General features: G+C 44.3%; 1 protein-coding gene across 1 annotated transcript; it reads right to left on the reverse strand.

The window, feature by feature from the left end:
* Window positions 1-42,916: 42,916 nt before the first annotated feature.
* Window positions 42,917-52,119, reverse strand: LOC147677977 (chymotrypsinogen 2-like). Its single transcript, XM_086945853.1, has 7 exons — window positions 51,988-52,119; window positions 49,268-49,371; window positions 48,640-48,719; window positions 47,398-47,476; window positions 46,634-46,814; window positions 44,247-44,380; window positions 42,917-43,137 (listed from the first exon to the last, which is right to left on the reverse strand). Exons 1-7 carry the CDS (start codon window positions 52,037-52,039, stop codon window positions 42,976-42,978), a joined length of 792 nt encoding a protein of 263 aa, XP_086801979.1. The 5' UTR covers window positions 52,040-52,119; the 3' UTR covers window positions 42,917-42,975.
* Window positions 52,120-72,089: the final 19,970 nt, after the last annotated feature.

A 72,089-nucleotide genomic window follows, 5' to 3' on the forward strand; every position in this document is an offset into this window, starting at 1 on the left:
TCGAAGATGACAAGTTTCAGATGTAGTCCGCTTGAAACTCAAATAAGAAGTAGTGAGGCAAAGCCCTGTATTCTGCATGCCTATGTGAATGCTAATTGACACTGGTGCGATAACTACTGTGGCGGGGTGTCCCTAATTCTCCAATTAACCACTGGGATGTGTTTACAGCCATTGACTATCAAAATAAAGCCTTTAACCCCTTCGCTGCGGCGGCTATTCCGCCGCAGCGCTAAGGGGGTAGGGCGGCCGCGCGGCGGTCACGTGCTTGTGACGGAACCGCTCCGTCACGGCTCGCGGGTGAGCTGTGCTTGTGACGGAACGGTTCCGTCACGAACGCGCCCGCTCAATGGAACGCGCCGCGCAGGCGCGAAATCAGCGCCGCGCCGAGCGGGCCGTGGCGGAACCGTTCCGTCACAAGCACAGCTCACCCGAGGCTTGTGACGGAACGGTTCCGTCACAAGCATGCAAGGGGTTAACTTCTATTAACTGTGCGTGTAGTTACTGATTTGCGACATTTTACAGAAGGAAGTAAACACAAACGGTGCCCCACGAAGTGCAAATGACAAGCTTTGCTTTCTTCAGGAAAGGGAGGACAGCAAACCTAGCACCAAAGTGTGTAAGCTGCTGACACCGGCATAGGCTTGGTATTAAAGAGGCCATCCAGTAATGATGTCACAATAGAGTTTAAAACCCCAGTTTACATCATCAAAAATGTAGCATTCTAGAATATCTATTGTAGAAAATGTCAGAAAGTAGGTTGAGCTAAAAGAACAATCTTATACACCGGATTGGCCCTTTAATGCCTAAGTGAACGCTTCAAACACAGCAACAAAGTTTAGAGCTCTTAAGTTTCCCATTTCCATTTATGAGTACCTGATCCAGTCCAGGTTTTTGCTTTGCATTGTGGAACTTGAATGCCTTTGATCCTACAACAAAATGAAGAACAAGTGCTAACAACAGGCGATCTATTGCATCATCAAAGGTGTCCTTTATTGTTGTCACTTGGACATGTGTCATGTGCAACACCTTTACCAGCCGTGACTTAAAAGCCTGCAGTTCTATGCAAACTAGGATTTAAAATTCAACACTTGTATTGGAAAAGTGGCAAAGTAATGTTGACTAAAAAGCTGTAACGCATGCCAGCTAAAGTAGAAGTTAAGTATTGAAGATGGAGGCAGATAAACCTGCGTCCTTGGAAAATTACCTTTCCAAAATCAGTGTTTGCAGGTGTGTTTATCCGTTTGTTTTCATTGAGGTGACCTAAGACTAAAATTCCCAGAATACATCAATTTGTTAAATAAATGCCATGGTTTGCAAAATAGGCATTCTGTTATCATGAGTCACCTGATGAACTTAGTCATCATTTGTTTTCATCACTAATTAACAATGCAAATTAGAAAGTTGTGAGAAATGTGTTTTTTTGTTGTGGGATGGAGGTGTTAACCCTTCTCAAGCAACAACCACAGTCATTTTCAGGATGAACCACAATGGCCACTAAATTAACCAGTGCTTTAACCTCTTGTAGTCCCGCACAAAAGTAGTCAGGCCTAACTTATAGGACCCGGATCCCCCAGCATGCTCCCCGCTCCCTCCTGATACCTGACAACCCACATTAGAATCATCAACAGAGATTTGCGTGGGTGTAAAACGGCCATGTTTAATATTTGACATTTCATAAACATGACAAGGCATTTCAAAATTATTATTTACCGCTATCAACACCATTTTATTATTGACTTTCCAGATCTTCTTCAGCCGGATTCTTCTACTCCAGCACTAAGGGGCCTTCCAGCTCACATCTTCCATGCAGGGCATCCACGCAAGGTGCAACGCACCTGAGCCCATGAGGAGTGGGCCCCAAACCTCTGAACCTTGTCCGCCCTCTCCAGGGGCCCACCCTCCGACCACCAGGCTGACCAGGGACCCGGGAGGCTCCTAACCTGTCGCCCTAGCCTCCCCAGCCGGGGCCATATTTTACAACGAAGAGCTTGCCATCTCCCCCCTCAGTGCTGGCCTAGGGAGTACGCAAGGCGGACTACCGTCAATTCTGTCGGTCAATTTTACTGTTCCAAGGTCTTTCTACCACCACAAAGGTGACCCGGGTCCACCTCCCCCACCTGCGCTCTGAATGACCGATGACAATTCTACAAATCAGGGATCCGTATCAATATTTAATAACTGCATACCGTCATTGTGATACATTGCCTCACTGATGACCATTCCCTGTGGAATGTGACGCGGGCGGCCCTTCGCTGAGCACAACCCGGTCGCTTTCCCCTTTTCGCTGCCTCACTGAGACATTCCAGGCTCTTGGCCACGCTCCGGGTCCATCCTTGTGATACATAACCTCACCGGAAACCGTCTAGTGTGGAATGTGACACGAGTGGCCCTTCGCTGAGCACTTCCCGGCCCATTCCTCTTCGAGTCGTCTCCCCGAGACATTCCAGGGTCTGGACCGACTACAGGGGCCCTCTGCCCCACGTGGTATCATACCTGACCATCAAATTATGCCAAGGGCAAGACCCTTCCAAGCCCGGCAAACTCTGTTAACAGCCCCTGTACGACCGTCAGGGGAGAGTGCCCCAGTACTCTACCACCGTGGCCGGGTACCCTAATGAACAGGAGAGAAATGGAAAAGTCAGGCACAGTCATGCCAAATTGCAACATCATTCAACAGCCACCCAGGCTTGATATGAAGGCAAAGCCAGCCATCAGTATCCCCTTTTCATCACAGTGTCAGATGATGAGCCTACCCTTGCTGCTAGGGGTGCTGCCCCAATTCTCAACGAATCAACTGAGGCCGTTGGTTCTTTAGTACAAGCCATATGTTGCTTAAACGTATAAATCACATACCATGATTATATACCAGCTATGCGTCAGTTCATGTAATCTACCAGCAAATTCTTTGACTGGCGTAATGAGAGTCATAGACTAGTAAAAACTAGAGAAAGCTCCCCATAGTTAATCAAAACCAAAGATCCCCTAGCTGATGGGTTGATTAGACGGGTGATCTGTTTGCTATACATCAGATCGTCTACCAATCAGCTAGCCATCTGCAAGACTATACCTCACCAGCTGAAGGCGACCTCACTGATATGTAATTGATCTGCCCTTTCATAATCACTAGCTATACCATATGTACGTCAGACCAGTGAGCAGCTAGCTGTAGTAAGATGAAAGGTGATCTAGTTATTGATTCATAAGACTAGCGATCACTGGCTAGAGATTTGTTCGGCAAAGAACCCCCTTATTGTCATTAAGTAATTAGCAAGACCAGTTAGCTAAAGATTAGTTAGATTAAGAGATTACTACCTAGAGATCTGTTTGTCGTACTAGAGGTAGACTAGCTTCGGATTAGTTCGACCTGGTGTTAGGAAGGTACAAATTAATTAAACTAATAAAACTGTTGAGGTGTCTCAAAAGAAGCACATGGCCAGGTGTACTGACGTGTCAGATCTGAACAATGTGTCTTAAGCACCCTGGGCGCTCCATTTCACCTTAGTATGGGGGTTCCCCTCACCAGAACAAGTTAAACGGTTCGTGGCCACCCTGTACTGGTGTGGCTGTGTGTAATTGTCAGACCCCTTGATTAATGAATCATTATCAGCACTTGAAACAACACTTCGCCACAGCTTACGTGTCTTTGTAATTTAACCGCGGCTAATTGTATAATTACTGGCACCCCCCAATAAATAAGTTTACAGTCAAGTTTACTGATCCAGGACACATTTGCCTGAGGTGTCGGCCCCCCTACCAGCGCTCCCCTTCATTAAAGGGGGGGGGGCACCCTTGGTTGCTTTTTAAGGCCGGGAATTTAGAGATAAACGGTATTATCTTCCAGCTCAGTCTCCCCTCTATCCCAAGGGGGGCAAAACCGTGTCTTCGAAGGTGCCCAAAATTGACGCACACAGACTGTTCTGGAAGGAAGCAGCAAGTACCCCTACCTACCAAGCTGATGACGAGCAGCCACGAACTTCCTCACTGAGGGACTCGCCCTGATCAAGTGCACAGTTCATACACAGGCCCAAGGGCACATTAAATACATTTCCCGCCTTGGCTTGGTATTAGGACAGATATAGGTATGGCAAGCAACAGACTGTCTTGTTAACTGAATAATCTTCGACGAGGCATCTCATAGGCTAATGCAATAATTTCTGACCAGTCATCTTCATCATGCACCAATAAAAAGGGGTCAAAATATGTGGCAGGGTTGACCAAATTTTGCGGTAATAAACCAATTATAATAAACCAATTATGCAGCATAACACAGCCCCTTTTTGACACTCTCATTCCTCATTTATACAATTGTTAACACTCTCCAGGTTTAGGTTTAACCTCTTTAGGACCAGCTTAACACCTAAAGATATCCACAAGGAGCATACCTGTGACCAGTTAACAATTGTAAGGGGCATTACACTTCCTAGTAATATGCCCCACTGCGTCTTTTGCCACTTTGAACAGTTTGTGCTAGTACATATATATATTTTTTGATCACCTTAGGCAGCAGATGATGTATTATGTGGCAAATGCGGCCAATCCATATTTCTGTTTTAAACGCTGCGGCCGCGCAGTTGCATAAATTCAGTGACATCCCAAGGCCCAGATGATGGACTATGTGACAAATGCGGCAAATCAATATTCATTTGAACAACGCTGCGGCTGCACAGGTGCATAATTTCAGTGACATCCCAAGGCCCAGTTGATGGAGGCCATGGCAATAGAAATGGCGGAAGGTTCATGAATATTAGGACGATTAACACTCCTTCGAGTAATGATGGTTACCAGTTAAAAGTAGGTACACTGCATCCTCAACTCTCTGCTCCCCGGTCCTTATTACATGGGAATACACCAAAGCAAATATCCTTATTAAACCCCAAGCAACTGGTTTAGCTTGTAGTCCAGTTTAAAGAAATCAGTTACGCCCTCAGTACGCGTCCTTTTATTCCTGGGATGAAATCCCCCACCCAGTGAATGTAAATACTGCTCGCTGCAATATTATCGCTCCATTCCGAGTTCTGCATCCCGTACTGAATGCCCCCTGTAATGCCCAAGGCCATTGGGGTCGTGCGGCAAGGGACAAAACAATGTATGCAGCAGTATCGAATAAATTATGTGGCATAACAAAGACACCTTAAATCATACTATTCCGCACATGTTCCGGTAATATTACCTCAATATTCATTGAAAGTTCGGGAATGCGCTGACAATGTAATTTTTATTCCGGCCCGCCGCGTTAAAGAAAACTGTGGCACAGCTATTTCCCTGCAACTCAAGCACTGCGAGAGTTGCAGGCCCCTGCTTAGCATTCACGGAGGCAGACGTCTGGAGTTCCCACCCCCCTGTGGCCGATAGCAGATTGCTCTCTGTCGGACTGCCTCACCCTCGAGAATGCCTAACACATTGCCAATTAAATTCATATCGTAGTGACTGTCTCCGGCCCAATCCTGCCTCATACCGTCCCAAGATTTATACATCTGCGGCTTAGCAAAGAACCAAGTTGGCTCACTGCGCCAACCCAGGACCAGGCTACCATAACTTAATTTAAAAGTTAAGAATAAAGTTAAGATTGAAAAAGGTGGGAGAGGGAGACGCCTCTGGGCGCATGCCATCAGTCCGGTGGAGCAGAGGAAAGAGAGGCCGGGATCCCCGCCCCCGGAACCTAAATAGGTCCCCAGCCTCTGCCCTCTGCCCCACCGGAAGTACATCACTCTTCCCCCGGAAGTACTAAGAGGCCGGACGCCCCTTGGGGCTGACCGGCCACCACTGGACTAGATGAGGTAGGGGCGGGGCCGGGGGGCCAGGTTCTAAGTGCGCGCTCGTTGATGCTCGCGCTTGTCAAAGGCAATGTGTAAAGTATGTATGCAGCACATAGTTATGTAGTGAAAACACCACACATGAAAAATCCCAAGCTAATTTAAAAACCTAGAGTAAAATGTAATAAATTATTTGACATCAAATTTAAAAAGTCCAACCAGAAAGACAGTGGTTCAGGCCTTGGTAGTGTCAAGACTGGACTACTGTAATGTTTTATATCTTGAAGTATAAAGTATCAAAAGGGGAGTGAGGATTAGAGAGCTAGTCCTTATGCTCTGGGTTAATATGTTAAATCAATGAGAACTAGTCTGTCAAGACGTTATGTGAGACTCAAAACTGTGTGTTATTAATAATGAAAAGAAAGAAAAGTCTTCTTTCTTTTTATGAAGCCCTCATCCACCAACCCAGTTAGTGGCATGCTTCATCATCGGGCCCACCTGGTGACACTGAATGTGTCCCGTGTGTGCTACAACGCCTGTATTACAGCGGAGCAGGTATATTTACTGAGTGTGCAGTGATGGTGACGTGAAAGTGAAGTTTAAAAACTGTCTAGTAGTCACAATACCCAAAGGGATTATCTTTAATGTTTGGGCCTCTGGCCGTAGTAAAAGCAAGGCAATGGTTGTAGGTGGAGTAGTATTGGGGGACTCCTGCATCCAGTGGGTGGTCTACTTGTTTCAACCAGGCTTTTAGTGTTAACTGGCTTTCCTCAGGACCTAGAAATGTGAAAAGTGTCATCTATGCTCACTGTTTGTGTAGATAGAAAAATGTGTTGCACACGCTAAGGTGCCCTATGTGTGAGACAGGAGTTCCGATGCAGCAACACAGGTTTTCCTGAAGGTCCTGAGCATTCACATAAGCCAGAACCTCTGCCAGATCTCATGGGGCATTCATAGCTAATCGCTAGTGAACGTTTTGAGAAGGAACTCCCTTCTCACACTTCCTGCAAAAGGTTTATTTTGTCAAGTTGAATTAGCAGTTTAAAACTGCACACAAGCTGCAATGGTAGGCCTGACACATGTATTAAGGGGCTACTTAAGAGGGTGGCACAACAAGTGTTGCTGGTGCACTAGTATCATTTAATTTACTGGTCCTGGGTATGTGGTATACCACTTTACTAGTGACTTATAAGTAAGTTATATATGCCAATCAGAATTTAGGCAGTTTTGCCATCTTTAGGGGGTGAGCAGAATCACTTTAGCACCTGTTAGCAGTGATGAAGTGCACAGTTATAATGTCAACAAACACAATTTCACCAACGCAGGAGGGGAGAAGGCAAGAACTTTGGGGGAATATCACCCTAAGGCTGGTGGATCTAACAAGGGTGTTGTTTCTTTAACTTTAATCTCGAATTACATGTAATACAAAAGTGCACTGACCTGAACAACATTAGCAGAAATGAATGAGCCGAATGAATCGTGTATAGCTATGATATCATTCATGAACTGTCACTCCCATGATTTAGTTAGTGGTTTCTCATTTCTCTGGACTTTTCTTCAGCCCATCCATTTTGGCTGTTGAACTATGTGTGTTGGTTGTCAACACTCATCCCAAATTGTGCCAAGCAACTGAGGAGAACCACACGTCAGAGTTAGATATAATTATATTAAGGTGATACAACCTATCAATAAAGATGAGGAAATATCACCAATGGGTCTGAAAATGACTTCCTTAGCAGCAGGAACACTGTAATCTAGGACTGAGTAAATTGGGCAAAGTTATGGCTGCATATAAGTATCACGTATTACATAAATATCAGGCTGATTTTCAAAATTGATCAGTTTTTCCACAAAACATTGCTTGTTCTTTTTATGAATACACCTATTATGTCCTTAGATATAAACATTTCATTTTATATAAATAAACAAATTTTCCCTAACATCAGCCTGCCCATTTCTAAAAATACATTCTTTCCTTCCTTAAATGGCAGATTTATTTTTTGTAAATACATTAAGTTGGTGTTCAAATATCAATGTTACCTTTCTATCAAGTGCGTATTGGTCAAAGCCCCAAATGTGTAGATACTACCCCATATGGCCATGTGCAGTCTTACATGCCTGTTTCACTTTAATAATCCTGGTATTATCACCACATGCCTGAGAAGTTGCTTGTGTGCAAGACATGGCCATCTTATTGCTGGATTAAGCCTCATGCAGCTGGTATTGCCACCATAAGATAGTGATGTCCATAATATTCTGTATATGAGGATCATATTCCTGTAATGACTATCATATAGTTTAAATTTGTCAAATGTAATCTGGTGCTCATGTAAAGCGTCCTAATACCCCTGAGCCGAGTTTGTGCCATATAAAGCGTCAAAAAACAAACATAAACAGGGTCAAAATGACAAATCGAAAAATAGCTTTTCAATGGAAAATGCAGCTGAAGCAGAACTACACATTTTTAGGTCTCGCCAAACGTTGTAGCGCACATGCGCTGTAGGTTCTATGAGACATATTGTGGATGAGGAGATTTCAGAAAGGGACTTGAAGCCTCGCCCCTCATTTTCATTGGCTAGCGTCATCATTTATGTAAAATGGTGGCCCCCGGTTGAAACTGAGGCTTTTTGGTTTCCGCCCTTTCCCCTTTTTGTCCGGCCCATCCGGACTCGATCGTCTGCTTTTTGGCTGTTCTGAAGCAATTTCTTATCTTTAGGAGGCGTGTACTGCTGGATCATGTTTCCGACAGCTTATTTTTGGGTTGGCATGGGGAGATTAAGTGCTTTGCCCAGAAGCACTGATGTGGATCGCACGCACAGGCTTGAACCGCACTTTCACAGCGCAGGATGTATCTGTTTTCATCTCGCTTTCACTGCGCAGGCTGTATCTGTTTTCATTGCGCTTTCACTGCGCAGGTTGCATCTGTTTTCATCGCTCTTTCACTTTAACAATAGCTGCCACCTCACCCTGTGAGTGCTGTGTGGGGTGGCAGCTATTATTAAAGTGAAAGCGCAATGCGTGCCACTGCTCTTGCTGCAGGACTGATCGCTGCCCCTACCTTCACTCGGTTTCTCAGCGACTCGCTTCCATCTCCTGTGTCATTTTCTGCCACTATGTCTTGTCAATTTCCCTGCCATTTGTGAGTTCTCAATTCACTCCCCTACCCTGCGCTCTCCTTTTGCTCTCCTACACCACTCTTTCTATACCCCAATTCATTCTTCCTTGTTTCACGCGATTCGCACTCTCGCTTGTCCTCAGCTCGCATCTTGCTCTTGAACACGTCTCTTAATTTCCAAGACCCCTCTCCACCTGCATTGTGTCTGCCCCATTTTCCACCAACACGCCTGTATCTCACCCTGCCCCCTATCCTTTCACTTTGTGTCCCTCACTGCCTCCCACTGCGCCCCCACCCTCCCACCCCTCACTATCTAACCCACTCCTGTAAACGGCCAGGCGCGAAACAGTGGCGGAGTTGAAGGAGTGCCGGGGTGAGGGGCCCGTCAGTCACATCACTGAAGTATGGGAGGCTGCGCCCGATTAGCTTGTCCCAAAGTACACAAAGGATGGCTGAGACTTGTCCGGAGCCCACAGCCTGATGCAAAAATGAACACGCTGCAAGGCACAGGCGTCTCTTCCACGCCACCGGCCTACCTCAGTCTGGGCATCTCGCCCAGCCTCATTCTCTCAAAGTGGATCTATCTCGGTCTCTTTTGGTTAATGTTGTGGGATGGGACAGATCTCCGCTGGCTAAGAGTGCTGCGGGGGACTTCGATTTCCGACATGAGTTCAAAGTTCGACCAATTACAGTCATTTTTCATTTGGAAGCGGGCCTGGTTGTCCGTGGTATGATTTCGATCTATTTGGTCAAGTGTGGCTAACGGGATGTGCAAGAGTGTGCCTCAGGGTGTTGCCTCAGGGGGGTGTGAGAGTGCGCCTCTGGAGTGTGCCTTAAGGGGTGCAAGAGTGTGCCTCAGGAGCAGCATTCTTCAGTGAGGTACGAGTGTGTGCTTCATGGAGTGTCCGTGGGTACACAGAATGCGAGTGCCATCTCAGCAAGTTGAGTGAGTGTCTCAGTAAGTATTTGTATATCCCTGTCTTGTCACGGTTTCCATGAGGTAGAGAGTTTGAATTAATGTGTTCTACGTCTGTCTCTCGAACACACAGCAAGCCTGATGGCGAACCGTGAAGATGGGGACACCCCACCGCAAAAACCCTGGGACAAGCTCTTGAGACTCCCCCAGCGACTGAATCCATTCACCATGCAACAAAAGTGCAAAGAGGAGCAGCCCTGCGACAGGGTTAACCCTTCAGTGCCCAAGGGCAGCAATGGTTGTAATAGCAGGCGCCTGACCAAATGCAAGCTGAAGCAAAGACAGCACAATGGTGACCGCTATGGTGATCATGGCAGACACTGCCAGCAGACACTGCCAGGATCGAGTCCCCTTCGGAGTCTCCCTTCTCTTCCCCCCCTTCATGATCCTACTCTCCACACTAGTGTAAATGCAATGCAATAGGTTTCGCATTTACAAACATTTTAGCTACTGCCATTTTCAATCTCAATGCATTTTATTTATCTTTTACAAAAGAAAAACAACACCAAAAAACAATGTCATTTACAATGTCAATAGCTCAAAATAATGTCATTGCGAGACCTATTGCATTGTAAATGCTTGTTATACATATATATTCAGGAGCCACACAACTCTGAAGGTAACTAAAGTCTAATTCTAAAGATATTGAGTAGTTTAGAACACTTTGAGACCACACCACCAGTGGCATGAAGTGCTGTACAAATTGCAATGCAAATTTGCACTACTAGTTCTTTTTAGATAGTCCCTTCAGCTTGTTGTCACAGGACAGGAGCAACAGATGTTTTAAGGCGGGATTCCTGGATTAGGTGGGGGCTTCTTGGCGCACTTTCTCCTTATCTCAGAAATGCCACCTTCTGGCGGGAGATTTAAGGGGTTCTGTTCCTGCTCCATAAGGCCAGGCAGCATCCGCCTCGCGGCAGGAGAGCAGCAGTAAAGCTGGGGGCTGCCCGGCCCTTCAGGTGGGTGCTGGGTGTACTTAAAGGCCATATGCTTTCGAAAGTAAACAAATGGCCCTGGGAACCAGGGGCAGGTAGCAGCGACAGAGCGCCAAGAGAAGGTCACACATGCCTTAAACTAGTGACAAGCGGTTGATTTCCAGGACGTTCTGCTACGTAATGCTACTTCCTAACAATTCCCTGGGATTTCTACATTCTCAAAGAAAATGAACACTCGGTTGTGGTAGAAAAATACGCGTTATAAATCCATCTGTTTTAGAGAAAGCCTTGAAAATGTAGCTAAGAACATTTTCAAGGTACAGATTTAAAGTTACGGCTCCACTAACAGCTGAATGTCACAGTTGTGTATTGTCAGGTTTGTTTATGAGCTGGCATAAAAATGGGCCTAAACGCAAGAGAGGTTATTGAAGGAAAGTTATACAATTATATTTTTAAAACGTTTGTCATTTATTTTTTATTTCACCCGAACGAACGGCTCATTAAAAAAAAAAAAAACTTAGACGATATTCTTCCCATTTCATTCGTCCTCTTTATTAGTCAGTTTTCAATCTGAATTCGGTCAGCAATTCTGAGCTAACCGAAAACTGCTGTATTTTATTTTAAATAAACCTCTAAAAATAAATATTTATTATACAAGTTGGTTTCCTATGCTATAAGGTAATAAAGTGTTTCAAAACGGTATAATAAATATCTCAGAGGGGCTGAAACCAATATGCGCGTGTGATATAGGATTGCACTGAGCATGTGGCAAGAAAGGGTTTTCTCCTGGAAAAGAAAGTCATTGGCAAAAATGTTCCTAGCTCAAGAGCAGCCCACAGGGTTACTCCTGGAGCTCAATACGTAGTTAGACACCAGTCGTTTTTAGGTCTCGCCTGTCGATGCGCATGCGCATCGAGCAAGTGAGACTATGGGGGCTTATCCACTCTTTATCCAACTTGCAAGGAATCGTGGCGATTCCTTGCAGTGCCCGTGACTTTTAAGCTCAATGCGCATGCGCATTGAGCTTAAAAGCGCGTGCACATGCCCCCAGCCGCCTGCCTTGCCTACTCTCCCGCCCCCTCACTTCTTGATTGCACGGCCGCTAGGCCGTGCCACCCCTACTCTCCTCCTCCTACTCTCCTCCCCTCGCCGTCTGTTCCCGCACTCCTCCCACACCCCCGCTCCGCCCCCTCCCCTGCCTGCCATGTCGCGTCGCAACCCAAGCTCAAATGTACAGATGCCCTAGTAAAATCACGCACTTTTTCTTTCATTTCGAACAACGTCTACGAACTGTGTAGTATTTTGCTGCATTAACAATTCATACAGTTTAAATTTTGCCCAGGTGCTCACAAATTGATGGAAAGCAGCCATTCGTTTTTTTCAAATACAGGAAATTAATTTTAGGGAGGAAATTAACGAGACCGTAGCAAAAGGCTGTGACAAAAATGTTTTACTTTTTGAATATAGAGTATTTTGCCATAAATGTTACAGTTAAAGTCCGTTATAAACTCCACTTCAGGGGCAACATCAGCGAACCCTACTTCCTCCGTGCATACGGCCGGTCAGTACTGAATAAAGAGAAGGCGCAATCCTAGTCTCCATTCCTGATCCAAAATGGCGGCCGCTGTCACTTCTCATTCGCTGCTTTACCGCCAGGCTGATTTGGAAGCCGCTCTTATCGAAGTTACAGCTTCGGCAGATCGAAACGACCTAGTCCTGCAGCACGTAAGAGAGGCGGACAGCCGTCGCCAAGAGCTTCTGGTACCGGAATTCACAGAAGGTGGGTTAACGGGTAGTGGGTGTGACCGTATATAGTCACTTCCTGTTATAGACATAAAAGATGTACTAGACGTCATTTGTAACTCCTGCCATGAAATTGCTTTTCAAAGGAAACACCCGATGTTCTTTAAGCTCCCGAGAGTTAATAAAGTAATTCTACCATACAACTTATTACGTTTTCCAGACGTAAATAGGAATAGCTACTAACTTCTTTATGTACTGATAGTCTTATGGTTGGCATTTTTAGGTCTCACCCTCAACCCCTCACCCTCACTCACCCTCACTCACCCTCAACCCCTCACCCTCACTCACCCTCAACCCCTCACCCTCACCCTCACTCACACTCACCCACACTCACCCTCACCCACCCTCACCCTCACTCACCCTCACCCTCACTCACCCTCACTCACCCTCACCCTCACTCACCCTCACCCACCCTCAACACCTCATCCTCACTCACCCTCACCCTCACTCACCCTCAACCCCTCACCCTCACTCACCCTCACTCACCCTCACCCTCACTCACCCTCAACCCCTCACCCTCAATCCCTCACCCTCACTCACCCTCACCCTCACCCTCACTCACTCTCAACCCCTCACCCTCACTCACCCTCAACCCCTCACCCTCACTCACCCTCACCCACCCTCACCCTCACTCACCCTCAACCCCTCACCCTCACTCACCCTCACTCACCCTCACTCACCCTCACCCACCCTCACTCACCCTCAACCCCTCACCCACCCTCACTCACCCTCAACCCCTCACCCTCACTCACCCTCAACCCCTCACTCACCCTCACCCTCACTCACCCTCACCCTCACTCACCCTCACTCAGCGCAACCACAGCATCTTCACTAAATATATTTAATAAACTTTAAGCTATTGGCAATATAAAATAAAATCCATTTTATTTACGTATTAATTATTAATTTGTTTTTAAAGCCATTGATTTTTTTTATATCAATACATATAAGTCACATATAAGTCCCGTTAATACAAAACATGTTGCTTTACAAATGCTAGAGGTGTCACATTTACAAAAATTATATTTATTGGCTTTGTAAAGAAGAAAGCTATTAATTTAGCTATTTAGAAAAAACAACACATAAATAAAAAACAAAAAAATAAATAACACCTATAGCTCAAACTTTACTACTGCGAGACCTATTGCATTTCCAATGCTTGTTAGGTCGAGGGACCGTTAAGCTGCGAAGCAGCTTCCGGTCCGGAGAATTAATGTCATCTAGTGGGGCTTCAGAACCCGCCTCTCTGCCCTGTCTCTCCACCATTGGCTGGCTTCCTAAATGGAGGCCAGCCATTGGAGGAGAGAGCCGTCCCTCCAAAGAAGCTCCGTCTTTTTCGGATTCGGGGGCGTGATTTTTTGCATTCTTTAGCCCTGTGACGTCGTCTGTCACTCAGGGCGCAAAAAACACGCCCCCGAATCTGAAAATGGCGGCGCTTTTCTTTAGGCCATTTCACAACAACAGCCGCCCCAAGAAGTCGCAGCCTCCTCCACCTGGCAGTCTCTGTGTGCCCAAGAGTACACATCGCGCCTCTCGTTTTCTGCTGCCCACCGCAAATCGAAGGGGACGTCCACCGCTGCCCATCTGCGCCCCACGCACCCAGGAGCAGTGAGAGTCAGGACGCAGACCTTCTTCCCGGCACACAGAGAGTGCCCCCTGCGAGGCGCCGAGACGCCCCCCCCTCCCCCTGAGTGGAGGTAGAGACAGAGGCAACACCAGCGAGGAGCAGAATATCCGAAGGGAGAGAAATCCTTCGCATTCCAAAGCGCAAGACTTCACCCACAAGCCCCTGCTCAAAGCTCGCACCTGAGACCATCGTGGGCTGAGCAGAGCAGAACAGCGCCGTGAGAAGAGCATACCGGCAGTTATGTCCAGGATGTTACTGTTTATGTGCCCGACGTTATTTTTCCACGCGCTTAAAGGGATGTATATTTAGGGAGGGATGGAGGGTGCATGAGTATACGCTTGATTATTAGGTTGCATTTTTGTTCATCCGTGTTGTTTATCTTCCTATTGTTGTGGGGCAGTTTCTAACGTGCCATTATTTTCGCAAAAATGGATTTCCCCAGTGTTAAGTTCTCGGAACTCCGCCACTGAATTAGCCGTGCAGGCGGGAACTTTACTATAGCGTTATAAAATTGAATTTGTTATCCGGCTGGTGTTTGTGTACGTCTCCATCTCAGAGGGTGTTTTTTCTTGACCCTATCCATGGCTTTATTGAAAATGGGGAGGGAGGGAGGGAGGGGGGAATGGACGCCAACATCATTTAGAGGGTTTTGAACGGCATCCAGTAAGTTCTTGCACCGATTCCTCGGAGATTATGTGGTACTTAACTCCTGTTTCTTGTGTGTATGAGCGAGCACTTTCAGACTTATTTAACATGTTTCACCCCGTGGAGTTCTGTATCTCTGCCTATTGAATGAGGAAACTCCATTTCCCATGTGTGTGTGCAAAGAGCTGCCGACCTCCCGTCTTGGGCTGTGAAATACCTGTCCCGTGGGGTGCCTTGATCGTCCTACCAACACCAGAGGAGGCTGCCGTGGCCTCGGCATCCCACGTGGGGGGCGGCCACGTCGCTTCTTGGCAGAGTGTGAGTGCAGAGTGCGAGTGCAAAGTAGTGAGTGCAGAGTAGTGAATGCAGTGCAGAGTAGTGAGTGCAGTGCAGAGTAGTGAGTGAAGTGCAGAGTAGTGAGTGCAGTGGTGAGTAGTGAGTGCAGTGGTGAGTAGTGAGTGCAGTGGTGAGTAGTGAGTGCAGTAGTGAGTGCAGAGTAGTGAGTGCAGTGCAGAGTAGTGAGTGCAGTGCAGAGTAGTGAGTGCAGTGCAGAGTAGTGAGTGCAGAGTAGTGAGTGCAGAGTAGTGAGTGCAGCGTAGTGAGTGCAGTGTGCAGAGTAGTGTGTGCAGAGTAGTGAGTGCAGAGTGCAGAGTAAAGAGTGCAGTGCAGAGTAGTGAGTGCAGTGGTGAGTAGTGCGTGCAGTAGTGAGTGCAGAGTAGTGAGTGCAGTGCAGAGTAGTGAGTTCAGTGCAGAGTAGTGAGTGCAGTGCAGAGTAGTGATTGCAGAGTAGTGATTGCAGAGTAGTGATTGCAGAGTAGTGAGTGCAGAGTAGTGAGTGCAGAGTAGTGAGTGCAGAGTAGTGAGTGCAGAGCAGAGTAGTGAGTGCAGTGCAGAGTAGTGAGTGGAGTGCAGTGCAGAGTAGTGAGTGCAGAATAGTGAGTGCAGAGTAGTGAGTGCAGAGTAGTGAGTGCAGAGTAGTGAGTGCAGAGTAGTGAGTGCAGAGTAGTGTGTGCAGTGCAGAGTAGTGAGTGCAGTGCAGAGTAGTGAGTGCAGTGTGCAGATTAGTGAGTGCAGTGTGCAAAGTAGTGAGTGCAGTGTGCAGAGTAGTGAGTGCAGTGTGCAGAGTAATGAGTGCAGAGTAGTGAGTGCAGAGTAGTGAGTGCAGAGTAGTGAGTGCAGAGTAGTGAGTGCAGTGCAGAGTAGTGAGTGCAGTGCAGAGTAGTGAGTGCAGTGCAGAGTAGTGAGTGCAGTGCAGAGTAGTGAGTGCAGTGCAGAGTAGTGAGTGCAGAGTAGCGAGTGCAGTGCAGAGTAGTGAGTGCAGTGTGCAGAGTAGTGAGTGCAGTTGTAGAGTAGTGAGTGCAGTGTGCAGAGTAGTGAGTGCAGTGTGCAGAGTAGTGAGTGCAGAGTAGAGTAGTGAGTGCAGAGTAGAGTAGTGAGCGCAGTGCAGAGTAGTGAGTGCAGAGCAGTGAGTGCAGAGTAGTGAGTGCAGAGTAGTGAGTGCAGAGTAGTGAGTGCAGAGTTGTGAGTGCAGAGTAGTGAGTGCAGAGTAGTGAGTGCAGTGTGCAGAGTAGTGAGTGCAGTGTGCAGAGTAGTGAGTGCAGAGTAGTGAGTGCAGAGTAGTGAGTGCAGAGTAGTGAGTGCAGTGCAGAGCAGTGAGTGCAGAGCAGTGAGTGCAGTGTGCAGAGTAGTGAGTGCAGAGTAGTGAGTGCAGAGTGCAGAGTAGTGAGTGCAGAGTGCTGTGTGCTTTTGAGTGCAGAGTGCTGTGTGCTGTTGAGTGCAGAGTGCTGTGTGCATTTGAGTGCAGAGTGCTGTGTGCTGTTGAGTGCAGAGTGCTGTGTGCTGTTGAGTGCAGAGTGCTGTGTGCTGTTGAGTGCAGAGTGCTGTGTGCTGTTGAGTGCAGAGTGCTGTGTATTGGCAATGTAAATGACAATGCCATTTATTTATGATTTAAAGAAAAAAAGAAATGTCATGAGCAATGCCAATAGCTCTACCTTTAATGATGCCGAGACCATTGCATTGTAAATGCTTGTTTAATGTTGAACCATGATCAGTAACACTTGTGGGGGTGACTTTAAGAGTAACCAAGCATTGGCATAGCCAATAGGTCTCGCATTTGTAACCTTATAAGTCTTTAGCCATGCAGCAGTTGGTGTTGTTAGGATATTCTGCTGCATAACTAAATACTTATAGGGTCCAAAAGAGAGACCTATTGGCTATGCCTTGTTTTTTGTTGCTGTTTTGTTTAAGTTGCCAGATCTACAAAAGCTGGACATGGGTTTTTTAACAGTTCTTTGCATCAAATGAACATGTTTTCATAGCTCGGAATGTTGTTTACATTTAGGTTGTAGGAAGCAGTCATTCCTGGGAGTGTGGGGGCTGCCTAGCTGTGCCCATGTGCCGTACTTTGCAAATGAGAAAAAGCCTGGCGCAGGCGCAATTTACAAGTGTGGAGTGAGTGAGCCCCAGGCAGCGTGACTCACTCACACAGGAGTTCATGCACTGCACCTACATACTCAGCATAGTTAAAGGAAATTCGACCCACTCCCTCCCAGGCATTGAACACATATTTACCAAGAAACTCTGAGAAAAGCCTGCCTGCTGCACTGAAGGTTGGTGGTGTGTGTGCCTGGTGAAAGCGCGCACTGATGGCTGGCGGTGTGTGTGCCCAGTGAAAGTGTGCACTGACGGCTGGTGGTGTATGTGCCTGGTGGAAGAGTGCACTGACGGCAGGTGTTGGGTGGCCCGGTGGAAGCGTGCACTGATGGCTGGTGGTGGGTGTGCCTGGTGGAAGCATGCACTGATGGCTGGTGGTGTGTGTGCCTGGTGGAAGCTTGCACTGGTGACTTGTGGTGTGTGTGCCTGGTGAAAGCGTGCACCGATAACTGGTGGCGTGTACCTGGTGGATGCGTGCACCGACGGCTGGTAGTGTGTGTGCCTGGTGGAAGCGTGCACTGACAGCTGGTAGTGTATGTGCCTGGTGAAAGCGTGCACCAACCCCTGGTGGTGTGTGCCTGGTGGAAGCATGCACCGACTGCTAGTGGTGTGTATGCCTGGTGGAAGCGTGCACTGTCGGCTGGTGGTGTGTGTGCTTGGTGGAAGCGCTCACTGACGGCTGGTGGTGTGTGTGCCCAGTGGAAGCATGCACCGACGGCTGCTGGTGTGTGTGCATGGTGTAAACGTGCACCGACGGCTGGTGGTGTGTGTGCCTGGTGGAAGAGTGCACTGATGGCTGGTGGTGTGTGTGCCTGGTGGAAGCGTGTACCGACCGCTGGTAGTGTGTGTGCCTGGTGAAAGCGTGCACCAACAGCTGGTGGTGTGTGCCTGGTGGAAGCTTGCACCGATGGCTGGTGGTGTGAGTGCCTGGTGGAAGCATGCACCGACGGCTGGTGGTATGTGTGCCTGGTGGAAGCATGCACCGACGGCTGGTGGTGTGTGTGCTTGGTGGAAGCATGCACCGCCGGCTGGTGGTGTGTGTGCCTGGTGGAAGCATGCACCAATGGCTGGTGGTGTGTGTGCGGGGTGGAAACGTGCTCCGACGGCTGGTGGTGTGTGTGCCTGTTGGAAGCATGCACCGATGGCTGGTGGTGTGTGTGCCTGGTGAAAGCGTACACCGACAGCTGGTGGTGTGTGCCGGGTGGAAGCTTGCACTGATGGCTGGTGGTGTGTGTGCCTGGTGGAAGCATGCACCGATGGCTGGTGGTGTGTATGCCTGGTGGAAGCATGCACCGATGGCTGGTGGTGTGTGTGCCTGGTGGAAGCATGCACCAACGGCTGGTGGTGTGTGTGCGTGGTGGAAACGAACACCGACGGCTGGTGGTGTGTGTGCCTGTTGGAAGCATGCACCGATAGCTGGTGGTGTGTGTGCCTGGTGGAAGCCTGTACCGACGGCTGGTGGTGTGTGTGCCTGGTGGAAGCGTGTACCGACGGCCGGTAGTGTGTGTGCCTGGAGGAAGCAGGAGCATTCATAGCTATAGAAGACACAAATGAAACTGACGAAGAGGGAGGGGAGAAGGGAGGGGGGAGTGCGAGCAGAGGAGCATTCTTAGCGATAGAAGACACAAATGAAGCTAACCAGGAGGGATGGGTAATGGGAGGGGGTAATGCAAGCAAAGGAGCCTGATCACAGCAATAAAAACACAGATGGCAGCTATGCATGTGCACCCGCTCGGGAACGCAAGCTGGAGGCCAGCAAAAGCCTCTGGTGGCACTTTTAAAAGCCACTTACTAAATGTCTTGCAGAGATAGCACATGCCCTGACTCAGGCGAGACCTAAACATGACTCCATTTCCCAAAGTCTTTCTTTTTCAAATCATTTTACTATTATAATTGAGACTACAACTCCCAGAATGCATTACGTTGTAAATAAAACACAGGGCTAAACGTTTGCATTCTTTGGTGACATGGAGTAATCTGATAGGCTTAGCATTAACTGTTTGCTACATAGTTTTTCAGAACAAGCATTTGCAATGCATTAGGTTAAGCATCTACAATTGTTTAAGCTATTGGCATTGTAAATCAGCATGCCTTTTATTTATGTTTTACAAACGAAAACAAAAATCAAAGGCATTGTCGTTTGCAATGTCAATAGCTCACACTCGCGTAAATGCGAGACCTATTGCATTGTAAGTGGAAGCTTTTTCAATATTATATGCAAGCCATAGTCACTGCTTTTTTATCTTATGCAACTAACAACCATTGAAAAAGGCCACACCCCTTTGAGAGACCCCCCCCCCCCCCCAGTTTTTTCATCCCACTTAAAGCCCTTCCCATGGCATTGCCTGTGTACAAGAGGTGGCAGCACACATGGTAAGGGGTAAAAAAAGATGCATTTATTACTAGATCCTGTAGAACTACAACCCATTTTCCTTTGCTGTAGAATATAGAAACCACAAACAGAAGCTGTGGTCCTTCACAATGTCCCTGGTAAACAACTGCATGTCTTTAGTCGTTATGAGTAGAAGTATAAATATGTGATCTGCGATTTCAAGTGTAAATGTTCATCTTTTGGCATACCCTAACTATCAATAATTTTCAGGAAAAAATATTAAATGCAACAGGGAGCATGCATGGGCCTTGAACCCAAGATAACATTTTACTTATTCATGTAAAGGCAAGGACTGATTGTATTGATATAGTTCAAGGACCCATTCATCGCCAAAAGTTACTTGACTGTGTCCATCCAGGGCGTACTATTCTCAAGACAAAATGGGTGCATTCGAACCCCACTGTACACGATCGCCTTCTGTAACACAGGCTGCGTTTCCATCCCGCCCTTACTGATGTTTCCTCATCTGGGCTTTGGTTCTGTGCAGAGTAATGCGCGCACACACACAACGCAGCCATGCCAAGGCAGTACATGACAACGGAGACAAGAAAGGCCATGCGTGACGAGGCATGTGCGAATAGACTCGACCTGCGCCAAAACGTGTATCAACTTATAAGCCCGACGCATTTGCATTTGCCATCTTTCTTCTCACATTCCAGATGCCCTCTCCTGTGCTCGTGTTTCCTGAGGGCCTAGAAATCCGCATCCAACCATTCTCAAGCAACCACCGCTGCCTCGCATGCATAAGGGCAGGAAGTGTGGTATATTTCTGCTCCCATAATACAAATGAAAAACCATATTTTTGTGGAACTGAACAAGCAAGTCCACCAGCTGTAAGAGAGCATGTATCCCTTTGCATGCAATGACATCTGAAAGGTACCAACACAGACACAGCAGCACCACTCCCTATTCAGAGCGGATGGCTCGAAAACGCCCTCTCTATGGCGTACCAAAAGCATCGCGCAGACAGGGATGTGTGAATTAAAAATATGCCCACATCCATTACTTTATGACCCTGCTCTGCCCAGGCATTTACACAAGAGCCAGTGACCACACGTACTGTGTGCCCTCGGTCGAGCACTGTGCCAGCCGCGCTCCCCCCTCCCTCAGTGTAAGACAACAAGGCAGTATTGTGAAAGAAACACATACATCACTAGACCTCAAGCGTGACGTTTAAGCATTTTACTACCATGGTTTAAAATTCTGCGAAGGGAGCGGGGATAAGGGATTTAGAAGTGGCTGGCAGGGCTTAGGAATGGACTAGTGCAAAAATCATGTTGGATCTTGGGCTAGGTGGAGCAGGTACTTACTCAGCAGCAGCAGCATCAGCTCCCTGCGGGCGTCCCGCTTGTCCGTGCGGAGTTGGCGATCGATCTCTTTTATCCACCGGGCTTCCTTCGCCTCCTCGCTCAGGCAGCACGCCATGATGGACTCCATAGTCATGTTTCCTCCCGACAGTCCACCCAGCAGCCACCACCACCACCTCCTCTACCACCACCACCCAAAAAAAAAAAACGTCGAGAAGAACCCGCTTAAAAAAAAAAATAAATAAACCGAGCGCCGTTTCCCTGAAGCGAGCGCCGGGCTCAGTCTTAAAGTTTGAGAAAAAAAAACAAGCGCGCTGTCCCATAGCGCTTCAGCCGCCATTGTCCCCATCAGTGGTCAGTTTAAAAAGAGTGCTCACCCACCAGATATAGCCCACCATGTCACGCTGTCAGTACACGATTGAGTCCGGATGGGCGGGGCCAAAAGAAGACAGGGCAGTAACAAAAAAGCCTCACTTTCAATCGGAGGCCAACGTTTACCATAAAGTATGACGCCAGACAATGAAAATGATGGGTGTGGCTTCAAGTCCCCTTCAGAAATCATCTCAATCACAATAAGCCGCGCAGATTGATGAGTGCATGCGCGCTCCAGCACTAAGTCTGCGAGACCTGAAAACTCATACCTTCAATCTAGAGAAGCAAAGGGTTGAATTTGCTTCCAGCACGACCACTTTCCTGATTCACAGAATCAGGATTTGTTGATTTGTCTGACTGCAATTTCCACTAAGGGGAAAATTCTGCTGATTAAATGGAATTTTTACATTAGTAAGTGTTAGAAGCATTGGGATTCCCAGCGCAGAGCCAGGAGGGTTGCAATGTAAAATGTCTACCTTATCCAGGGGGATGGAATTTTGTGGGTTTTCACAAATACTTTGCAAGGCTATTACCACTTTGGAAACAAGGTAAGAAATAGAATGGAAGAAGCAGAATATTAAAATATTAAAAGAGAAACTACAGCCAGATTAAGGGATAGATATATTTGCAAAGTATAAAGTTGCAAGACATCTGCATTAGGAATTTCCACCGGCCCCAACTGACCACTGCACCCTTTTGCTTTTTCCCCTCCAACCCGCCCCTTCTCTTGATATGCCCAGGTTGGTGGTTGTACCGACCTCCTTCCCCCACCTCGTCTCCCAACTCTCCCCGTTGTCATTGCTTGCCCATACCCCCTTCCCCTATATTTGCTCCTACCGCCCAACCCTACACTCAACAATGTGCTATGAAATAGCTCTAGCTTTTGCGACCACATCACTTTTTTTATAACTACACTTTTAGCCATGCTGACCAACCCTGCAGATGTAGAACATGGCTAAAGGATATTGGCAAAGTCAATCGCTCTTGCATAAGTGAGACCTATTGGCTTTTCCAATGCTTGTTTAATTGTAGGTATGCACCTACAAATCTAAGCATGTATAACCTTCTAGTGCAAAATACTCTGCATAGACTGATATTCATGCCTTTCCCTCTTTGTATGTGTGCTGTAAAGTGCAGCAGACATACAAAGTTAGAAAAGGAAGGAGAAATTAAAGTGTTTATCCTTCGTTGCCCCTACTTCAAAAGGACGCTAAACCCTGTCTACTTCATTTAGTTATTAGAGTTTAGCGTCAGAACCTTGGGTAGTTTCATGGGAATACCCAAGCACCACCCATGGTACACCCCCTTGGCGCTAAGAAGTGCAAAGTAGCGCTATGCGCTGCTTTGTGTTGTTTTCACGTTATTTCCAGAGCAAAACAAGTTTAGCGCAGGAATGTAAATCGGAAGAAAAAAAATTCGCGGAACATTTACGCCACTTTTATAATGCAACCACAGTGTAAAATTGTAGTAAATCTCCCTCTGTGTACATCATTGTAGGACGTTACGTGCAGGTAGGGCTATCCGGGATGCCAAGTAGCCTTTCGTCTTAAGTAACGCCATAAACAAATTCATCACAGCCAACAGAGGGAAATAAATATTGTAACTGCGCTGTTTGCATTAGTCCCAGATACTGGTAGCACTTGGCCGCATTGCAGTCCTTTTTGGCTCATCTGTGCCAATGCAGACAGATATGATTCTTGCCAACTGTACCTGGGAGCTGGGACATGTAGATTCATCATTGGAATGAGCGCCTATGTGTACATATAGCGCTAAACCAGTAAAAATCCTCTCTAGATAGTGTTTGCTAAAGCCAAGAATAGCTGTACGAGATACAGATAACATAGTGTACCTTGGCAGCAATGGGCGAGTGTGAGGTAGTAAAGTCTATGTTATTGAGAACCTGATCACAGAAAACAACATTGTAAAGAGAGAAGAGTGAAAGTAGAAGAGAACGACAAAGAAGAAACTAAATCAACATGTCATTTAAGAATTTGAGAATCACCTATCTCTCAAAATATCTATATTTCAGCATTGCTCAAATCCTGATTGTTTCCTGCGAGAGTAGATTTATGCACAGTATCATGTTTTACTACTTTGAACTTTTTTCTTTTATTATTTTTGAGTTGTGTGAGTGGTATCACTACTTTACAAACTTGCACAGCAGAGTCTCCAGTAGACTACAGAGAGTATTTTTAAAACACCATGGTATGGGGTGGTTTGAATGTGAGGTGGACAGCTCAATGATTCCTAGGTGTTTGTTGCAGGCAGAAATCTATTTAGGGAAGCGTTAGTACAGGGATATTGGAGATAGTTGTAGACTGGTCCCTTGTCAGGCCCATAGAAGACAAAGCACAGAGGTGATAGGTACTGTGGATAAAGAGTGTTTAATGACAAGAGCCTCCATTAGTACTCACTCACTTTTGAGGCAAGAAGGACAGCGCATGAAGGTGAGTGTCACCCCACTTCCAGCAGATGCAGACATGGGAAAAAATAAAATGATATAAAGCAGGCTTATTATCAATTTAATTTTCTTCGCAGAGCCATCTTGGGGGCGGGCCATTGTGACGACAGGCATGGAGGAGGAGTGATGGGCACTGCTGCAAGTGCGCATGTGGGTTTGGCCAGCCGTATTAGAACAGCCAAACCAACATGCACACTGAGATGTCTCCAACCAGAGCTGCTTTGCCTAGTTGGAGACAGCAGGCACAGGCTCACAGGCTCCAATGGAGTGCAAACCCAGCCCGCTCAGGCCAATCCCATCACTTCTTTCATTGTTATTGTTATTGTTATCAGAGTTTATAACACGCACAGCTACTCAAAAGAGTGTCCCAGCGCGAGCCCAGGAGTCAATAGGAAGAGGGAAAGGGGAACAGTAAAGACACAAACCAGCTCAGTTAAAAAGGAAAGTTTTAAGTCTCTTCCTAAATTGGGTAGAGCTCTGTAAGCTGTGCAAGTCCAAAGGGAGGAAGTTCCAGGTCGTAGCTGCCAAAAAGGCCAGGGAACTGCCACCCTTTCTTTTCAGGTTAAAACAGACAAGGGAACCCTAAAGGTATGTTTGCAGGGACCTTGGGTAGTTTACATATTTTACAGAACAATGGTCCCTACTTATGAGCAGAATGAATTTCAAGCAGATAATCAAAACACCTAATAAGTGTAGTGTTTACTGTCCAACCGGACAGAAAGCTTTTAATTAAGCGTATTAATTCGGAAATACATAAAAAATGTAAGAACACACAGTAACCGGACTGCTGCACCCGCCACTGAGCCACCAGTTTCCCGAAACGGGCTATCATTCCCCGGGCAGACCATAACTCCAGATGAGCTGTTATTTAACTAGACTGCTCCTTGATACCACCACGAGTTACTTGCCATCCCTAATTTATCGGACTCTCAATATCATTTAGCTTACAGAAAGGCTTAGTGATAACAATTAATAAGGCAACAATGATTATTCCCTTGTCCTGATGATGATGCCCAGAATATAATAAGGCATCGAAACGTCGTTGACTTTTAGAATAAACCTCTTAGGCAATATGACACAGAAATATTGTAAAAATGCAAAGTTTTGGTTTTCTGAAAATCTATGTCTGTAAAAACTGAATACAAGTTCACAGACCTATTGTAGCTTTGCCCTTTGGCCATTGCTTTCGTTGTTTTGTCTTATATGTTGTGGGTCACGTCTGTGCCCACTTGTTACTGTGTGTTCTTACATTTTTTGTGTATTTCCGAATTAATACGCTTAATTAAAAGCTTTCTGTCCGGCTGGACAGTAAACACTACACTTATTAGGTGTTTTGATTATCTGCTTGAAATTCATTCTACCCTTTCTTTTCAGGCGGAATCTAGAGATCGTGGCCATAAGCATGTTAGAAGAACGCAGGTGTCTGCTAAGGGTGTAGATTTGAAAGCATTTCCTGAGATAGTGGGGGCCATACACCTAGAGTGCAGCATGAGCCGTTACCAGGGCCTTAAAAGTGACCCTTGCCTTCACCGGTAACCAGTGCAGATTGTGCAAATGCTACCTGACACTTGTACGTTTGGGGAGGTCAAGAAGCAGACTGGCAGCGGCATTTTGTACCACCTGAAGTCTGTCCATAAGGTAGCCGGGAAGGCCAACATACAGTGGAATCGTATAATCAATGCTGGAGGTAAGTAGGTAATGAGGGCTCGGATGACCGTATCTTTCGCTGCGAAGGGCAAGAGAGGCAAGAAAAATTGAGAAGCTTCAGGATGCCGAAACAGGTACCTGTCAGTTTATTGATTTGGTTGCAGAAACTAAACTTTTCGTCAAACCAAATCCCAAGATTATTTACTGGGAGACCTGGAGGTGAGGGCCTGGGAGACTCGTCCGGCCAGAAAGTATGCCAGACCTGAGGGGGAACTCCCCAAAGAGAAAAATCTCGGTTTTATTTTCATTACATTTCAGCTGAGCACATGTAAGCCAAGTGAACACTGCAGCTAAACAAGTTTCAGCATGGGCAGTGGATGTCTCTTGTTTTTTCCAAGTGAACAGGAGCTGGGTGTCATCGGCATAAGCAACAACTTTAGCTCGCAGTTGCTCTGCCTGCTGAATGAGAGGAGTCATGTAATCATTGAACAAAAGTGGGCTCAATACAGACTGTTGTGAGACCCCTGTCAAAAGGGCTTGGGAAGAAGACGTAAAAGGGGGAATCCAGACTTGTTGGGTTCTGCCTTCTAACAAGGATTTCAGCCACTCACTGGCGGCACCCATGATACCGAGTTTCTGCAAGCGGGCTAAAATGAGTGAATGGGGGGCAGTATCAAAAGCAGCAGAGAGGTCCAACAGGATCAGAGCTGCCCTGCCCACAGCATCCAGGATCTTAACGGATAGCTTCTGTGATTTCCACCAAGGCTGCCCTGAAGCCAGATTGAGCCAGATGCAGAAGGCCATGCTGGTCAATGAAGGAGGTCAACTGCTTATTGGCTATTTTGCTCCCAGTCTTTGGCAATGGCAGAGAGAAGAGAAATAGGGTGATAACTGGCCGATAGGTTGGGGTGTAGGGTCGTCTTTTTAATAAGAGGGATAAGCAGTGCCTGCTTCCACTCTGTAGCAACAGAGGCCAATTTCAGTGAGGCGTTGCTCAATCAATTAAGTAGAGGGTTGATAACAACAGCCGCGCTAGCCGTAAGTTTGGCAGGACAGGGATTGTTAGGAGAGCCTGATTTGAGAGTGGACAGAGCGCCCAAGGAGTCTGTCAGCGATATAGTGTTGAAGGTGGAAAGGGTGACTTTAGCAGGAGAAGAGACTTGTTGGACAGGTGGCACAGATGTGACCTGGGCATCCTGACTGCTGAAAACCAATTGAAGCGCCCTGACCTTATTAATAAAGAAATTTGAGAGCTCTTCACACCAAGAAAGAGAAGGGGCATGGGTATTGTTCATAGCTCTAGGGGTCACACAACGTTTCAAAATGTTAAACAGTTCTTTAGCGTTATTGCCAGACAGGGCAATACGATCAGTATAGTACGAGCGTTTTGCTAATACGATAGCAGCATAATAGGATTTTTGGGCTGTTTTCAATGCAGTTTTGACCTCTATACTATAGTTCTGCCTCCATTTCCTTTCCAGACTTTTACAATGCTGTGTCTGTACTTTAAGCTGAGGCGAGAACCACGGTTTGGACAGCGGCTTGTTTCTGCATTTGGGTTTAATTTGTGGAGTGAGATCTACCACCACTTTCTCTATCCATCTGTTTAAATGTGAAAGAGCAAGATTGAAATCCGCAGGGAGCTGAGGCTGACATTCAGCCAGGGCTTCGCAGAAAGCAGCTGGCTCGATTTTATCGGTTGCCTTACCCGTGCCAGCCCCACATGGCCTGGACGAATAAGTCCCACTGGCAGTATGCCAATAGAAGGAGACCAAATAATGATCGGATCAAGTTACTTGCAGGGGAAATGCCACCACCATTGGCTGACTGGAACAGATGACATCAAGCATGTGGCCCCGCAACGAGTCGGGCGTTTACATATTGCTGGAGCTGGGTCGCATGCAGCACGGATAGAAAGTCGCGCATATCACTCCTGTCCATATTATCATAATGAATATTACAATCGCCCAGGAGCAAAAAGTGCGTGAAACGTAAAGCTTTAGCCATAATCCAGTTATTTACCAATTTAGGGAAAAGACCAGCAGGGCCAGGGGGTCGACAGAGCAAGATCCCCCCAAACAATAGCGGGGAGAGAATTTAACACAAAAATCAAGGGCTTTAATGTCAGGTGAGTCAGTTAATTCATTACATTGGCACTCCCATTCTTCCCTCAACACCACTGCAACACCCCCCTCGCCCTGATTTGCGGTCTGCTCTGGAGATTTTAAACCCTTTAGGGATGGCCCTTTCAATGACTGGGCTAGAAAAAGGTGTAAGCTATGTTAGGTTAGAAACATTAGGTCAAGAGACTCATCTACGAGCAGGTCAAAGATTTCTTGGCAGTGTTTGGAGACTGAATGAGCGTTGATAAGCGCTGCCTTAATGGAGAGCGGCTCAAGCCTCCCCATAGAAGTATAAGTGTTTTAACTTCTACATTCCATTTCATGCAATTCTCACAATTGTTAGAATGGAAAGACCAACGTTCCTTACTTTTGTACTGAAGGGCGTTAGGTCTGATATGGGAGGGATCACTGGCAAAATGGCTGGAGCTGGCTGCATCCGGGACGCTGATGGGTGCAGACGGGCTTGCCTTAGGCGCATCTTCGGTGCACCAGCGGCACGCCTATGGAGAGCTTTTTTATGCCCCCCGCCCTTTGAGCAACTAGAGCACATACTCCCCAAAATGGCGTCTCTAGTTGTCTCAACAGGGTAGTGGGAACTGCGGGGAAGGACCGGGGGTCGAATGATACAACTACAGCATTGGAATTGACTCTGGAAATTAACATACAGGAGCACGAGGAAGCTCGTGTCATTGTACTTGGTCTATTGTGTGTAATAGATGATTTTTGTGAACAAAAACAGTGAATACATCATAAGGTAATTTTTGTTCTTAAGGATCAATTCTCCTAAGACTCGTGCTAGCCGAAAGAGTGGTAATAGGCCAGCATTTTTATTAATATGTGCTTACTCTGCGAAAAAACGAGGCATGTATTTCATTTACATAAATGTCGGGGTATTTTGGCACAGACATGAAAATACTGGAACTGTATCAGCAAATTCAGGACCTATGGCAATCTACCTAGCCTTTAGTGGAGTAAAGACTAAAGTCTAATTCTTGGAGTGGCTACTCTGGGTAATTATCTTTCAACTGGATGACATACTCTGGTTCTTCTCCCAACCCCACAAAGAAGTTCAGATACCTGGGGATCCCCTAAGACTCATATCTTATCTTGATTCAGCAAATCAATGCAATTGTAAAGGTAGATGACTTTCAATTAAGACTCTTGCAAAAAGCAGTGTTTGCTTTACAAACAAATCACTTAATAGAGCTGTCATATGCAGGTCATGGGAGGTTTGTATTAAAGCCACTCTATTGATAGTGGTCTCTCCTGAATACTCATCACCACAGAGCAAAGGGTGCATAAAAAGACAGCCAGAATCAGCTTCAAAATGCTAGCAAATATCCAGTTGTAACAATGACAAACCAAACTTTAAAAGTATTATAAAGTTTTTTTTAAATTGAGAATCAGATTTAATACTCTGTTTATCACATGCAAGGACTACAAGGCTTAAGGCCCTTCATGTTGCCATGATACCTACACGATCGTGTGATCAGCCTTGGCTCACCTGAATCAACAAACTCTTTAAAACTTTAAAAGACTAAAGAGGCCTATTCCTGGGGTTTCTAGGTCCAAGAGTACAGAATTATATTAGCCTACCCTCATCGGAATCCATTTGTTTTCAATTCAGAAACCTGCTGATGATTGGGCAGAGTCTTGCAGACCATCTTTCATGCCAAGAGTACCACAAACACTAAAGAATGCTGGTTCTTTATCCACCTAGAATTTTGTACGGAAAACCGCAATAATATATATGTAAGTAAACAGATGTATTTATTTAGGAGTTTCATATAGAGCTAGCCAGACCCAAAGGTATCGGAGCGCTTTACAGCATTAACACTTTTAAGATACATAAACATATAAGTATGTACAATGTCTCAGGACGTATCACAGAAAATCAGCGTGGAGTGCACAATGTCAATCATAGGGTAAATTATCACATTAGTATATACAAGGCCACCACTCCAGTTCTGGAATCTCTAAGAAAAACCAGAAAAGAGTATAACAAAAAGATCCTCAACTCCAAAAAAGAATATATCAGATCGGAATTAGACACCGCCAAAAATAGACCGCATAAATTATTCTAAATATTGAAACAACAGTCCAATAAGGCGGCCAAAACGAACCAAGAATTCACAAAAACACAACTAAACTGTGAAAGCTTTTCTACCTTCTTCATAGACAAATCCAACACCTTGGAAAAGGAGCTCAAAAGTGCAGCGGATTACCTAGAAAACCAAACTCAAACAAACATTTCCAATACATTAATCAAGGTTAATGAAGCTAAAAACAAAGCCCAATGGGACTCTTTCAAGCTATTGGACCAAAACTACATTGCCAAAACTCTACGGGAAATTAAACCCAATAACCACTACAGTGATCCACTCCCTTCGAAATACTTAAAAGAAATCGACCAGACCGTGATTCCCATATGGACAAAAATTGTCAACGCCTCTTTATCTGAAGGGATTCTTCCTGGATGCCTAAAAACAGGTCAAGTAGTCCCCATTATCAAAAAATCGACTGCGGACCCAGACGATCCGAACAACTTCCGCCCGGTAACTAACATTCCGGTACTTGCCAAGCTAATAGAGAAATGTGTGCAGAGTCAACTAAACCAACACATAGACAATTTTTCTCTTTTGGATGAATACCAGTCGGGTTTCAGAGCAGGACATAGCACTGAAACAGTTGATGATGTGTTACAAGCCCTAGACCAAAATAGATCATGTCTACTCATCCTTCTAGACCTATCAGCGGCATTTGACATGGTGAACCACGTGAAGCTACTAAACAGGCTACAGGATAGGATGGGAATATCCGGTACGGTGCTGAAATGGTTTGAATCTTTCCTTCAGGACAGAACACAAAGATTCTCAGTCAATCAATCACTTTCAACATCGTGTCCTAACACGATTGGTGTACCACAAGGATCCACTCTATCTCCTGCACTGTTCAACTTATACATCGAACCGCTCACAGTAATATTACGGAACTCCAAAATCTCCTATCACATGTACGCAGACGACACGCAGATATACCTCAAGATCTCGTCACTGGAAGACATCAGGTTAATGAATGAGGTTTTAGAAGTGACGTTAAAATGGCTAACAATCAATCACCTAAAACTAAATGCTCAAAAAACAGAATTTCTTCTAATTTCTCCATCTAAGAAACACACAGAAGTAACGGACTGGGCCAAAATGATCACTGCGCTAAACTGTACCCCGACATTGGTCGACTCAGCTAAATCCCTAGGAATATCATTAGATGAGAATCTGGATATGAAAGTTCATATCAAGGCCATGGCAAGAAGCGCCCGCTTCCACCTGAACTACTTAAGAAAGGTGAACCCCTTCATTTCAGAAGCAGATCTCAAGCTAGCTGTACAATCACTGGTCATATCTAGGATTGAATATGGATGCTCTACACTAGCAGGCTTGCCGCAAATCTCCACTGCTCCGCTAAAAGCATGCCTCAACGCAGCAGCAAGACTTATAACCGGCTCAAGGAAGTTTGACCATATCTCTCCACACCTCAAAGCTTTAAACTGGCTACCCTATGAAGCCAGAATTCAGTTGAAAATAGCATGTATCACCCACAAAGCTCTTCACTACAACACTCCAAGATATCTTGCCCACAAGATAGTTCTATCGGGAGGAGATAGACCTGCTAGGAGTGCTAAGGAGTTGGTACTGAGACCACCCATATTCAAAAAGAAAAGAACCTATGATAGAGCATTTTCCAGAGCTGCCCCTAGAATATGGAACTCTCTTCCACCAAACATCAGAAGCATAACAAACACAGCAACATTCAAGAAGGAAACGAAAATATTTCTAATGAGCAAATTGCTGCCTTAACTCTAGCTGGCTTCTCTATAACTTAAAAGCAGAGTTATATTACAAGGGCGGAAAAGATGGAAACTACAAGCCCAGATACAGGAATAATTGGACTTAATTGTCCAAAATCAGAGTACCTCAGGCCACGGAAAGAATTATGTAAATATTGTAATTAATTGTCCTGTATTGCCATATATACTGTTACTTTTAATCTGTATAAGTTATATCTCCTTACTACTTCATAATATGTAAAGCGCTCTGATACCCACGGGTCCGGTTCGCGCTATATAAAACTCTTTAAATAAATAAATAAATACATTTTAGTCAAAGAGATCATAACGACACGTCATGCGATTTGGCTGGGGGGGTACAGGAGATAGCCCTGGGGCAATAGAGGTAGAGTTCTTAATGTCAAGAGGTAGAGTTCTTAGCGCCAAGGGATTGTGTGCTGCTGTGGGCATGCTCCGAATGTTAGGTTGCAGTTATCCATATGGGAGAGATCTGTTGAGGAGGAGGTCTTTGAGCTGCATTTTGAATTGTAAGCAGGAGGGGTTTGTCCTGATATGGACTGGTATGGAATTCCAGATTTTGTATGCATTACCTGTGAAGGATCGGTATGCGGTTCTTTGTTTGCGAATTCTCGGAGGGATAAGGAGTAGGGTGTTGGTGCTTCTCAGTCTTCTTGTCCGGCCTTCTGGAGTTTTGAGTCCAGGTATGTGGGTTCCCTGTGTGCAGTACTTTGTGCGTGAGGCAGGCAGTTCTGAAGTTGGCCCGCATTTCAATTGGGAGCCATTTTACCTCCTTGAGTGCAAGGGAGATGGGATAGTATTTCCTAACTCATGTGACCATTGTGGCTGCAGCATTCAGAGTTGATCTGAGGGGAGCTAGGTGAGATTTAGCTGATCCTGTGAGGGTTGCAATCCTGTGATCCAGTCTGGACAACAGTAGGGATTGAGTAGCTTGTTTGAGGTTGTTCTGAGGGATGAAGGTTTTTATTTTGTTTAGTAGTTTTAGGTTGAGGAAGGCGTTCTTTGCAGTGTTCTTGATGTGTTTGCTCATGTCCAATTTGGGGTCCAGGGTGATTCCCAACGATTTTGCAGAGTCGGCTAATGTGGGGTTGTCGTAGAGCTCATCAATCGCTTTTAGCCATTAAGAGATTTGGGGGTTATCCTCAGCGTTGGAGATTAGGAAGATTTTAGTCTTGTCTTGATTGAGTTTTAGGTGGTTGTGTGAAAGCCAGTGTTGGACATGTTTAAGAGTGTTGTTCAGTCTCTTAATGTCATCAAGGGAGGAGGTTTCCAGGTAGATTTGGGTGCCGTCTGCATAGAGGTGGAAGGAAATGTTGGATTTTTTGAGTATGGTGTTGAGGGGTTCCAAGTAGGAGTTGAACAGTTGCGGGGAGAGTACTGATCCTTGGGGGACACCCCGTCTAACGAGGAGAGGGTTCGATGAGAAGTTTTTAATTTTTATACTTTTTGTGCTGTTCTGTATAAAGGAGGTGAACCACTGTAGTACCACCTCTTCATCTTAAGCTCTTTCTTGGAGTGCTTTAATGAGTAGATTATGGTCAACCGTGTCAAAGGCTGCCGATAGGTCCAGGAGTATGAATAGGCAGCATTGGCCATAATATATAATACCAGTGCTTAATTTGAGTTGGTGTTTCTGGAGTTCAGCACGGCACTTAATTGCTGGCACTGGCACTTAATTGCTGGCACTAGCACTTAGGACAGCTGCTCATTTAATGATGAGCAGAAAACAGTTCAATACACATTAAAAAAACTAATACCTGCCACCCAAACCATTCTTAATGCTATGGGGGCCTTGAACAGTCTGAATTGTCACACTTGTAGCAGTATGATGGTTAGTAGTTGTATAAATTCTGTCATTGGCAGAGCTGGCAGTGGCAACGTGTGGTGAAAACCATGGTGGCCTAATTAAGAGTGCCCGGCACTTATTTTTTTTACAAAATAAGCGCTGTATAATACACCTCCTGGTGAGATACTACTGCATTATTTAGAGTTCCGCATATCGGAACAACAGATAACACAGTAATGCCCTGGGATCCCCTGTACAAAAAGTTGGATTTGTTCGGTTAAGCTCCCTTCCACCGCCCCTTCGCCGCCACACCAGGTCTGCTAGAATTTACTTGGCAAACAGTGTATGGAGAAAAGATGCAAGTGAGGAAATTACTGCAAAGCTAAGAACCTGCATTAGGTGCACAATCCTGTTACCCTCAAATCTGGATTCCTTTTCATTATTACATTTGTTACATTTTTTACTTTATTTTGAGTTCGTTTTCTCTATAAAACAGTTTACTCGAAGGGGCATATTAGCAAGAACCTCGTTAAAATTATCGCCGTTTTAGCTGCAGAAAACTGCTGCTAAAACGGCTATAATGGGCTTGCTAATATGCTTTACTTTTCCAGTTTCCTGCAGCTAAAACGGCAATAATTTTAACAAGGTTCTTGCTAATATGCCCCCAAGTGTCCATAAATAAACACAAATACGTAATAGTTTGCACGCAATACACAGCTTTCATGATCTGGGAAAGTCTTTCTCCAACGTCGGTGATCACAAGAAGAGCTTTACTTCTAAGTAACATGTAAAAAGAAAAATGAATGGGTCTGGATTGGAGAGAGAAGGCACCAACACGTTTGACGTGTGTGATGTTAGGTGGTGTGAATACTCCTTCAAATATACTGTTGGCACGGCTATTAACCTTCTTTTAACACCTCCCACCAAGCCAAGTCGTCATTCTGAACTATTCCGGGGCGGGGGGGGGGGGGGGGGGGGGGGGGCGCGGGGTGATTTTTGAGGGAGGCAGGTAATACCAGGAGACGCAAATCTCTGCCTTGAAAGCCTGCGGCCTCTCAGAGGATTGGTGTAGGTGGCGCGTGGGGTAAACAAACATGGGTTGTTAATGGATGTAGTCGGGCTGAGTGTTTTCATGGGATTAAAGGTCCTTATCAAGGCAAGTCAATAACAGAGAAGTCTTGAATCAGTCTGTATTGCTATCAATGCCTTTTTGGTGAGTGATAATATGCAGTTGCAGAGTTATGCTGAGTCTTTCCGCAGCAGGATAATGGCGAAACACCACCGAACTATCTACACAAATATAGATTAAAAAACACAAAGAAATAGTTCTGATTATAAAGAAGCAACAAATAATCAATTTCAAGGACACCTAGCTCCAAACGCGAAACCTGAGAATCCCTGGAAAATGCGTTTTTTGCCATTGTGTGTATAAAGACGAGTTAATTGTCATTAGATAGAAATGCTAGTAATATAAATGTTATTCCATCACCCCCTGATTTCAATAGGACATAAGCATGTTCACTCATGTTGTGTGCAACACTGTAATCGGTCTTGAAAGCACTCACCCCTGGACCACATTATTAAACGTGTGCATCTTTTTCGGGTAACCCTAAGCGCCTCTCAGTTTTAGCTTGCAAGTTGTACAGATTTGTATTACAGGAGCCATAATGAAAATGCTGATTGACCCTGAATGCAAACCACCCCCTATAATCAAAGAACTGGCCCCAATCCTTCAACCTAAATCTCTCCTAACCTGTCAAAGCGCATAAAATGGCATAAAAGGCCAATGGTATAATTGTCCTGATGCCTATAGAGGTCTAGTTTGCAGGCAGAACCGCACTTTGGTGTAGGGAAATGGGTTAGTCCTGGGTTGGCCGCCTGCCACGTACATAGGGTGACCAACTGGCATGGGTGCAGATTCAGGATAGTAAGTGTAAAAATTCAGGACAAAGGGTCAAAATTCAGGACAAAACTTCTTGACAAAATGTAAGTTTTACAGACACATCAGAGGAATTTGTGCAATAGTATAAAAGTAACTAAATAAACAATCACTTAAGTACAAGTCAAAATTATATTAGGTTGAGACAGTCGTGCACTTCAAGGTTTTTCGGTATGCACACAGCTTTGAGCAACTGTGCAGGTCTTTTTGTGGTATTTCATATGATAATAATCTATTTATATGGTTACTGCACTGGGTTGTCTAATCTGATATTTTGTTTACAACTCTCTACTTGGATAGACTTTGTTACTGGCATCTCATATCTGAGTTCCATTGTGAGATGTAAAGTGGCAAGCATAGGTGAACTAAAGGGAGTATTGCTGTGAATGAACCAACTATAGGGAACGTATTATGGGTGTTTCAGCAAGTGTAACTTAAAATATGGAATCTGACTTTGCTTATAGGGGCTTCACAGAGAGTTGCACTAGCTGACGGAAGTCACAAAGGTGCTTTTCCCTGCAGCTTTTTTAAAGAAGGCACTGTCATTACACTATTACATAGTTTATGTTTGATGCCTTGCCTATTGCGATAAGCACAATGTACATCCCAAGCACAGCTCATGGCACTATGTGGTTCTCCCTAAAATCTCACACCTGAAAAAAAAATGCAAACATTTACAATTACTAGTGTAACATTCAAGTAGTATTTGGGTGTCACTCAAAATGTCGTATGCATGATGTATGGATCCCACACATGAGCACACAGCAAATACAGAATAGTAACACATAGGCAAGGGAGTAGTCAGAAAATGTAAATACCGCCCACTTTGAACTAAAGCTCTGATGGCACCAAGAAAGCTAAGTAAGTAATCACAACCCTCCCCAGAAGAGCTCTCTTATCCAAGGATCTAGCCATTCATCCTGCCATCAAACCCCTGATATCTACTATTTCAAATGTACATTGTCATCCATTAATTCCTTCATCCATCATTCAGTCTTTCACCATTCATTCTGTCCTTCCATCTGTGTGCCCATCCAAATCTAAACCTTTTCAACCAATTGCAAACCTATCCATCATCTATCCTTCCAACCATCATTTCATTAATCCATCCCTCCATCCACCATTTCACTCATCCATCCATCATCCATACACCCTTTCACCCAATCCATCCATCCTTTCACCCATCCATCTATTCACTCATCCTTCCAGCCATTTACCCTTTCACCCAAGCCATCGTTTCACTCATCAATCCACTCTCCCACCCATCCATCCATTCACTCACCCATCCAACCATTTACCCTTTCACCTATCCAGCCATCCTTTCACTTACTCATCCATCCACCCAGTCACTCATCCGTCCACCCATTCAATATTTCACTCACCCATCCATTCTTTCTGTCATCTCTCCACCCTCCCTTTCACTCATGTATGCATTCTTTCACTCATCCATCTTTATATTCTTCTTTTCACTCATCCATGCACCCATTTGCCCATCCTTTCTACCAATCATTCATCCATGCCTTCTCTCATCCATCCAAACATCCATCCATCCTCCCTTTCTCTCTCCATTCCCCTTTCACTTAGCGACCCATCCTTCTATCCACCCTTCACCCATCCACCCACTCATCCATTTACTCATCCACTCATGAATCCATCAATTTACCCAATCACTCATCCATCCTTTCACTTATCCATCCCTTCTTTCTCTCATCCATCCACCCATTCATGCATCTAGCCATCCTTTTGACCATCTACTCTCCCTTTCACTTACTCGTCCATCCTTACATTCACCCTTTCACTCATCCATCCCTCCATTCATTCACCCTTTCACTTATCAATTCATCAACCCATCCATCATTTCTCTCATCAATCTACCCATTCACTCACCCATCATCCACCCTTTCACTCATCCATCCTTTTACTGATCCATCCACCCTTTTACCCATCCATCTACCCTTCTACCCATACATCGATCTATTTACCCTCATCCATCCTTCCACTCATGCATTCATCCATCCTTTCTCATTATCCATCCATTCACCCTTTCACTCATCCATTCAACCGTACCATATTCCAAAAAGATTTCTAAATAAGACATAATAAAAGGATGAGCGTTTGGCAAGACCACAGGGCCAGCCAGTGGTGTGACATCACCAGCGCAGCTCACTTGAAACAGCTATGTTGTTTGTCAGAAACGTTGCCTTTTCACCAAGAAGGGTAACTAGGAAAACATATGTGGACAAAGCAAAAAATGATCTTGTGCAAATTAAGATGCTTACAAACATTGCTTTGAAGAAATAATGAACTGCACTCATTTTGACTATTTTCGGAAGTGGGAAAAAACATTAATTGCCATTCATGTATCAATTAACCTCCTTCTACTTTGTAAGAGTATATTGTCAATCAGTGTTGCTTGACATTTATAATTCTAAAATGGCCACTCACACCCAGTTTTCTGAGGCAGCCCTTCTCCAAGTTAGTCCTTCAATTGTTTGCTTGCTTCAAATACCTACACACAGTGACAGGCTAATTAATATAAGTGTTGGAACTTCCAACAAGCATTTGCAATGCAAAAGGTCTAGCATTTGCGACAGTTTAAGCTATTGGCTTTGTAAATTACAATGCCTTTAATTTATGTTTTAAAAACCGACACGTAAATAAAAGGCATTGCCATTTAGAATGCCAATAGCTCAAACTCTCACAACCTATTGCATTGCTAATGCTTGTTTTGTATGTTGGTCTATGGGATTTAATCAATCTTTTGTTTCAAGTCCCTACTTGTGCCCGTGTTCATTCTTTTGGAAAGAAGGGTTTTATTCAGTTCATTCTTCAACTTCCTTGCTTCCAGCTCCCTGCTGATAAGCTGTTTATGCTTCGGTGGTCTTCCCTCCCCCGCTGGGGCTACTGGTGGGTTCTTGAAGGACTGCTATCACACTTTATCATTCTGATTTGGGGTTTCTGTGTAGCTTAAAGGCGTCTAAAATCCTGTTGGCCCATCTTGTTCTCCTTTGCTTGTTTTTTGATCCAGAGCGCTCGACTTCCAAGCAATTTGCTTCAAGGGGTCCTTGTCCTTTTGGTACCTATTATTTGCAATCTTGGGCAGCTGGGTAGCTTGTAGATGATAGTGCAGGATAATATTGCATATCACTTTATATTTTTGGCCTTATGTTGAAATCAGCGATGAGGTGAAAGTGATCTATGTAACACCATATATAGTCTAAGATGGCTACTCTATAAGGAGAGATGTGGATGAAAGCAGCTGAAATGTCACCCTTTGTTCTGTCATTCAGACACCAGGGGTTCAGGGCTTCAAGCTTGGTGGCAAATAGGCTGTCTAAAGCATCTTTTTTCTGGTCTAATTAGGCTGTTTCGGGGATTTTCCAATAGGTGTTTTCTCTTTCTTTTCAATCATAAGAGGTGTTTGGCCCCAGTTAGTTAGAGTTAAATTCACCCGGATAAGATATATTGTGTCCTTGTGCTCCGTCCATCATCCCCTTTGGTATCGCTTTGTTCGCCCTAAGTTGGCAGGGTATGCCCAGACGTGGGTCCCTTGGTCATTTTTCCACTGGATTCACGCTAGCCTGGCTGATGACGGCTGATTAGCCAGAAACCGGTCCCAGGATGCTTGCTTCCGGTCCAGGGAAGACATGACTTGGTAGTTCGGGCTGGACTGTTCCCATGAGGCACAGGGTCAGACTGATTTGCATATGGCCATGTCTGAACTGGGGTGGTGGAGTGAGCTAAGGAATGATGATGGATTAAACCCAGATCAGTTGAGTGGGGGTGAGTGTTTGATTTGCTCCAGCGCTCTGCCCATCATCCCCTTTGGTATCGCTTTGTTTACCTGAGCTGTGGCGTCTCCGGGCTACCCTATTCCTCCATCTTGACTTCTTGATGAAAACTGCTCATGCGCAGGCGCATGCACATGCGCAGTTCTCCTTTCCTACATCAACTTCATTGGCTTAAGGTAAATAAACGCATCGAGTTCAAGGCTCTATGTTGTATGTTTCGAGCTAAGCATGGCTTGGCTCCATTGTACCTACAAAGCCTGGTCAAATCTTTATTGGAAGACAGAGGCAAAGAGGAAGGATAATCACTGAGGCAGATTCCTAGGCTCAATATGCTCAATATTGTCTATTCATTTAACCATAAAGCTCAGTGGCATTGCTTGAAGTTTAGCGGCAGCACCCCTGTTCCCTCCCTATATGTTCTGCGAGGGTCAGGACCACTTTGGCTAAGTTAAGGAGCTCCTCCTCCACATAAGCAACCTAAACTACTTGCTTCATCAAGCTACTAACCCTCGTTTTGCCATATGAGATCTGCTGGATGTAGCGCATCCTAAAAAACTCCCTTCTGTCACTTGTTCCTCTTAGTTGGTAGAATTGATCATGTGTCGTCATGGACATAACTGTGAGATGTTTTGTCCCATGGGCAACTTTTTTGCCTTTAAGTCATAACCAAGGAAGCACAATATTGACCTTCAGAAGAGTGCTGGGCCTGGGGAAACCAGGAGGGCTTCTATAGGATAAAATGGAGGCTACACCTCTCACAGCAAATTTCAACATACACAAGCTAGTCCTATTTGCTTACATCAATGGTATCGGCTGCAGCTCTCAATTCAATTTTACTGAGGTGACTTATATGTATAATAGAACAGCAAATGTGTTGGTTACTTTATTTTCCACCTCAAATCTAAATCTGCATGGTGTCTGTTTTAGACGGATCCACAGAAGACGTCATTCTTATGTTAAAGAAGACCCCTGACTGCTTCGAAATAGCCCTGAGTTGTCTGCTGCACTCTTACTCTGACAAGTTTGGTCAAACACTCCATAATCAACACCTTCTTTAAAAAGAACGGCTTGCTCTTCAGGTATAAACCATATCACATTCCTATTAAAAAGCTGCAACATTAAGCCTAAAGATCACAATAAGCATCATCAGAATAGCTGGTATACGAGAAACCAGGGAAATACTGAAAAATGTTATTTTAAAAAGACAGCTGAACCGCCTTTATCATCCAAAATGTGGGGACATTCTCTACATTAAACCAAGTCAGGCCTCTTGGATATTTTTGGTAACATTTGTGGGGACGCTATTCAAAATACTCTGCCACTTGTGGTCCTCATGGACTTGTCAGTCTATGAGGAACACTCCTCTTAACTGATATTTGTCTTTCATTTCCCGGCAGTATGCCACGGTCCAATCAAGAATGTTCCCATTAGCTTCTATGAACATTGATTGCAGGATTTCTGATTGGCTTTTCTGGCGTGTTTTGGAAGATCTTCAATGGGATGCTATTTTATGGTGCCACACAAGTGATCATCACTTTAGTCTCCTTTGCTGAATAGAATAACCAATGTCTTGGATAAAATCGTTGGTGATCATTTGCTCGGAATCACATAACTGGGCTTCAGCAGTGGAGAGTGGCATTCACTGACCCACTCTGTCCTTAACTATTCTGGATTTGTTTTAAAAAAAAAGTAACTAAATGGACCATTTCCAATATAGCAAAAGATTTTTGTTTTTGGATTACAGCTTTACTAGTCATACTATACGTTCCACAGAAATTATTAGAATTCGAGTTATATTGCATGAGCTCCACACACAACCTTTGTATTGGGAGTCCATTCAGGAGCCCATTATATATGGAATCCTATTTGCACTGTATGCACATTTTTGCTAGAAGTGATCTTCATTATGCCTTATGAATTTATTCTCAGAAGGGTATGCCTCAGTCTCTTGATTATGACTTGTGCTGTCTTTCACTGGGGTTGAAACATCTATTGTACACATGTGACTCAACAAGATTTCTAGTAACAACTCCAGACCTCTTCCATAGGAAAACCATGTATTGTTTATGGTTTGCCCTTCCAGCTCATCTTACCACTTATTAGACATTGAGGCTCATACTGTTGTCTGCAAATATGTTCCTGCTTGATTTACATTATGTTTGTACTTTCTTCATTGAGCTCTGCACTTCTCATGCTACACAGCATTTCATGAAATTTTGTATATTTCATTGACCAAATATATTGATTTAGCTCAATATTTTATCTGAGTTTCCAGTTCCTACATATTTCCATTTGAATACATTTCATATTGTTAACAAATTACACATGAATGTAAACATTTTGCCTTTTAAAAACTAAAAGAAATTTCTATGAAAGAGGATCCATTGTTGCATTCCTCTTAGATTCAGGTTCTTCTCTTAAATCAGGCCATCAAGTTCTGATTCGCAGCTATATAATTGATAATGTTGAAAAACATAAGTTTCACCCTGAAGAAGTACCTTTGCATTACAAAACCAAGTATCCCAAAAGTATTTATAATAATATATCATGGTTAGGAAGAAACATCCACTTAAGACCCTGCTTTCAGAAATATACTGTGAAGAGTCAACTATGCACACAACCTTAGATACACACTACTGTAAATTAATGATTATTAAAAAAGAACTTAGAAAATGAAATGGGTGGTCAAAAATGCTGGTGAGACTGGTTGAGCAATCATGATCATATCTCTGGGGCTCACTAGGATCCTTATTGACTGGAGGTTGATGACTGACTAATCTTCAAAGTTATTTTTGTTTTCAAAGGAATATTTGTTAGTTCCAGGTACTTTCATGCAAGATGCAGCTGATGTCAGTTTTTACTTTTTCTGGCCTTTCATTGTGAAGTGTAATATCTAATTGACCAGACAATCTTTCTATAAGGTAACTGTGCCTCTACAGAGGACTCTACTATGTCCATAACTAAGTCGTGATACTATCACTCACACCAACTGATGGTATTGACAGAGGTTTAGCTTCGTCAAAGCTATTGCTGCTCATGGTATCACTGAAGGTGAATGTATATTTTTATTGTTGAAACCCCAGCAGTGTTTGCACACTCCAAGGAACACACCATCCCTGGCTTCCTAGGCTGAAACCAGGCCAATACTGTATGAGGATGACCCAAACCTTAAAAATCCTAAGGTGGCAGAAGCTCACCCGATTTGAGATGGCAACTGTTGTATGACACTTTGCCCTTCAATGGCTCTGTTAGCATAAAAACAGGCTGACCACTTGCTCTCTCTTTCTGCCAACATATATGTATTGCTTTGGCTCACTATTCTGGTGTTCTTCTCAATGCCCGCATTTAGTTCTTGCATTCCTTCACACAGTCAGTCGCTACAGGTCTGCATTCTCTCCAAAACTCCCAATGTATTTATTTGAGTAATTATACAATAGATAATATTTTAATGCCTTTCTTATGTATCCCTCACCTAATTACTCAATCATCAAGTTGTATTTCCCACATTACATTGCAAACTAGACCATCAAGTGGCAGGGATCTTTTGCTTTATGGTTTTGTATTTGTATGATGACATGGTAAGGATGTGGGGGTCCATGGTGGTGTGGGATCATCACAAGCAGCTGTGGGTTCAAGCACAAACAGATCACAAATTCTCAAACAGAAGGTCAGAGTTTGGATATTCTGAAGAGAGTGTCCAATTGCTATACATTTAGAAATCGTATAATTTAAAGAAACCAGTCTTCTTTTTCAGTAACAACTCTCCCTGTAGTTGTTTGTATTCAGGCTTTTCATGGACAATACATAGTCTGCAGGTGTATCTCTTGATCCACCACTTTCCTCTGGGTCTATTACTTTGTTCATATGGTATTACACACCAGATAACTCCCTTGCTAGTCATTCAGCATTGATCAGTTATCACAAGGAAGGCTACAAAGAGATTCAGTAGATTATGGGACATTTATTGACAGATTTGTTTGACAACATTTTCTATGCCACAATTGCTTAGTTGGAAGCAATGATCTGGTCAGCCCAGCCACGCAGCTCGGTCACACGGGCGTACACTGCTGGGATACTGGTGGAACATGTGCTGCTGCCCCAGGAGACGATACCAACGAGGTTGTAGGCACCATTTCTCCTGCAGACAAGTGGGCCACCGGAGTCACCCTGCAAGCAGAAGACAAAGGAATACTTAAAGAAGCATTTACATTTTAACATAATTTACTGTCATTGTCGTTGCCCACTCTGGTGATATTTCCCAGCCAGACTCCTTTGCTAATCCAGTGCTGCAGGTTAATGTATTGACAGATTTCGACCCCAGGCCACTTGTTGCAACCATCCCATGCAGGATAATAGGATAGGATGCAGCTTTCTGTAGAACAATCCAGTTCTAGTATTTCTGCATTGACAAAGGGATGAGGGTGCTAAAATATTAGCTTTTGATGAGCTTTTTGAGCCCATGACCAGGTGTGACTGTCTAACCTGAGTGCCATCATCAAGCACTCTTTTCCATGTTGAAGAGAAACTCACACTGCTGCTTCAAAGAGCTACAAAACTGCTTATTGATGAGAAGTACTGTGATAATAACGTGTGAAGACTATATGTACTAATAGAGTTTGTAGTACATGAGTCAACACACCTGCCCATAAGATTATTTTAGCGAACTGTGCTACCTCACACTATAAAGTTATTGAGAAACGCTATTATGGTGTTATATCAATCCAATACTTTCCCCCACAACTGATGGAAAAAGTCATCATATTTCAACTATAGAAGTTAAATATTTCAGTTATTGCCAGTTTATCAAATTGATTATATCCGCTTAGTATAATTCCTACCCTTCCCTATTTGAAGAACCATGTTACAACTATATGTGGCATTTTCAACCCATCGACTTGTGTAACAGTCAAGACTCCCATATGCTTTCTGAAACACCAGACTTAGTTCTACCTCCAATCCTTTGTGGTCCATCTTCCCTACATTCCTGAACTTTATTACATGACTACAGGGCTGGCCATTTCTAGAGAATATCCAAGTCAAATAACTTTAGCTTTTTCATCTATATTAGTGTTCAATGCATTCTAAAACATAGCTTTATTAGAAAGAATCTAAGAAGAACATTTGCATCATATACATTTAGGATACACCCCTAATCGATTCCTGTGTTGAGATGTAATCACCCAACTCCCCTTACCAGTTATCTAGACACTATTGCCACTATTCCTCACTGTATCACCTGAGAATCACTCTCAAATTTGTGAGATCAAGATACGTACCATGCAGGATGTGGCACCGGCTCCGCCAGCGCAGATCATGAGGTCAGAGATGTTGCTGCCCCAGTGTTTCTTACAATCAGCATTGGTCAACAGAGGCAGAGCAGTCTGCTGCAGTTTGTTGGGGGTGTTGAGTGCTAATTGAAATAAAGCAGAAACAGCATATGAATATATATTTCAAATAAAGGTAGTTATTAAATATAAAATACTCTGTTGGGTTGTAACATTGTGTTTGCCTATTGTTTACGTTTCTTCAGTGTCTAAACAAATCTTTGTGTTGACATTCAAAATTGGAAGACAATCCTCCTGTTCTTTCCATACTGAAAAAGGTCGCAACTTTGTCCTCATTGAGGAACTTTTAAATCTCCTGTCAAGCCTTCTTCAAGCCTGTCATTAACCATCTCTAGTCTTTAAGATATTTTTCTCTGTTCTTCCATAAGATTTCATGAGACTACCAGTGTGCCTTAAGTAGACTAATTCTGGACCGACTGAAGTACCTATTGAGGATACAAGGTACATGTTCCTAGGTGTGTGAGGAAGGCAACCATTTTGCCTATAGCCTCAACTCCAGATCACACCTCAATAAATGTGTCACATTGGTGCAAGGTCACATTGCAATAGCTCACTGAAATCAGACCTGATCATTCAAAATGTCTGTGACTTTTCCTACATTTCCTACATGGATGAATAGGATACTTAATTACTGGATCAAGTGCAACATTTCAGTATTCAGTTGAAGAAAGGAGTCCCGTAAAAGTGAACAGTGGATGGACACAAGTAAATAGGTAATGCACCAAGGGGGGGACAATCACCAGATGCACAAACCAAGCCACCATATGAGAAGCAAGCAAATGCTAGTGAGAGTAAAGTCAAAGAAAGTTAAGCAATGGCCAGGCTTTAAGCCCCTGTAAGATCTTGGTAAGTTGACAACATGTTTATTTTTTCAACTAGGCAGCTGCACTGTCTGGTAGCTCGACCTAAAAAGGGAGACTGATGATTCTTGCTGTAGCTTTCTCATGTACTATTTCAAAGGAAGAGGTTTGCAATGAAATGTTAATGATATTTCATGATCTATGTGTGTAAGAAATCTTATCCATACCAATGTGCCACTCTATTCTCCTTTCGATTACTGGAAAAACTGGACTCGGTTTAAATATGCAAATATGAATCACATGTTCTGTATATTGGTGTGAGATACTGATGAGAAACAGAGTCATTGAATGCATAGCCTCTATCAAAGTATGTACATTTGGGTACCATGGCAAACTATATCATTTTCAGAAACATGGGAAAATTACCAACTTGTTCCTGGTATTTTTCCTCTTAAGGCACACACTCCCTGCCTTTAAATAGCTTGTTCTCTAACATTTAAGAAATTATCTGCAATTCCTTCATAGAGTTCTTGCAAGAATTGTTTACACGTGGACTAACTACTGACTGCTGAGCGATACTGGCTCAACTGCATCAGATGGTTAAAGAAGTACTGGTCTTGTGCCCTAAGAAGCTCTTTAGGACATTATACTATCCAGGCCTTCTGAGCACGTCGGTATCCATCATTATGTCAAATGTTCAAAATGAAGAAAATCAGTCTGATGAAATTAGGCTGAATCCTTGAGACTGAAAGGATAGGAAAGTAGAGGAAAGTAGAGGATAGGGCAACCTTCCTGCTTAAATTGTGAAGCTATAGTTTGATGTTCACTGATGAACATCCTTTTCAATATGTTTCTTAGGCTGACATCAAATCACCCCAAAGAACATTTTTCATTTCCAATAAACAAATTTTTAAAGCAAAACGTTTCCAGTTTATACTGTGAACAGAGAGGCACCATTGTGTAAAGCTGCTTAGTGTTGTCTGACAATGTTGTGTTTTCTCTTTTGAGATTCGATGTTTACAGCTTAATGTTTCTTCCACACTCATTATGTCTTTGACCTTTGTTTGAAATTAACTGAAATTCTGTAATACTATATAATGACTCAATTGTGTTGCATCAAAATTGTGGTGTAAGAGATGAACATATCTATTAAGTGGAAATTGTATAACCACAAACCTATTTTGAAGTCATTAGGTAAACATTGAGACACATCTAATATTAAAACACAATTTGATGTTACATCTTGAAGTGTGCTCTAAAACTTGCTCTCAAGGCGTTGAAAAGGTTATTACTTAGGTTCCAGATGTGAAGGAAATCATGGGCATGCTTACTCATGGGAAACGTATGATTTCTTTTAAAAGCTATTGCGTCTGATAGACTTTTAAAGGCAAGGGAAGCATCTTAAGTTTAACTAATTTATCATTTTTTTAAAATATTGATCTCGACAGACTGACATTTTATTTCCAATGGAAATTTGCTCTAATCCACAACATTGTAAATAAAACCAAAGGCTCTTACCATTGTATCGGGTCTTGCCCCATCCGCTAGTGACACAAGTCTCCCCACCAGCATAGTTTTCCCCAGAATTTGCCAGACAGACAGGCTGAATAGTTGCAGAGAAGGAAACAGGTGTGGCAAGCTTGATCAGAGCGATATCATTGTTGATGGTGGAGGGGTTCCATTGTGGATGAGTGAAGACCTGAATAGAAAATAGCATGATCATCCAAAAGAAAGCACATGAGAGGATGCTATGATCATCTCAGAATGAAAGCATTTCTAGTACATTGAAAAAAAAACAAATTGTGTTGCTCTTTCGCCCAAATGATGCATATTTGTGTAACTAAATAAGAGACATGAGGCCATAATAAAATGCGATATGCAGATTGCAACTGCACACATCTCAACACGTCTAAGCTCTGCATATCTACAGCTGGGTTAAATTCGTATGGGATTAAACATAGCAGGATTGAGTAAAGATTTAAAAATGAGACTTTTCAAATGCATATTTTATCTTGTTCCTGTGCAGTCCATGACTGGATCAAGAAATGTAGTCTCAGTATATCCAGACACCTTACTTAGACAGTAAAAGAGAATGATTGAGGCAATATTAAATTCAAGAAATTGATGTTATTGAGTGAATAAGTTTAAAATGGCTATTAGATCTAACATCATCACATTGGCAGGTGTGAACAGGTTAACTCCCATCTCTGAGCTCAGGTCCATATATCCATCAAAATCAAAAGAATATTTGAAATGTCTGTGGCCATGAGCATGCTTCTCACCTGTCCAACAGCAACGGACTTGATGGCTTCTGCATTTGAGCCCCTGTCGTGTTCTCCAAGGACCACCTTGTGATACTTTCTAATCAGAAAGCAAGAAACAACTAGTGTTAAACACCCACCCTTGGACAGTGCAGTGTCATCAATGTTTATTGTACAGATAACACCCTACTTCAGTTTGAGTCTGTAATGATGGCTAAGAAATATTGAAGAAGAAGATTAGAGTGTAAGAGTGAGATGGGAAAAGATGTAGAGAGACACTGAGAAAGGAGCTTTGAGAAAGCAACAACATCAGGAAAATATCAGTGAATAAATATTAGATAGAGAAGAATCAGGAATCAAAGAGGCAGACATTGACTGCAGAAGGATATGTGCATAGTAGTGGAGCACCATTGAGGAAAAATGTGCTTGATTGTCTAACATTGCCTGGTAGTGCCGTTGTGGATTGTGTCACCAGATGTTGAAAAGCAAAAACTGGAAAGTACCACAAATATAGAAGCAGGAGTACTATTTTTCAACAACCGAGGATCATACAATGACTTCATTGACAGCACTTACCAACATAGAAAACACAGATAATGAGACTCTAACCGTAATTAAATGCCACTTGTACACAGTGTAGCATCTGTGTTATTTAAATTGCCTGATGATAATGGAACATGTGCTGAATCTACTGAAATATATAAAAGTAGGTGCTGCCCAAAAAGTGTGGGAGGAAATCTAGCATGGATGGGGTAACCTCCGGAATATAGCCACGGTGGTTATGGAGACGGGACAATGTAATGGCACTTGAGAACAAGCCACGGAGGTGGAAGACGAGAAGCGGCAGAATGAGCAAATATACTTATTGATGCAACATTTGATCTCTGAGGCAGTGAAGATTTATGTTTATTGTTGTATTTTCTTCGATAAGAAAATGCTTAAAAACATTACTGAAATATGCAGGGACATGGTGAAAAACAAAAAATGTCAAAGCAAGTCTTCCTATTCGTGGAACAAATCAAGGTGGTGGGAAACACGCGTGAACGGGGCTGGATAAATGTCAACAATAGGTAGTGAAGCAGAGTAGAACATCCTTTTTGTGCTTTCTGAGTCAGTGTAACACATGAGTATAGTTTCGTAGAAGTCTAAAAGTACAACATAATTCTATGGAACAAGAGTAAACTGTCAAAGTATGAAACGTCCAGTGTTCTGGCTCTGTTCTAAGTTGACAAATTTAAGTTGATGAAGGCAATTGCTACTCACGATACAGAGCAGTGGGCAGCAGTAACGACCCACTGTTCGCTGATGAGGGAACCTCCACAGAAGTGAAATCCACTGGATTGCTATAACAGAAAAACAGAACACTTTTTATCAGCCCAGCAAGTCAACTAACTGACCTCACAAGAAAGCCACCATGGCTCAAAAAGCCCACTAAAGTACCATTTTAGACAGTCATTCAGATATTGGTGAAACATTGGTAGGATTCTTCAATTTTCCTTGGAAAGGGAGCTCTCTGTTGCTATGCATGATCTCCTGCCTTGCTCAATTAAATACTTGCAGCATCTAACCAGACCAAGACAATCAACAGAGTCTGAAGGCATCATATCACCACTTAAAGTGACAGCTGCTTGCAACAGAATTGGCAATTGCCACAGATCTTTACCAGTAGTGATCAGCAAACAGAGATGTCAGAAGTAATCACTTGGATACATTCTACACTTTAAAAAGCGTCAACATAAATAGACAATTAATAGTCTATTTAAGCAAGGATCTACAAGATTATGACACAGAAGCCAACAAACATCTTTGAGATGCTAAAAGTAATGAGACAATAAGTAATGAGACAATGACAATGCTCTGTCCATTTCACCTGTAGCAATTGACCACTTACCTGGAGTGACACCTGCCAAGGCCAGGATCCTGGCTTCGCCTCTTCACCATTCACAATTCTAGCAAAGCCACTGATGACAGGATCAATGACAGGGACACCGCAACCTGGAAAGGAAGTGGAAGGGAAATTCAACTGAGGAAACAAACAGAAAAAAACAGAAGGTCAGAATATGCAAAGCATGTATTTATGTATGTCAGGGTTGGATCCACCTTCTTGGGAAGGAAAGGCCTATTGGCAGTATCATTAAAGCTGTGGTCTATCTAAGGTTGGTCCACAAGGGACAGAGCCATGACAGATTTTTAAGAAGAGACAAAATACATAACTTTAGATGTAATTTGCCATAAACATAATGGTATTTATTACCATGTTTATTAAGCATGTTTATGGGTGGATATACCGCCATTAATGCTTGTATGGATTCTATAAAAGTATTCCTGACAGGTTAAATTATTTTATTAACGTGCAGAGAAATCTGCACAGTTGTAAATTCTACACAAGGGGTCGGAAAGTGGAGTTTAAGCTCTGGTTAGCCTTATAGGTTTGGAGACGGGTTTGTGGACATTATAACACTCTGATCAGACCCTTCCTCACCCTGGAAATGTTTGGAAAATTACTCCAGCACATCCCTTTCTAGGATGCGAAGAGAAAGGGAACACCACTACGTTTTTGGGGGTGTAGGGTATGGGTTTCTTCTCAGAGAAAAAATTAATTCTTGTAGATAAGAAAATAAATGTGTGCATCGCTTCACCTTAGGTTCTCCATTGCGCCTGTAGAATATGTCCTCTTTTTCTGCTGGGATATCACATAAGAAGACGACTTTTTGTGTGATATTCGTTTGTGTGATGTTCTGAATAAAGAACAGAGCACCCTTTCCACAAAAAAAGTAATACATCTAGATGTGCTGGATCACATTTACTACTTTTTGGATTTCACAACTTTCTACTGGAATCAGCACGGAGCGCTTCAACAGGTGCAGGTTTAGCCTGGGCAGCTTTCCATAGGGAATAGGAGCCTTTGGTGCTATCACCTGACATTCTCAGAGGTAGGCCTGGAAATCAACCCCTGGCTCGGCTTTCTGTCTGGATGTCTGTGAGTGTTTGTGAATAGAGACAAAACATAAGCAGGTGAAGGTAGAGAAGTAATATCTGCCTGTACTTTTACCTTTCTTGCATGAGTTGGGCGAATTAATTCTAGGTACAAATAATTTAGGTAGATAGTGGTTATCAGCCGGGCCCGTGCAGGTAAGAGTGGTCGGGCCGATTTGTACATACAATTGAAGATACATTAAATAAATAATGAATTTTCCCTCAACGTTGTCTGTCTAAATCCCAGTCCCACCACCCCATCGTTCTTACCTGCACGGGCAGCGGCTGGTGGTTAATCTAAAATTGTGGCATGTCTGCTGATTCTCATTAAAATTAAAATGTCATTCTTTTGCTCCCTGATAAAATCCAAGTCTGGAATTATGTCAATGGCTGGTGTCTTGAGTTCTGGTTCTATAGTCATTTAATACACTTATTAGTTTACAACTTTTTATGTTTTTATGTTTAAATTTATGTTGGATTTTTTTAACGATCAGTGTAATTGACTTAGATATAAAGTGAGTGCATTCAAGCTTTTCAACCTCTCAACTAAATGTGGTGACCATATGATTGCAATGTAAATATTAAATTGAAAAAATAGCTATCACATTTAATTTTAATAGAACGCTATAGGTACTTCCTAGCAATCATGTGTGAAAAAGTTTATTTTAGGTTTTAGTGCACATCACTGGGAGACATCATTACCTTTCTGCAAAAAGAAGAGGTACTATTGTTTTTTTAATTACTGTAACTGAAGGCAGAGTTTACATGCACAAAGATAGCTTGAAAAATAAAAAAGGTAAAGAATGGAAAGATTGGAAAGAAAAAAGGCATTGCCAAAGTAAAGTATTGGCCGAGCAGTCCTAACACTGAAGGACATCTTTCAGGTGAATGTTCACATAGAAAATGCTGTCACTCACAGTGCAAGAGGGGCAATGACAGTGATAGGCTGACTCATTCGCTCATGCTTTAAGCCATTATGAGAGGAGGCAAAATGTGAAACACAGCTGAACGGACCAATGGATGAAGAGGGTTGAGCCACAGCAGTGTATGTATATATGTGTGTATATTTTTTATAATATTTTTTATTACAAAAGGTAAGCAAGACAACTAACTCTATCTGTAGGCAAGTCTTGAAGAAGGAGATTGCTTATAGTCCTTTGCAGAACACCCATGCCTTTATGCACATTGGTATCTATTGTATCCCTTTTCCCTCAATATGGAATATAGGTGTCTATGACAGCCCTGTGCGCTTAATTTAGAACATTGTTCTCTATGACAGCCCTATGCCCTTCATATGAGACATTGATATCTATGACAACCCTGTGCTTTTATTATTGGGCATTGTTATCTATGAGAGCTCAGTTTTCTCAATATGGAACATTGGCATCTATGAAAAAATGTGCTCTTAATATGGGGATCATAACTTTGCAATAAACTACTGATACGCAATTAACACAATCCCAGTTTATTTTGTAGGTTCAGTGAACATCACTAGTCCTGTGTTGCAAACTGATGTAGGAACAATAAGTTTGTTCGTCAGAAACGTTTAGTTTTAGGTATTCCTTCCTTTATGCATTCCCTATTTGATAAAGTCTGCTCTTCTGGCTAGGAACTGATGCAAAGTAATAAACTTACCAAGTGCGGTGCTGAGGAGAGCGAGGGAGGACAGAAGCCACAGGAAAGCCATGGTTCTAAGTCAGGAGGATTCTTGGTGAGAATAAGACCCAGGCTCTGCCTCTTTTATACAAGCAGAGGTAGGATGAGTCCTTGGACTCCAAACCTCTGATTGGGCACAGCACCCCATGCCATCATGCCATGGAAAAGCAAACAAAACATGAGTAAATATAGTTTTGAATGTAGCAGGTGTTGCTCCAAGTTCTTCATCTGTTTGTTTGCTCAGTTTAGGCTGGAAAGGCGTTCGGGGTCTGGAAGGCCAGACCAGCTTTATCTCACAGGCTGGGAAAATGCACCTGCTGTTCTGCTAATTTCTAGGCAAAGGAGAAACTTTTGCTGTCTTGGCAGAAAGCTTCAATGAACAAAAAAGGAGAGCGACTGTTTAGGAACAAAAAATCCTTTTTAGCGAGTTATTAAAATACATTATTATTTATTTTGCTTGTTTTGTTTAAGTGCTCTCATCAAACAGCCAAATGTAAATATATGTCACAAATGTAGAATCACTCAAAAGTGAATACATGTCACTAATGTAGAATCAGCAACACAGAACGAATAATATGAAATCTATTTCAAATTGCAAATTGTACATGATGTAGTTAACAAAATAAAAAAAAGTTCAAGCCTTTGTAGACTGTGAAGCAGGTGAGTACTACATGGTTCTGTGATGAGGAATTGGATCATAGATTACTGCATATGTAGACTAATATAATGTTGAAAATTGAGATAGTTTATGCTGCTCATTATGAAGATCTCTATGGGAGGCAGCTGGCTTTCCGTAGGACTATGAACAATAAAGAATTTGCTGACCCCCACGTGGATTTTTGTCTCAAATTTTAAGAATACACAAACAAAGAAATTGTCTTCTGCTTGTGGGGGTATTTTATTTAAACCCTTTAGAATTTTATCAAGTTTCTTTATATATTTTCATGGGTGAGAAAGATACTTATATACAACATTTATACATATATACAACTATTATACAACAAACATATATACAAATATAGACAGTTTATGTACAATCTTCTTTTTTCAAAAGCAACGATTTCACAAATAATGACTCTTTGCGAAATATTTCTCACTTATAATTACCACGAAATGAAATAGAAACAAAAAAGGCAACCAAATTATTTTAAGAAAGGTCAATATCAACTTTAGAGAAAAAGTCAAAGTGATAAATAATAAATTCTTGTTCACTTTCTTTTAGTGCCTGCCGACGCGTTTCGAATCTGGAGTTAAATTACAGATTCTCATCAGGGCTCTTTCATTGTGGGTAATCTGAATAAAGAATGCAAAAGAAGATCATTCAGTAACTAGATCTAGGTAGAAATGACTTGTTTTCCCCTTTTAAAAAAGGATGTCACTAAGCATGTTACCTTAAGCTGTGGGCGACGCGGTCCCGCGGGTCCAATAAATGTAACGAAGCTAGTGAATTCCTGGGTCTTTTAATGTAACTGTAGACCTAATGTATGGAGTAAGGGATATTTTTACTATGTTCATCAAGGAACAGCAAAGCCAGCCTGTTTCTCAGACAAAAAGGCGATAAATCCGTACCTATTATGGTGTAGTCAGCGTGAGGGGGTTCGTTTGTTCTGATTTCGCTCTTCGCACACACACGGGGATTCCAAAAATACTCTGCAAGGTACAAAGAATAGTGCTCCTGAAAGCCCATTCTTTTTATTATTAACATTCTAATTGGCAAAATCCTCAAAAAAACAGGATACACCTGTATTATTTTCTTTAACTGCAGAGATCGTGTTTTGATCTTCTCCGATCTGGCACGCCTCTATTATTTCAATTCCGCCGCGTGGGACAGTGATTCGGCGTCCTCCGCGGTGTTGGAGACAGCGTGTCCGTAGGACAGCACTATTAATGGGAGCCGCTACTATGCTAGATGCTATGCAGACACCCGTTATGGGCGTCCTATATGCTGCAGCACGTTTCATCCTGGGCCTGAGAAAATATTATCACATTACCCTCATTCAGTTGGAACTTCATTGGCTCCCTTTGCTAGTCCTGCACCATCTTCAAAACCAGTTGCATCATTGACAAAGCTATGACTAACATCAACCCCACGTATACAGCAGCCAAACACACCATCATTGTACCCATCCCTATACATTAACGACCTTCAAACCTGCTCCAGCTCTTTTTACCCATTGACTTTATGCTTGTTTTGACCATGTACAGTGCTCCAGTGCCTTTTGGCTAGGTTAACCCTATTTAAATAACATATAAATACACACATACAAACATCATGTCACATCTCTTGTGGAAACACACAGATCCTGCAGCCATGAGATCCACTATCCAGAAGACACAAGAAAGTCGACTTTGCCGTAATATGCATGTGTGTGTTCATTTACATGTGACATGTTGTAGCACTCTGTCAATTTGGAAGAGTTTCTGCAACAATCTCATGGAGTAAAATGTACATGGGCGTCAGCCAGTTTTGGTCAAAGTAGAATGCTAGATACATGAGAGTGTGAGAGAAGGATTTTAGTATTTGAGAGAGTTGATTAGAAGAACCATTTAACAAAAGGGGGGTGGACTTGAAGCTAGCTGAGCCAAGTTAATAAACTATTCCACCCAAGAGACAGCAGAGCTCAGTGCAAATGATGTTTGTTTCAACTATGCACAGACAACTGCATGGTATTTCTTTGGTATATACAACATCTATGAGTTTTCCTAGCCTCCTCTTTCTTCTACCCTGAAACAAACCCACTAGCACAACCCTGTCCCATTGGAGTTGTCCGCTATCACATGCCTCTGAGATAGGTCAGACTTAGGGCTGCATTGAAAGAAGAATAGTATTTACCTCAAAGTTTGCTGTTGTGTCATATCATGGTTTACTCACAAGCAAAACTCTGGACCACTACCTACTGGCAAATGCTCTATCTTTACCCACGATAAAGACTGCTCCAGTTGGCATGGAGAAAGAGGAGGATTACTGGTATACTACCAAAATATCGAGGCCCAAAATAGCGAAAAGGCAAGTGAAAATAGGTAAGTATAGATTTACCGATTCCACACCTAAAAACCTTGAGCATAATATATATATGTGTGGATGTTAAAAGCGGCGTGCCTCGCCGCAGAGACGTCCTGCCGCGTAGTCAGCGGTACCTTTGATGCTGGAGGAATGCTTGCATCATGAGGAGTTGGAAATGCCGGTATTGTCAGGACTAATATTGATTGCATAGCGACTTTCTTTTTTCACGGCACCCACTTCGGATTTTATTTTTGTTTGTGCGGAACTCTGGCAGCAACCACTATGGCGCAGTTATGGACTACCTACCCCATAATGCCACTGTGCTGAAGAAACTCCCATTTGGGAGGGGATAAGGTAGAGTCCACACAGCTGCTCGAACTTTGCACACGCAGCCAGTGAACAAGGGCATGGAGCCCGAAACATGTTTGCCGTTTTGCCTGTGAGACTGAAATGCGCCGTGCACATCACCTGCAATAAAATAGGGCTATATTTCTACCTGTGTTTGGCGTCTCTATGCAAAGTAACTTGTATTGTGTGGATGTTAATAGCGGCGTGCTTCGCCGCAGAGACGCCCCGCCGCATAGTCAGCGGTACCTTTGATGCTGGAGGAATGCTTGCATCATGAGGAGTTGGAAATGCCGGTATTGTCAGGACTAATATTGATTGCATAGCGACTTTCTTTTTTCACGGCACCCACTTCGGATTTTATTTTTGTTTGTGCAGAACTCTGGTAGCAACCACTATGGCGCAGTTATGGACTACCTACCCCATAATGCCACTGTGCTGAAGAAACTCCCATTTGGGAGGGGATAAGGTAGAGTCCACACAGCTGCTCGAACTTTGCACACGCAGCCAGTGAACAAGGGCATGGAGCCCGAAACATGTTTGGCGTTTGTCTGTGAGACTGAAATGCGCCCTGCACATCACCTGCAATAAAATAGGGCTATATTTCTACCTGTGTTTGGCGTCTCTATGCAAGGTAACTTGGATTGTGTGGATGTTAATAGCGGCGTGCCTCGCCGCAGAGACGCCCCGCCGCGTAGTCAGCGGTACCTTTGATGCTGGAGGAATGCTTGCATCATGAGGAGTTGGAAATGCTGGTATTGTCAGGACTAATATTGATTGCATAGCGACTTTCTTTTTTCACGGCACCCACTTCGGATTTTATTTTTGTTTGTGCAGAACTCTGGCAGCAACCACTATGGCGCAGTTATGGACTACCTACCCCATAATGCCACTGTGCTGAAGAAACTCCCATTTGGGAGGGGATAAGGTAGAGTCCACACAGCTGCTCGAACTTTGCACACGCAGCCAGTGAACAAGGGCATGGAGCCCGAAACATGTTTGGCGTTTGTCTGTGAGACTGAAATGCGCCGTGCCCATCACCTGCAATAAAATAGGGCTATATTTCTACCTGTGTTTGGCGTCTCTATGCAAGGTAACTTGGATTGTGTGGATATATATATATATATATATATATATATATATATATATATATATATATATATATATATATATATATATATATATATATATATATATATATATATATATATATATATATATATATATATATATATATATATATATATATATATATATGTGTATATATATATATCCCACTGGCGGTCACCAGTATGTAGCTATATTTAAGATGTAGTTTTCATAGGAAGAGCATTTTTTCATTTCTCTATCACTTTGGCGTTGTTTGATGAATTCTCACAATTTTTTCTAAATTATTGGTGAGTCAATTCAGCTGCTGTGCCGAATATTTCGGGGTGATCTGTCAAGTGAGGCCAAGAAAAAGGGGGTGCCTCAAAACACTTTTTCTCCATGTTAATTTCCTTAGGAAACTTTAGACACGGCTACAGCCCGAACTGCTGAACGGAATTACACCACATTTGGCAGAAAGGTAGCTCTTGGTCCAGAACGTGCAGTTTTTGTTAAATGGTGTAAATCGTTCAGAAGTTGCTGTGAAATTTAAAGATTTCTCAGATATAGAAGTGAGCCCACGGTGGATCCATGACACCTCCACATCTCATTCCCGAGATCTGATTGGCTGCCAACACTTCAAACCAGGAAGTTTTGGCAGCCATCTTGTGACTCGGTTGAACTAAGTCACAATAATTTTTTTTAAAGAAAAGAGGGCAGGATAGAAACAGCCTGACCCCCTAGGACTCATGGGGGGAGGGGGGCCAAAAAAAACTTTTCTTTAAAAAAATGTCAGTGAGAGTTGCATTAAATTCGCGACTCCTGACAAAAATGTTTACAAAACATAAAGCGTTTAGTCTTGCACTTCATTTTGGCCCCCTGGTGAGCCAGGTCCGAGGGACATTGTTAAATTATAGGCAGGGCACATAGGTCCGCCCTCTCCGGGGCAGTTATATAACTATATTTGGGGGAGCTTTGTGGCTCCCCACTGTCCTGGGGACCACCACCTTCCCAGGGCACAAATATTATATGAAAATAATGTGGCTTCCCCCACAACCCCAGGGACTGCCTCCTATCCAGGACACAAAATGATACCAACAAAGGGTGTCCGTTGCGGAACCTCAGGCCTTGCACCCCCCCCCCCCCGAGCCATAGATGTTCCTGGTGACCTCCAACACCCGGGGCCGGCTCAAGCAATATGCCAGGGTACCCACCTCTGGATCATTGCAGTTCTATGGCATGGCTGGAGCACTGCTCCCGCCATGCCATAGCAAACAGTGAGCTCTACTATGAGCACGTGAGAGCATTCTTTCTCTCGCTTGTTCAAAATAGAGCACACTTTGCTTTTACACACAGGGAGCTGCATGCCAGGTGTTCCTTGCGTGTAAAAGCAATGCCGAGTCCCGTAGGAGGCGGGAACCGGCAGGGACCACGCAGGTCTTAAGGCCCCTCTGCGGTCTCCAACGAAGTGGCCCAGCCTCGGGAGATGCGGTCCCCAGGGATGAGAATGGCCCAGGAAGGGGGGGGGGGGCTGATGGCCCCACTCCTTTTGAAGAAAAAAGAAAAAAGGCTGGCCATGGGGGATTGGGTCACTAGGGCCAAAATCGGCCAGGGAATGGGAGAAACGTGGCCCGCTAATTTTAATTTAAAAAAACGTAAAAAATGATAGGCCAGGCCCCGGGGCATAGGCCACTGGTCCCAAAACATCCCAAGGAAGGGGGGGCAGGAGGCCCACTCTTCCTAAAAAATTTAGGGGAGAAAAAGTGGCAACTTGCTGGAGGCCCAGCCGCCTTTTTCCAGCACTCTGGGAACGCACCTTCTGGCATGCCGCTGTTTGGGGGATGAAGTCCTCTTCGCTGGTGAGGGTCCTAAGGGGCCAGCAAGGCCACCTGTTACCTCCAGAATGTCCCACACAGTGGGATTGCTGAGAGGTGGTCGGAGGCCACGCCTCCTTTCTCCATCACTCTGCAAACGCACCTCTTGGTGCACTGCTGGTGGGGGATGAGGTACCTTTGCCTTCTGAGGGCCTCAAGAATAAAGTGGACTTCTTCCCTCACTTGCAATATTGTCAGATAAAAATTAAAGATAGCAATTTCAAACTCACCACAGGCCAAACTGGCCTATTGGTTGTGGTCACTCTACTCAAAGAAGGGTAAACCTGACAAGAGAACTAAGTATGTATCAATTTCCCAGCCTTGCACAAAGCCCACTGCCCCGGAACAAAGATACACTGATAATTTATGAAGCATTGAAGTAGACTGAGGGGAATTATTTTGCCCAGCCACACTGATCAATAAAAAGACCTTTACAATATATATCATATGCCCCTGCACATCTCCCGACAGGTATACAAACTATGGGGGTAGGCATGGGCGGAAAATCCGTTCCGCTCGCGGATTTTGCGGATTTTCGGGAAATCCGCAATCCGCGAGATTTGCGAATTTCCTGCAAAATCCGCAAATCCGCGAGCAGCGGATTTTGCTCGCACTGCTCGCACTGTTCGCGTGAGTTCGCGCCCCGCGAATAAGTGCGAAATTGCAGAAATACGATCTAAGCAAAACTGAAAGTAACTACTTACCAGGTTCAAAAGTTCAGGCACATCATTAGTAGCCATTTCCTGTAGTGCTTCCTGAGGGGCCCCTCCAGAGTTCAGTTGCCAGTTGAAACTATTATGTGACCCTGCTCTGAACCTCAGAATAGTTACACATATGCCACAAAGGTCATGAATTACAGCTAAGGGAGACAAGCAGGAGCCAGGCTGGAAGTTAAAATCCATTAATCAGCCCCTAATTCATTATTGTCAGTTGGGGCAGGGCAGGTGTTGTAACTAATTTTGCAACAATGAAAGCACTTAGCAAGTGCAAAAGATCACTAATCAGGGCGCACTAAGGAAGCAGGTGCCAGCTAAAAAAATATTCTGTGACACATTAATCAGCCCCAAATTAATTCAGGTCACTTGAGGCAGGGATGGTGTGCTTTGCTTTGCCGAAAATAATGTACACTGGACAACCAGAGGGTGTGGTGATGAAACAGAGGGTGGCATGGGTGGGCCAGAGGGTGGCATGAGTAGTCAGAGAGTGGCAGTGGTGACAGAGAGTGGCAGTGATGAAGAAGAGTGTCCCAAACAGGTTGGACACGTAGAAACAACAAGTTCGCAAAACTTGCGACCCGACAGGTAAGTTCGCAAATTGCGAAATTGTAAAAACCCTCGCGAACTGGCAGAAACACGGGCGAACACAAAAAAAAAAAAAAATCCGCAAATTCGCGGGAATTCGCGGATTTTGCGGATTGCGAGTTCGCAAATCCGCAAATTCGCGGATTGCCAATCCGCAAAATCCGCTCATGCCTAGGGGGTCATTAGGATGGCGAATGGTACTGCGTCCGTCCGCATGGGCAGCGGCGGACCCTCCATGCAAATTAGGATGTGACCACCACCCTGGCGGTCACATCCAGTACCTTTAACCTTGCGGCGGGTGCTGCTTGAAGCAGCACCCGCCACATGGTTAAAAATGCATGTATTCAATTTACATGCACAAAGCGGTAGGCACCGCGCGGTGCCTGCCGCTTGGTGCATGTAAATGCTGGGGGGTACCATAGGTACCCCCATGTGCACCCCCCACCCCCGACACCGTGGGGGCCCGCAACGGGCCCCCAAACACCAAAGACCACATGCTTTTCCACGGAGGAAAACCTGCAGCGGAAAAGCATGTTTCCGCATGCATCCTTATTGGCTGGTGGTGTCTGATAGACACCACCACCATATTAGAGCTTTTCCGCCGCGGATCTTCCCGACCCCCCTGCCATCCTAATGTTGCGGGGGGTCTTTTCAATCACCGCAGTGGTGAATCCGCATCCTCCGGGCCGACGGTGGTTTCCGCCGGCCCGGAGGATGCGGATTCAGTGCAATCCTAATCGGCCCCTATGTGTTTGTGCAAGTTAGGCAGTCACAATGCAAGAGACAAAGCGGTCTGACTACGGCTTCATCAGCCGCGGCCGGTAGTGGGAGTACCGGCTGGGCGGTGACGTGGGGAGGGGAAGGGGCAGGGTGGGGGGTAGTAATGTATGGATTACAGAGTTTAACAGGTAAGTAAACATATAAAGAAATAAAACGAATTTCGTTGCATGCACTGCATCGCATTTGGTGATGCAGTGCACGCAAAGAAATTAGTTTTATTTATTTATATGTTTACTTACCTGTTAAACTCCGCAATCCATACATTACTACCCCCCATCCTGCCCCTCCCCCTCCCCACATCACCGCCCGGCCTGTACTCCCACTACCAGCCGCTGCTGGGCTTCATGAACTAAAATGGAAGCTGAAAGCTACATGTAGCAGAAAATAAACACAAGTCCTAGACAGAACTATGCTTTTTCCGTGATATTAAATTGTTTTCCACTTCACTATTATAGGTGGGTACCTACGTAAGAGACGATTCTGGTTTCTAGATTGATAAACATAGATGGTACACTGTGAACAGGAGATCATCTTTAAATTAAAAGAGGGAGACATACCTTTAGAAGTGTATCGATAATGCAAACTTAACTGTGTTGAGTACCGCTTTAGGCAAAAAATGGCCATGCATCAGAGTGGCTCCATTTGACACAGTGGCTCCATATGACGGCGTGTGGGAATCAGAAGCCAGATAAAATTAATGAACCGAGTTGGGCCAAGTCTGCCCAATTAGGAAAAGTCAATCCACTTTTGATTAGGAGTCTCTGTGCAGAGCCTAAATGTAATCTGCACATTCAGGTAAGTTATCCGTGGTACTTGTCTTTCCTGTTTGTAAGTTCATTAAACCATCTTCTATTAGATAGGACTGGGGTACAAAAAGAAACCAAACAAATTGTTCTGGGCATTAAGACTACTGCAAATATTCTTCAGTGCACAGTGAATGAGAAGAGAAGACAACATGCTCCCAACATAGCCAATGGAAGTTGGCTGTCTCTCTCTTGGGCAAGCATCTGAAAATTGATGCAGACAATACAAAAGTGGATACAAACACAAAACAACACAAGGTTCAGAACTAAATGAACACATGATAAAAGGAGAGCTATATTTCAGTCACGTCCTTTGATTTTAAGACTACTTAATATTCTCAAATCTAATTGTTGCTGTTGACAAAATTACTTGACATTATAGTATCTCCCTTGAAATATCCGTTGTATCCATCAGTCCATTCTGCATGTTGAGACAGAAACAAATTGAGGCGCCAGTAATTCTCTGAATTCTGACACTGTTTGTCCAAAAGCCTCAGAATCTTTCTGTGTTCCAGCTTAACAAAATTTGGTGTATAACATTTTTAAGATTTTAAAGGTAGTGTCTGGTTTATTTATTTAGCCAATTTCTATAATACAGATAAACAAAAATCAAAGTAGGGAGTGAAGAGATAGTGCTAGAAAGCACTCAGATGGGCGCACCCTCCTCAAGTCAATGATATAAACAAACGAGAAGGTCCACCTTTAACAGGATTCCTGTGAGCCAAGGTATAGCAGGCATACACAGTATTTGTTACAATACCGCTCACACACCAAAAGGGCCCTTGGTGTCATGCTTCATCATCGGGGTCTTCCCGCTCGCTGCGGGAGGGCGACTACGCTGGAGCACTTCGATATTGTAAGTGCTATGTGAGGTGTATTTGAGTGAGTGTAAGTAAGGTCAGGAGTGATTAGGAAAAGTGGGTTTTAAAAGAATACCTGGCCTTATGGAAACAAAAAATATTTATTGGTCATGGGCTGGTATCGTTAAAAATAGTGTGGCGAAGAAAAATAAGCTTAACAATGAGCTAATTCTCCTAGTGGTGTCAACATGTTTCGAGGCTAAATGCCTCTTCGTCAGGACGAATGTTGCCATCAATATGTGCTATGTGTATGTACAAGTGAAAAGGTAATGTATAGTACCTATGTGGTATGGAATTACAGTTATAGCCCTATCAGTATTTCTGAGTCATGAGCTGGAATAAGTAGGGGTCAATGCCCCATGAGCCAGTCTGGAAGAGGGGTAAATAGGATTTCCATTAATCCTCGAGCATTCCTCGCATCCTCCCTCGTCCGCGGCTTCCGTGGTGTTAACAAATACTGTGTATGCCTGCTATACCTTGGCTCACAGGAATCCTCTTAAAGGTGGACCTTGTTGTTTGTTTATAATACAGATAAGACACAAGGGTGACAGAACCCTTTACATAAATTAAGGAAGTAAACAAAATGCAGGTGCAGGAAGAAATACAACAAAAAGTTGCAATTTTACAACCATGGAGTTCGGTAGTGCCAGCATCAAGAGCAAAACATCTTGGAGGGTAACAGGAACAATTTTGAATGCAGGGTAAGTCAACATAAAAGCAATTACGTGACAACATAAGTATGTTCATAGAGGTGTTTGAGTGTCCAATGGCCTGATCATGAGTGCTCTAGAGAGATCGTTGACATTGTTTGCCGCTAATTCAATCCAACACAATAGAATTGCAGGTATTCTGACTTTGTGGAGAATACCATGTGGCCTTCAGTGTTTTCCATATCAAACTCTGCATGTCACAATAAATACTGGGCCTTATTCACTGTTAAATTCTGACCTTCTGGAATGTAACAACTGGTGCAAACCTTAGCGCAGGCGGTAATTACAGGATGTGACTAAACATCTCACTTTTTAGGTTTCGCTGGGGGGCGGAGCCGTTAGGCTCCTCCTCCAGAGAAATCTATTGAGTACAGTAAGGCACTATGGAACACGCCCCCCGTCCCATTGGCTAGCTCCATAAATGGAGCCTAGCCATTGGACGAGGGGCCTGTCCATCAATGCCGGACCAGACACGGGGGCGTTCCCGAGATTCTTTGGCTTTTGCCGACGTCACACGACGCCGGGAACGCCCCCGAGTCTGGTCCGGCCGGGCCGTGCTTGCTGCTGTCCTGCCTTGTGTCCCTCCTCCCGCCGTCCCCACGTTTCCCGCCTCCCTCCCGCCGTCCGTTCCTCTCGTGTCCTTTCCCGCCCCCCTCCCGCCCCCTGTGTCCTCTCCCGCCCCCTCCCGCCGTCCGTTCCTCTTGTGTCCTTTCCCGCCCCCCTCCCGCCCCCTGTGTCCTCTCCCGCCCCCTCCCGCCGTCCGTTCCTCTCCCGCCCCCCCCTGTCCTCGTAGGTGCTTGTTACGTGGAGTGCGTGGAGCGATGATTACCAAGTGAACAAGCACAGACACAGATGCGGCGCAGCACACCCCTCTCTTGTTCCCGCCACGGCAGAATTTTAATGGTATTCACCTGCGCTTCACCCGAAAGACACATGTGAAGCAGCTCTACAATTTACAATGGGGGAAAAGAGATAAAGACAGACTTTCAAAGCCGATGCAGCATGTCGGAACGTGTGCTCCTCTGCACTTATGACCATTCTCTCTCTAAGCAAGAGTGCGAGGCACAGACTGCATTTCAAATGGAATGCGATGATGCTTGTTTTGTTTGATTCATCGGAGCCGTGTCAGTATTTCCATTAATTCAAACACTTGTGAAGATGTTAAATAAGTTTAACCTCATTTCATTGACTTTGTATGTTCTCGACAGTAAACCATTTGTTTGTGTCATTATTTTTCCCTGTTATATATGATTTCTAGTCTGTATTTCTTCCCGAGTGAAGTGATTTAGGTCTGACTACGGGTGGCACTCTTTGGTGAACTATGGTGGACCGTGCAGGGCACTCTGTGACTCAGACTAGATTTACAGCAGGATCATCAGTAACACAGTACTGACCAGTGAAACAATCACAACGCATCACTCAAAATTGCAAACCTTCAGCAGCAATCCGATCATAAGATCCATGTGCAAAGTTCCTGGTGCATCCGAGATGCTCAAGGAACGTTGCAATCATTAGGAAGTCTCAAGCTGGCGCTCCCAGCTTTCCAGCTGCACGATTTGATGATTTCCTGCGAAGCCCGAGCACTGTGTGCCCTTTTGTGTATTAATGTTACTTTCCTCCTGGGTTAATCCCTGCTGTGTGGGGAGGGCTGTTTCATCTGGACAGCAGAGAGTAATATGTGCGCTAACTCTGCATTGTTATCTCACTGTGTTAAGAAGTTCCGTGGCTAAACTGAATAAACAGCATGCCTACGTTATTATCATTGAGTCATACCTACAGTTTCACAATTGCTTAAGTAACCTTCTGTTTCTCAAATTTGCTTGAAAATGTACCATTTGCCCATTAAAAAAAAAAAAATCTCTGGGAGAGACCCACATGAGCCCACTGTCACCAGGCACTCATTCAGAACTTTTGCCCCCCACCACTTATAAATTTCACCAGCAGCCACTGAACTATAGTTACTCGATACGGCCGTAATTTAGACTAGCATGCATCCCAGGGCTAGTTTTGCTGAAGGTGATCTTATTTTAACGGGGGACTTCAGTGCTGCAGGACTCCGGCCTAGATAGGAGAGGTTAGGCGTCAACACGTACAGGGGCAATCTCTGAGCGTTTGAAAAAAATCAGTCAAAAGTTGGGTCTCGGAGATATTTGGTGATATCACCACCCACATGATCAGGAATACCTGTTGTTTTTCGATAGGACGTTCTCCAGAATAGATTACGTTCTCATTAATAATGCACTGGTACCATTGGCAGCTGGGTCTGGGGGTCTAAGGCCAAATAGGTGTAACAGATCATACCCCAGTCACACTTTGCATGCATTGGCAACAGAATACAACAGGAACAGGATGTTGGATTCTGCACCCTAAGCTCCTGAGATATGTGGTTCCTAAAGAAGAACTTGGGATACGTATAAAACAGTATTTTGAAGAGCATGAGAATGAAGAATTCACAGAAAAAACTACATGGCACAATTTTAATGGAGTCTGGTGGTGTACTTGTATCAGTCTAATGGTGAATGTTAGGCGATTGCATAGAACTCAGTTCTAACAAGAACTTCAAGCAGCAGAAGCCACTCAAAGAACAGCTCCCTGTCCAAGACTTCTACGGACAGTTTACGGTTATCAGGGGATAACACGGGCGATAGGAATAGAGTAGAGATTGATTTCCTTCGAGTGAAAAAAGTGTATTAAACTAGAGGCAATTAGGTAGGGACCTTACTGGCCAAACAACTAAGACAGACAGGAGAGTAGCTATGCCAGGGAACTTATTATTAAATCAGAAAATCTATGTACTGGGGAAGAAAACAAATTGTCTTTTTTTTATTTTTACTGTATCTTATATCAGTTTGCCTAGCTTACCCAATCATTGCAAAATGATTATTTAGATAAGAATCACGAAAACACTTCTTGACTCCCTGATAACTGAAGACAAAGTTAAGTTTGTGATTAAAGCCCTGAATGCCAATAAGATGCCTCACCTTGCTGAATTCATGGGATTATTATTTGCTCCTCTAGCTCTGCCATGATTTTTCTTTTTTTACAAAATGCACAATAAAATTGTTCATTAAAGAAAAGCTCTTCACTGCTTCCAAGAAGCAGCTCAATGGTTCTAGCGGAAAGTCCCTGAAGAAGGCCAAAATTCATAGGCTTGTTAGCTTTACCTTAATGACTGTGCCCTTAGACTCTTGATTTGCTCCTTAGACATTCAGTGCTGTGTTGACATTTGCCTGTGAACATTAAAATTGTAGCATTTCTTGTTGATGGTCCCAAAGCCTCGACATCTGCCTCCATGCAGCTCCATGGAGTATGCCTCATTAACGGTTAATCCCATCAACAACTGCATTTTTAGGTTTCGCTGGGGGACGGAGCCGTTAGGCTCCTCCTCCAGAGAAATCTATTGAGTACAGTAAGGCACTCTGGAACACACCCCCCGTCCCATTGGCTAGCTCCATAAATGGAGCCTAGCCATTGGACGAGGGGCCTGTCCATCAATGCCGGACCAGACACGGGGGCGTTCCCGAGATTCTTTGGCTTTTGCCGACGTCACGCGACGCCGGGAACGCCCCCGAGTCTCCTCCGGCCGGGCCGTGCTTGCTGCTGTCCTGCCTTGTGTCCCTCCTCCCGCCGTCCCCACGTTTCCCGCCTCCCTCCCGCCGTCCGTTCCTCTCGTGTCCTTTCCCGCCCCCCTCCCGCCCCCTGTGTCCTCTCCCGCCCCCTCCCGCCGTCCGTTCCTCTCGTGTCCTTTCCCGCCCCCCTCCCGCCCCCTGTGTCCTCTCCCGCCCCCTCCCGCCGTCCGTTCCTCTCCCGCCCCCCCTGCGCCCCCGCCTCCCCCCTGCCCGCCACCCCGCAGCCAGCCCACGGCGGCGGCCGCAGCTTCTCCTCGGCGGCCCCGGCCCCCTTCCCGTCCCAGGAGGGCAAGAACTTCATGTGGGCCCGGTACAACGAGATGAAGCGGCTGGTGCAAGGTGAGTCCCCCCAACCTCACGTGGGTCACTCTTCAGGGTGGGCAAGGGTCGGTCCGGGCGGGGAAGGGAGGGGTCTGCCAGTGGATGGGGGGCCAGGGGCTCCTTGCACGCTTTGTTGATCCCAAGTAATTCATGGAAGAAAGCTGCGGACTGCACCCGATTAGGTGCTGTGGTTTACGTCCAGGGGGTCAGTTCAATGCTTCAGGATATACACGAGGTACATTTGCATACAGTGAATCTAAATGGGAAATGTTGCATACTCAGTGGTTACCATGGAAATGTGGAGATACTGCAACCTTTGTAAATCGATGTTGGATAACATTGCCATAAAACAGTTTAGACTATAGCACTCCGACGTGCAGTTACGAAGGGAAAGGTGGCAGGCAGTGTGTAGAAAATTCAAAGTGTGCTACAAAGTGTTTGTGTCTCATGAGGTTCTTTAAAAATTGTCTATACTATAAATGAATTCTGCAGTGGAAGCTACCAAAATGAGACTTTTTACTGTTAGTAAACTGTGCTGCTTTGTTGTCTGTGTTCTCTTTTAGTGTTCTAGGTACTAAATAAACTCATAATTAGCTCTTCATTTTGTGTTGCCATAGAAATGGAATCTTTGCAAAATGGCAGATGCCAGCAGGGGCCTGCCTGCCAAAACTGTCTGTGAGTTAATTTGTAATGAACCCCTATTTTTACGTTTTTAGCAGAGCACTGGTTTTAATTCATAGTATTTATGTTCCAGTTTGACATTTCCTGCGTGCTGATCTGTAATCCATCCCAAGCAGAGCTTTAGTGCTGGAGTCCTGCTGCAGAGCATCAACCAGTCGCACTCAGCTCTAAGTGTTAACAGGGATATAGGTGACCCTTAATGTGCAGCTGGCCAGTGTTGCTTGAAAACATTAATACACTCTCTGATTCGAGACAGATCTGCTTTTTTTAGGAGAGCTACACTAATCAAGGCTTGGTCTTCCTAACTTTGTCAGGGGGTTAGGAATGAAAGTTGTATTTTAGTGAAGCTTTGGTTTCGAGAGGCATTTTTGTGTTGATATGGGGGGATATATATAGGCACACACAGTATATGTATTGGTTCATATAACATTTACATTAAATCTAGAAGAGAGGCAACTGGTTTTCTGGTTGACCCGCCATTATTTGTACCAGAGGGGAAGCGGTGACTGGTGGGTCATAATGTGAGAGGTAGGTGCTTCTATTGAGGTTTCCAGATCCTTGGGGGCTGAGTATGGGGATCCACCATGGAAGAAGCTAAGTAACAAATAGGAGCCACTGGGAGAGTCCTAGACTGGGCTTGGATCTTGAGGGCGTGCCAAATTGCACTTTGTCCTTGATTTGATTTAATTATTTTTATATTTTACATATATAATGTCGATAAATCCAATGTTTTAACTTTTTAACCTTTGGTTTTATTGATCTGTAATCTTCTCTTTTTTATTGGGTTTTATACGAATTCATGCCAGCCATCTGTTTTAAACTGTATTCCTGATGTATTGCTGGTTGCATATGCTTTTATGATTGTAAAAAATAGAATACAGCTTTTTGAATGGAATGGAGTCAGCAGTTTTGACATTTAAGAGAACAGGATTATGTAGACTTGGCAGAACAGCAGTAAATGCTTCAAGCATTTCTGACACATCATGTTCTTATCACAGCTGACTAGTGATGTCATCACTAGATTGTAATAGGTAGGAAAAATAGAGACTGGATTCTTTAGATGGACTGCAAGCTCTCATGTATAGTAGTGTTACTACACTGTCCTTAAATGTGCAGCTTTAGTATGCATGTTCTCTCTCATAGCAGCTTGACAGGTGCTATCAGAGCTAGACATGTCCTATTCTTTTCTATTCACATTGTTATTCTGAATCACTCAGACCTCAAGAAAGCACAACGTTGCTTCTCCGATGACGTAAAATTTAAGAAACTTGCTCTGCGTCAAGCTGAACATAGCCTTCGTCAAGAGCAGTGGCTTCAAAGGACAGCCCGGATGGGGGTAGGCGAGGGCGACATGCCCTGCCCTTCACAGTCCATGGGGTGCCTGCCATCCAGAGATAGGCAGGGAACGGTAGCCTTCATACCACAACTGCCGCTACAGGAGAGAGAAAACTGGACACTATTACCAAATCTACTTGAAATGCCTGTTGACTCAACCCCAGACGGATCTTTTCTTTGGGAGTCCGACCTCTCGCCTGTTTGTCCTCCGCCGGCCTCTGCCACAAACATTTGGCTGTTTTTCACTTTTCTCTGGCGCCCGTGAAGCCTGCGCCTATTGGTAGATTAATCATTCTTTTCGAAGAAATTCGCCCCTGGGCGCATTTCTTAAATGTTTCCCAACCTCTGGGCACACAGAGGCAGCCGGCTCACGAGCGTGCATGTGCGCAGGCCGCTCTCACAACAGGGTGTGCCAGTACTAGCCTGGATCAGGGGTACGAGATTGCGTGAAGATACAAGCTGAGGTGAGCAGTAACCCCCCCCCCAAACCCCTCACCCCATGTCCCCCCCCCGTCGGAGCTGGGATCGAGAGCCTGCGGGCGTGCGGTCTAAGTGTGGAGTGGGCTAAGGAACTGCTTCTGGAGGCCACACGAGCGCCTCGTTGTGCAGTGAATAAATAACATATAAAGAGCCTGGGCCTACGTGAGGTGCACTGGTCCTGCCAGCAGGGGGAGTCTGGAGCTGGTGACTGCCGCCGCTGCAGTGAAGGCGGGCCCCTGTGTACCCAGTCCCGGAGGTAGTGAGTGTGGCGCGGCCTAGCCCCAGTTAATGGTGGCAGAGGCGGATGCAGGCCGGGTGCGGGCGGCGTCCCGTGAGCTGCAGAAAGGTGATAGGGGGCGTGGGTGGTGCCGGAATTCACTGCGTGCGGCTCTTGGAATTATGCTCTGTGTGTGGGAGTCTGGCTCTGTGTGGGCGTCTGGCTCTGTGTGGGCGTCTGGCTCTGTGTGGGCGTCTGGCTCTGTGTGGGCGTCTGGCTCTGTGTGGGCGTCTGGCTCTGTGTGGGCGTCTGGCTCTGTGTGGGCGTCTGGCTGTGTGTGTGTGTCTGGCTCTGTGTGTGTGTGTCTGGCTCTGTGTGTGTGTGTCTGGCTCTGTGTGTGTGTGTCTGGCTGTGTGTGTGTGTGTCTGGCTGTGTGTGTGTGTGTCTGGCTGTGTGTGTGTGTGTCTGGCTGTGTGTGTGTGTGTCTGGCTCTGTGTGTGTGTGTCTGGCTCTGTGTGTGTGTGTCTGGCTCTGTGTGTGTGTGTCCGACTGCGTGTGTGTGTGTGTGTGTGTATTTGTGTGTGGGGCTCTGTGTGTGAGCAATGCCAATAGCTCTAACTTTTCCAAAGGCGAAACCATTGCATTGTAAATGCTTGTTATAATTGTTATCGAGCAGAGATCACATTTTTATGAGCCTGTAGTAAACAAGCCGTCGGTTTCTAATTTCAAGGAATCAGTATTTGCCAATAAAGAACGAAGTAAAATCAGTTTACCATTTTTTTATTCCAGTTAAATAAATAAATAACATTAATTCCTTATGTTAGTCATTAGGAGCATACATTTCGTGTGCCTCCATGTCATAATGGTGGCCTCCATGTGGCGCCAATTCAGCCAATCACAGTAGATTCTCTAGGCCCATACATATAAGAGGGAAAGTTACATTAAAGATATCTCTGTGCGCAATTTTATGGCAGAAATAAAACTAGTACTGCGTGAAAGTCACGCCTCTAACATTAAGTAATTTGGCATCTATTCTACATAGGAAGCCATCTATCCTTAGTGGCGTGGTATTTTTAAAATCTTCCTTCTCAGGAAAGGCCTGTAAATCGATGTCAACTTACTGTGCAAATGTGAGATCAAGTGATTTAAGAAAGGACTCTTAAAGCGACGTCACAACTTCTGTAGGAATGTGTGACGTGTTTAGCTTGGGAAAGCTAATTAAGGCTATGTCTCGTTTTTATGTCAAATATGATGCATGTAATATAGAAAAAAGTCCCTAGCACTAGAGCTAATTAGAATCCCCCTTTAAAACTACCTCGTGCTTCGTTTCCCTTTAAAATAGGCTGCATGCATTACTAGAAAGGCCTTAAAACTGCCTTCACGATTTCTGTTTAAAATGTGTGAAGTGAGTAACGTGGTGGTAGAAAGTGTTTTGCTCCTCAGGAAGTGGTAAACAAGGCGACACAATTCACGTCCTATAAGGTTTTGTGGAATCTGGGGCGCGTTGTTGCAAACAATAGTCTCTCTTCACTGTTGATAAACGCTCCTTAGCGCGGGCCACTGTCTGTCAGCATGACTGAAAAGAATCTCTTCCTCCAGACCTCGCTCCAAGGCCTCCCAGGTGCAAACGTGGTGATAGACTTCTTAACATATAATGCAGAAAAGTCTTCCATGTTTGCTTGGAGCTGATAGGTGAAGCGGCTTGGCGGCGTATTACACCCACCCCATACCCCCTCTCAAGATTTTCAGGCGTGGAAGTGAGTGTTGGGCTTTACTAAGATAATGGGAAGATGACAGGCGGGAATTATGTTGTAAATAAGGCTTATCGGCGCTTCTAATGCGTTGCTGGGACTCCGTTTATTTAACCTGAGTATGTGACTAATTGTAGCAAGTGCTGCGGGCTGGGCTGTCTTCTGCGGAAGAAGCAGTGGCTTTGAATTAACAGGAACTGACGAACTAAAGACAGGCCCAACTTGGAAACAGGTTTAGTATTAATGACGTTGCTTCCATGATATTTGCCACGGGCTGACTTTTGAAGTTTTTCGATCAAATGTTTTTATGAGAAACCCTAGCTGCTGAAGAAAGTTCAGGTGGAAGAAAAATAGTACACAAAAAGTGTAACTGCTTTAGCTCTCGTCCACGTGAGCATTGTGCCTTGCCACATTGTGGTCATTTTGTTCGTAAAATACACAATGAGATTTAATTACCAGATACTAGTTTGGCTTCACTCAGAGCACCCAATAAGGAGAGAAGCTCACAGCATGTGTAAAAGGGTGCAGTAGTATATAGTTTGCACCCACAGCAATCTTTACTGCACAAGACCCCACACTGCCCAGACTGAGACCCCCGGTCTGGACCACCTCCCATTCCCACTCAGCCGAATCAATGACAAGATGCAGCTACTCATCCGTGGGTAAAAAAGTAGGGGCAGATTTACAAGCCCCATGCGCCTCATTTACGCCGCCGTTGCGTCACTTGTGTGACGCAGCGGCGGCGCAAATCCTGCTCCATGGTTCGGGGGTACTTACAACGTGGGAGATGCGTCACGTTGTAATGCCCTGCGCCACATGTAGGCGTTCCTGTGCAGTGGGGGCGTTCCTGCACAGGAACGCCTCCTAAAAGTGGCTGAGTGCTGCGTCAAAACCCTGCGCCTGC

This window comes from Lissotriton vulgaris, chromosome 12 (genome assembly GCF_964263255.1).
Source record: "Lissotriton vulgaris chromosome 12, aLisVul1.2, whole genome shotgun sequence".
In the NCBI taxonomy this organism is placed as follows: Eukaryota; Metazoa; Chordata; class Amphibia; order Caudata; family Salamandridae; genus Lissotriton; species Lissotriton vulgaris.

What these genes read in the sequence shown, in the direction of transcription:
- LOC147677977 (XM_086945853.1), bottom strand. Translation starts at nt 52,039, where the DNA reads ATGGCTTTCCTGTGGCTTCTGTCCTCCCTCGCTCTCCTCAGCACCGCA. An exon ending in CTTGGCAGGTGTCACTCCAG is followed by an intron (nt 48,720 to 49,267) that starts GTAAGTGGTCAA and finishes TTTCTGTTATAG; the next exon opens with CAATCCAGTGGATTTCACTT. An exon ending in GGGCAAGACCCGATACAATG is followed by an intron (nt 44,381 to 46,633) that starts GTAAGAGCCTTT and finishes TATTTCAATTAG; the next exon opens with CACTCAACACCCCCAACAAA.